The 72089-nt window shown below is 36.7% G+C and overlaps 2 protein-coding genes and 1 pseudogene across 2 annotated transcripts; 1 reads left to right on the top strand and 2 right to left on the bottom strand.

The window, feature by feature from the left end:
- Positions 1-36093: 36093 nt before the first annotated feature.
- On the bottom strand, positions 36094-36800 carry LOC104109648 (uncharacterized). Its single transcript, XM_009619029.1, has 3 exons — positions 36630-36800; positions 36486-36570; positions 36094-36212 (listed from the first exon to the last, which is right to left on the bottom strand). Exons 1-3 carry the CDS (start codon positions 36798-36800, stop codon positions 36094-36096), a joined length of 375 nt encoding a protein of 124 aa, XP_009617324.1.
- Positions 36801-44611: 7811 nt separating this feature from the next.
- On the top strand, positions 44612-47924 carry LOC138906751 (methylthioribose kinase-like; annotated as a pseudogene).
- Positions 47925-52713: 4789 nt separating this feature from the next.
- LOC104091939 (uncharacterized) lies at positions 52714-53821 on the bottom strand. The gene is made up of 2 exons (XM_009597382.3): positions 53380-53821; positions 52714-53266 (listed from the first exon to the last, which is right to left on the bottom strand). Exons 1-2 carry the CDS (start codon positions 53640-53642, stop codon positions 52882-52884), a joined length of 648 nt encoding a protein of 215 aa, XP_009595677.1. The 5' UTR covers positions 53643-53821; the 3' UTR covers positions 52714-52881.
- Positions 53822-72089: the final 18268 nt, after the last annotated feature.

Genomic DNA, 72089 nt, shown 5'->3' with positions numbered 1-72089 from the left:
AAATTAATTTATTCTACAATTATAAATTAATTATATCATTTTTAGTTAATTCAAGATAATTATTTTTTCCTAATTACACCAATTTATATCCTAAAAGTTCAATTCATATCCAAAAGGTCCAATTCATATCTTAAAAGTTCAAATCATATCCTAAAAGTTCAATTCACAAGAACAAATCCTAAAAACTAAAATTTCAATTCATATCCTACGAGTTTACACATAAACTAACTAAACTAAAGAAATTCAACCCATACCCTAAAAGTTCGATTCACAAGAATAAATTAATTTATTCTACAATTATAAATTAATTATATCTTTTTTAGTTAATTCAAGATAATTATTTTTTTCTAATTACACCAATTTATATCCTAAAAGTTTAATTCATATCCAAAAGGTCCAATTCATATCTTAAAAGTTCAAATCATATCCTAAAAGTTCAATTCACAAGAACAAATCCTAAAAACTAAAATTTCAATTCATATCCTACGAGTTTAAACATAAACTAACTAAACTAAAGAAATTCAACCCATACCCTAAAAGTTCGATTCACAAGAACAAATTAATTTATTCTACAATTATAAATTAATTATATCTTTTTTAGTTAATTCAAGATAATTATTTTTTCCTAATTACACAAATTTATATCCTAAAAGTTCAATTCATATCCAAAATGTCCAATTCATATCTTAAAAGTTCAAATCATATCCTAAAAGTTCAATTCACAAGAACAAATCTTAAAAACTAAAATTTCAATTCATATCCTACGAGTTTAAACATAAACTAACTAAACTAAAGAAATTCAACCCATACCCTAAAAGTTCGATTCACAAGAACAAATTAATTTATTCTACAATTATAAATTAATTATATCTTTTTTAGTTAATTCAAGATAATTATTTTTTCCTAATTACACCAATTTATATCCTAAAAGTTCAATTCATATCCAAAAGGTCCAATTCATATCTTAAAAGTTCAATTCATATCCTAAAAGTTCAATTCACAAGAACAAATCCTAAAAACTAAAATTTCAATTCATATCCTACGAGTTTACACATAAACTAACTAAACTAAAGAAATTCAACCCATACCCTAAAAGTTCGATTCACAAGAACAAATTAATTTATTCTACAATTATAAATTAATTATATCTTTTTTAGTTAATTCAAGATAATTATTTTTTCCTAATTACACCAATTTATATCCTAAAAGTTCAATTCATATCCAAAAGGTCCAATTCATATCTTAAAAGTTCAAATCATATCCTAAAAGTTCAATTCACAAGAACAAATCCTAAAAACTAAAATTTCAATTCATATCCTACGAGTTTAAACATAAACTAACTAAACTAAAGAAATTCAACCCATACCCTAAAAGTTCGATTCACAAGAACAAATTAATTTATTCTACAATTATAAATTAATTATATCATTTTTAGTTAATTCAAGATAATTATTTTTTTCTAATTACACCAATTTATATCCTAAAAGTTCAATTCATATCCAAAAGGTCCAATTCATATCTTAAAAGTTCAAATCATATCCTAAAAGTTCAATTCACAAGAACAAATCCTAAAAACTAAAATTTCAATTCATATCCTACGAGTTTAAACATAAACTAACTAAACTAAAGAAATTCAACCCATACCCTAAAAGTTCGATTCATAAGAACAAATTAATTTATTCTACAATTATAAATTAATTATATCTTTTTTAGTTAATTCAAGATAATTATTTTTTCCTAATTACACCAATTTATATCCTAAAAGTTCAATTCATATCCAAAAGGTCCAATTCATATCTTAAAAGTTCAAATCATATCCTAAAAGTTCAATTCACAAGAACAAATCCTAAAAACTAAAATTTCAATTCATATCCTACGAGTTTACACATAAACTAACTAAACTAAAGAAATTCAACCCATACCCTAAAAGTTCGATTCACAAGAACAAATTAATTTATTCTACAATTATAAATTAATTATATCTTTTTTAGTTAATTAAAGATAATTATTGTTTCCTAATTACACCAATTTATATCCTAAAAGTTCAATTCATATCCAAAATGTCCAATTCATATCTTAAAAGTTCAAATCATATCCTAAAAGTTCAATTCACAAGAACAAATCCTAAAATCTAAAATTTTAATTCATATCCTACGAGTTTAAACATAAACTAACTAAACTAAAGAAATTCAACCCATACCCTAAAAGTTCGATTCACAAGAACAAATTAATTTATTCTACAATTATAAATTAATTATATCATTTTCAGTTAATTCAAGATAATTATTATTTCCTAATTACACCAATTTATATCCTAAAAGTTCAATTCATATCCAAAAGGTCCAATTCATATCTTAAAAGTTCAAATCATATCCTAAAAGTTCAATTCACAAGAACAAATCCTAAAAACTAAAATTTCAATTCATATCCTACGAGTTTAAACATAAACTAACTAAACTAAAGAAATTCAACCCATACCCTAAAAGTTCGATTCACAAGAACAAATTAATTTATTCTATAATTATAAATTAATTATATCTTTTTAGTTAATTCAAGATAATAATTGGCTCCTAATTACACCAATTTATGTCCTAAAAGTTCAATTCATATCCAAAATGTCCAATTCATATCTTAAAAGTTCAAATCATATCCTAAAAGTTCAATTCACAAGAACAAATCCTAAAAACTAAAATTTCAATTCATATCCTACGAGTTTACACATAAACTAACTAAACTAAAGAAATTCAACCCATACCCTAAAAGTTCGATTCACAAGAACAAATTAATTTATTCTACAATTATAAATTAATTATATCATTTTCAGTTAATTCAAGATAATTATTATTTCCTAATTACACCAATTTATATCCTAAAAGTTCAATTCATATCCAAAAGGTCCAATTCATATCTTAAAAGTTCAAATCATATCCTAAAAGTTCAATTCACAAGAACAAATCCTAAAAACTAAAATTTCAATTCATATCCTACGAGTTTAAACATAAACTAACTAAACTAAAGAAATTCAACCCATACCCTAAAAGTTCGATTCACAAGAACAAATTAATTTATTCTACAATTATAAATTAATTATATCTTTTTTAGTTAATTCAAGATAATTATTTTTTCCTAATTACACCAATTTATATCCTAAAAGTTCAATTCATATCCAAAAGGTCCAATTCATATCTTAAAAGTTCAAATCATATCCTAAAAGTTCAATTCACAAGAACAAATCCTAAAAACTAAAATTTCAATTCATATCCTACGAGTTTACACATAAACTAACTAAACTAAAGAAATTCAACCCATACCCTAAAAGTTCGATTCACAAGAATAAATTAATTTATTCTACAATTATAAATTAATTATATCTTTTTTAGTTAATTCAAGATAATTATTTTTTTCTAATTACACCAATTTATATCCTAAAAGTTCAATTCATATCCAAAAGGTCCAATTCATATCTTAAAAGTTCAAATCATATCCTAAAAGTTCAATTCACAAGAACAAATCCTAAAAACTAAAATTTCAATTCATATCCTACGAGTTTAAACATAAACTAACTAAACTAAAGAAATTCAACCCATACCCTAAAAGTTCGATTCACAAGAACAAATTAATTTATTCTACAATTATAAATTAATTATATCTTTTTTAGTTAATTCAAGATAATTATTTTTTCCTAATTACACCAATTTATATCCTAAAAGTTCAATTCATATCCAAAAGGTCCAATTCATATCTTAAAAGTTCAAATCATATCCTAAAAGTTCAATTCACAAGAACAAATCCTAAAAACTAAAATTTCAATTCATATCCTACGAGTTTAAACATAAACTAACTAAACTAAAGAAATTCAACCCATACCCTAAACTAAACTAATTCATAAATAATTGACTAATTAACAAAACTAATTAGTTAATAAAACTAATTAACAAAACTAATTAAAACAAGACCTAAACCCTAATCCTCAATAAAATGCAATGTTCAAATAATTGAAACACTAATCAATTGAAACTAATTAACAAAACTTGGAAATAATAAATAAATGGGTTGTAATTCAAACCTAGAATTTGTAGGAGATGGAGAAGGAGATCGAGGGGCGGCAGTGGCAGTGGCAGCGGCGATGGCGACGGCGCGGCGACGACGAGGGTGAGGGCTGGACGGCGAGGGGGAGGCCTGGACGGTGAGGGGGAGGGGCTGGGAGAAGAAGAGAAGGGAAGGAAGAAGAGGGAAAATTTTCAGAGAAATGGGGGTTTCCCCCATTTTTCACTTCTCTGATTTTAGAATTAATGACCAAAGTTAGTCGGTAATTTTGGTCGGTACATTAAGTGCTGACCGTTTGACCAAAAACTGACCAACTTTGGTCGGTTTTTTTTTTAAAAAAATTTAAAATCTTTAACCGACCAATGTTGGTCGATAATTTTAAATATAAATTATTAAATATTATAAAATATTTTAAATAATAAAATAATTATTAAAATTTAAAAAATTGGATCCAGATTACCGACCAACGTTGGTCGGTAATCCAAAATTTTCTTGTCTGACCAGCTATTGATCAATTTACCGACCGACGTTGGTCGGTATTTTATTTTAAAAAAATGTAAATATTTTTTTTCCCCAGTTTGCGTCCAACCTGGACGGTTTTTTGTCGCATTTTTTGACCGACCAATTGTTGGTCGGTTTTTAGCAGATTTTTAGTAGTGATTAATTCCTTTATTTTTATACACTAGTTTCTCGACACGTGCAATATCATTAAAATAAAACTTTGAGTAAGTAGTTACACATAAAAGAATAATATATAAGGTTTTGTGAATATTCAATTTGTGGATCATCGGATGGTAACTTATTTATCGAAATAAAGATGATAGGATATCATCTGAACCTACGGAGATCAACAATCATTACATATAATGTTTTTAGTTATATAGAGTTTATTTGGTACATACATGTAATAAAATGCACCGCACCTAATACTTTCTTATAGATGATATACCTGATGTATATTCCTTTCATCCTCTTCGGCTCCTCTGCCATGACCAACCTCTTGTTGCAACATAAACTTATAGGAAATTATTTTCAAACAAACTTGAAAGAAGATCCTTCATTTTCAGAGGGAGAAAATTGAACTTTTGGGATAACTATATGCTTGGTAGCAGATTAATAACACGTTATAATTTTTGTATATAAGACATTATTGCCAATCTTCTACATATTATCCTCGTATTGCTGCATATGCCATTTGAAGGGTTTAAATTTACGTAGGATCTTGTGTGCAAGAGCAAAGAAGTAAATAATAGCAGAATTATAAGTCATATGGCAACATCGTTCATCCAACATTCATATTCTAGAGCTATTTATGTTACAAAAGATTTTGCTATAAATATTTTTGATATTTCATTAGAGTTGCCTTGTAATCTTGTTCTACAACAAGAAGCTCGAGAAGAAGAAGAAGAAGAAGAAGAAGAAGAAGAAGAAGAAGAAGAAGAAGAAGAAGAAGAAGAAGAAGAAGAAGAAGAAGAAGAAAGGAACAACAGTTAAAATTTCAAATGAATTTACACGTACAATCTTTTCCTTTTATAAGAAGTTGTTTCACTCTTGAACTTTTTAGTTTGGTCAAGTCATATTTCATATGAGAAGTTTGCATATATCTTGATATTATTAACCTCTCCATGTAGAAAAACAAACATAGCATTTGAAATATCTACAAGGTTTTAATTACATAATTTTTGGGTTGAATATAAATATTAATTCTTTTAATTTAAGATAAAATTATATACTCAAAATACATACCTAAAACTACATAAAATGTATTTAAACTATAATACTTTAAATATTTTGGAAAAACTGTTTAGCCAAACAACTCGATCATTGGTTTGGTTTTAGGGCATTGTATATTAAATTTACCTTGACAATTGGAACATATTTAAACTTGTGTAAATTGAAAATGATATTAGATATTCATATCTCCATTTTATCATACCATTGTGGAGTTTAAAATTGTTGGAGAGCATGATTTAGAAATTCAACACATTACTTTTGTTTAATTGAATTTGTGCTTAAGTAATTCATTTATGACTTTTAGTCTTGTCTGCACTCGGTCCTTTTTATGAAAAAAAATAAAAGAAATGCATTTTGTGGATTATCTAAAGACTATGTTTGAAAAATATAGATATAATTTTGACAAAGGGATTGAAATAAAAAGGGAATACAAACTACCGTGATACTTGGTATGCTGGATGATTTCACTTGCATGTTAATTTTTTTTTTCTATTTTTTTGTGAAAATCAAAATGAATATTCATAAAATTATATTCAACTATTCAACTATCTATATATTTCCAACCAAACAAGGATTAAATGAAAAAGGGTTTCTTTGAAAGAAAAAAGACTAAACTTTATTACCTGCGAAGCCAGTTTAGTAAGAAATGTAGAGACTCGCAGTGAAAAAATAAACAACTATAATGAAATCAAAATAGCATATGAGAAATGAATTTTTTGTTAAAGCAGCAGAAGAGGCTTGGTGCTTAAGTCATACTTTAGAAGAAAAGGATGCTTTGTCAACTCCACTAATGGGTGACTTTGAAGCGCTGCCTTGGACTGTTGTAAGTATTTAACAGATGGCAACTCTTGCTCTAAAAAAAAGTGTATGAAGCGTTGGCTTATCCAATAGGCATTAGGTTTTATTTATTAAATAAAAAAGGAAAGTTATAGTGAAGAAGGAGAAGCAACATGTTTTTAGTGGTTTCATTCTCTTAAAATGTTGTTTTGTAAATAAAAAACATAGTGATAGGAATATTTTGTGAATGAGTACGTGAAACAACGCTCATATATATGTATAGCAAAGTTGCATGTCATTAATTTGAAAGTTAGTAAGTAGTTACCAATGAAAGAACACAACTATTTGGAAAAGAAACAATATAATTTTGTAAGTAATTTATTTAGTTATTACTATTATTATTTTTAAAGGATATATTGGTAATTCAACTTTTTGATTAGGGGCTTCCTACTTTTATAATGTGAATAACCTTTATTTGTATGTAGCTCGAACTAACGTGTTTGTTTGAAAAAAATTAAGAAGTTTTTGTCGTTTTAAAGAAAAAAAAATTGCTTCCATATTTTTCAATTATTTTCCACTTTGAAAACACTTAAAGTTTTTGCCAAATACTTTAATTACCCAAAAAGAGTTCTGGAGCGATTTTGCTCGCTTAGCACGTAATGTCTTAAGAAATTGTGTTCGGATGTCTCAAAGAAGACTATCAATAAAAAGTCTAAAATCTTAATATAAAAAACCAAAAAATAAAATCATCCATCGAAACAAAATGCCAGGAGTAATCAGGAAAGACTTTATATATATATATATATATATATATATATATATATATATATAGCACCTCAAACTATTATCTATTATAGAAAAATATTAAGAGAGAAAAAAAAGAAAAAAATCGGCAAAAATAAAATGTTATGCCAACGAATCACTTACCCAAGTTGATCCCACAATTGAAAATCGAGAAGTAAAATTCAAAATAAACATGACATGTTATTACCAACAGATCTTATTGCAAATTATTCTAAATACAACAAAGAAGAATATGATCATAGGGGTGCAAACACCAGATATAAATTTAAAAAGCTACTAAAAATACTTTTTTTAAAATTTCTTTCACCGGTAAATACGTTTTTACAATGATAATCTAGTTTCTTTAATTTGTCCTTTAGTATCTTGCCAATTTCTCTTCATTTTCTCTGTTGCTTTATGATTTTACCCAATATATACATATATTCGAAAAATCTAGAAAATAAATTTCACCCCATTAAAACTATTTGCTTCACAAATGTCGGCAGACAACAAATGTTGAAATTTTCAGTTTCTCTTATTTCATGTTTTTTTATTATTTCAAGATTTTTGTAGTTGCTTGTTCCTTAATTACTTCCAGAATGATAATGAATTAAGGAGCGACATAACATAAATATAGACTTCGACACTTAAGTAATGCAAAACCTCATATTGATTTTCACAAATTAAATAATTTAGCAAAACACAAATGATATTTATGCCAATATAATCACCATTTAGTAGATAAATGACGTAATGTAACATGGCGGCAGAGACTGAAAATAGATAAAGATATTTATAAGAAATTAGACCAATTAGAGAGACTTACCGCTCCATAATCTTCTTGCTATCTAGAATAGTTTTCGATCTATCACTTTCACAGAAACACACATAAAAATAGATTTAGCAATTTAAAATTCTTATTGATGATTCAAATAAAGTTTCAATGAAAGAAACAATAAGATATTCTATCTACCTAAACAATGAACATAACCCGATAACATGCAAGAAAAACATAAAAAAGGACATAAAATTGTCAAGAAAAAAGTTTTTTCTATATACACGCTGGCTACAAATCGAGCCTTACGAACATCAGTATGGCATTCAAGTCTAATAGAAAATAATCATCTAGCTCATTTGAGTACCTATTTTTCATAGCACAACTACCTTGTTACCCAATATACTATCACCTTTCTTGTAGCCATGAATAAACAATTAAAATGCATATCTGTTTGGACACTAAAGAACAAAATTAGTTCGTTTTTAAGACACAATAAATTATCAAATGACAATTCTAAAATCAAACGCATAAACTAAAAAAAAGACAAATTAAATATACGTTAAAAGGAGAAGATTTGAGGAACGATGAAGTACCTACACGTGAAGACGAATTGGAATATGAATAGAGGGGAAAACCTTCCAAAAAAAGTGACTGGTTAACGCAATCGTGCAACTAACTCCGCAACTTAAAAAAAATACTCCGGATTTTGACCGGATTATATACAATAAAATTTCTCGGCACAAGTATGTAAGTTGTTCGACAATCGTACTTATAGGGAATTAAATCATTATAATAAATTGATTTTAAAGTTTAAGTTTTAAATCATTGTTATAATCCTAAATAGCAAATTAATGATAATCTTGTGAAATGTGAAATCCGTTTTAAAGAGAAAGATATAAGTAATATGCGTGAAAAGTTACACAAAATCTGAAAGAAAAAAATACAAGTTCAATATTGCTTTCGAATGAATGTGAAAGATGAGTATAACATTGATGAATAACCAAAACCAATGCATTTTAATTTCATTAAAAAGAAGATCTCTTCCTCTATGGATCCAACAGTCTTTAGCACATAATTTGATACTTATAAGTTCAAAATCATGGGAACAATTCCGATTTTCTTCTTTTCAAACATATAAATCATTTTGCTTTAGCAATTGGACAACATAAGATAAAAGACGATGATATAGTTAATTTTTATCCGTACAATATTCATCGAATCACTTTGCTGATTTTGTATCATCAAGAAAAATCTAAAGAATCAACCTTTTCCTCATAGGACTTGTTATGACCACATGAAGAGCGAAGAAACTTTCATACAAATTATATAACAATAAACTTGAATTGTATAAAAAATAATAGAACGTAAAATTTAGATGACTGTTAAATATTTAACTGTCAATCACATCAACGTAACTAAGAACTTAAATAGCAACACTCAATACTCAGCATTTTTAGCCCGAAAGAAAAATATGACCACAAAATAGAGTTTAACTTTTCTTAAATAGTAGATCATATCATAACATGAACAAATACATGCGATGAGATTTTTGAACCCAATCTATACTAATACATAACTTGAAGTTATATCATTAAACTGTAACGACCCGGTCGGTCGTTTTGAGTATTATAACCCCGTTCCCCCATTTATTGCTCAATTTATGCTTTATAGTTATTTTATGACTTACCGGGTTAGTTGGTTCGGGTCCAGAAGGAATTCGGAATGAAATGAGACACTTAGTCTCATAATTAAAAATTTAAGTTAGAAAAGTTGACCGGATATGGATGTGTAAAAAATCTCGGATTTGAATTTTGATGATTCCAATAGCTTTGTATCGTGATTTTGGACTTAGGAGCGTGTCCGAAAAATTATTTGGAGGTCCGTGGTGGAATTAGGCTTGAAATACCGAAAGTTTAATTTTTGGGAAGTTTGACTGGGGGGGATGACTTTTTGATATCGGGGTCGGAATCCGATTATGAAAATTAGAATACCTCCGTTATGTTATTTATGACTTGTATGCAAAATTTGAGGTCAATTGGACATGATTTGATAAGTTCCGGAGTCATTGGTAGAAATTAGAAATTTTAAAGTTCATTAGGCTTGAATTGGGGTGTAATTCATGGTTTTAGCGTTGTTTGAGGTGATTTGAGGGTTCGACTAAGTTCATATGATGTTTTAAGACTTGTTGGTATATTTGGTTGATGTCCCGAGGGGCTCGGGTGAATTTCGGATGGTTAAAAGATAAAAAATTGAACTACAACAGCTGCTGCAATTTCCTTCTGCCAAAAATCGAGCCCAGATTCAAGCCTAGAATCGAGCCAGATTCAAGCCACAATTGAGCCCAGGGTCGAGGGCTACGATCGAAGGCAGGGTCGAGGACCAGGATCGAAGCCACGATCGAGCCCATGGTCGAGGGCCACGATCGAAGGCAGGGTCGAGGACCAGGATCGAAGCCATGATTGAAGGCCAGGATCGAGGGTCAGAATCGAGGGCTAGGATCGAGGCTCAGGATTGAGGACCATGATCGAAGGCCAAGATCGAGGCAGGACCGAGGCTGTCTGGGCAGAATTATAAAGTATGGGACTTTATCCCATTCGCCATTTTTGGCAAATTGGAGCTTGATGAGAGGTGAGTTTTGATAGATTTTCAAGGAAAACTTGAGGTAAGTCTCTTGTGATCATTTCTACTTCATAATATTGAATTATCATCGAATAATCCGACTAGATTACATGTTTTTGAGGTGTAAATCGGAGATTTGAACTTAGAAATTTGGAAATAAGATTTGTAGATTTGAGGGTCGAGTTGAGGTCGGATTTTGGTAAAGTTGGTATGGGTAGACTCATGGTTGAATGAGCTTTCGGATTTTGTAACTTTTTCGGGTTCTGAGACGTGGGCCCCACGAGCAATTTTTTGAGCTAAATTTCGAATTTTTATAGAAAATTAGTATTTTCTTATGGAATTAGTTCCAATAAATTTTATTGACTGAAATGAATTATTTGTGACTAGATTCGAGGCTTTCGGAGACCAATTCTCGTGACAAGGGCATAGCGGAATAAAGAATTACACGATTTGAGGTAAGTAAGAGTTTTAAATCTGGTCCTGAGGGTATGAAACCCCGGATTTTTGTATCATGTGATTACTTTGGAGGTGACGCACATGCTAGGTGGTGAGTGTGTGGGCGTGCATCGAGGAGATTATGACTTGGTCCGACCCATGAAACTGTAAAGTTGAATAATTTATTGTTAGCTATATGCTCTTTATGTGTTGTGGAAATTTGACTGTAAGACATGTTAGAAATCATATTTAGGCTATATGTTGGTACTGCTGGGACCCATAGAGGTAGTGTACATGTTGAATTATCTGCTAAATTATTGTTTGGTACTCAGTCATAGTTTACTTGTTTATTTTATCTCAGTCTCTATTGTTCATTATGAATGCATTATATCATTGTTGTTTGGGATGATTTCATGATTATTTAGAGCCCGAGAGACTGGAGAGATTTATGACTGAGTGAGGCCGAGGGCCTGATTCTGAGATATTGATACTATAGCACGTTAGTTGTCCGTGTAGCACCTGAGTTGGCCGTGCGTATCCATATATTGATACTATAACACGTGAGTTGTCCGTGCAGCGCGTGAGTTGGCCTTGCAGATTCAGATATTGATACTATGGCACGTGAGTTGTCCGTGCAGCACGTGAGTTGGCCGTACAGATTATAGCATTTGGGCTGTAGGAGCCCCTCCGGAGTCTGTACACCCCTAGTGAGCGCGGGTACCCATTGAGTGTGAGTGCCGAGGGTTGAGAGCCAAATAGTTGAGCTGTTGTGATGAGTTGAGTATCTGTTGCCTGAGAGGCTGTACTTGCTTTTCATTTGTTGTTGCACTTAGTTGCTATCTGTCATTGTTGTGAAATTCTCTGAAAGATTTTATATCCGGATCACATGAACTTGAACTGTATAAAATTGATTTGACTTAAGCTTTTAGAATTGAAAGCATGTCTACTCTCTGCTGGAATTACTGAAAATGAATTGTAACTGTGTAGCTCATCATTATTGTCACGACCCGAAATTTCCCACCAACGGGACCGTGATGGCGCATAATATTTCACTTGCTAGGCAAGCCAACGTTAGAGAACCATTAAACCAATTTCTTATTCCCATTCAGTAATTAACAATAATTAACTAAGATGAAATATAATAAGTGCGGAATATTATAAAACTGTATTAATTACTACTACCCGAATCTGGAGTCACAATTCACGAGCATTCTAGAATTTACTACAAGTAATAGTCTGAAAGAAATACAACTGTCTGAATGAAAGAAACAGTAGAACAAAAAAGATAGACGGGGACTTCAAGGTCTGTGAACGCCGACAAATCTATCTTGAGTCTCCGGACAGCGGCCCAATAGCAAAATCTCGATCAACCCGAGCCGGTATCAAAATCTGCACAGAAAGTGCAGAGTGCAGTATCAGTACAACCGACCCCATGTACTAGTAAGTGTCAAGCCTAACCTCGCCAAAGTAGTGACGAGGCTAAGGCAAAGCACCTACAAATCAACCTGTACAATTTAACAGTGTATATACAAATAACAGAAATGAAGAACTACACAGGAAATGTTGGGAGGGGAACATACTAAGGGGAATACAAGATAAAGAACTATAACAGAATGATCACCGGAGCAGTTAATATACCATGAATCAACATGAATAGTGAATACAGTAAGGAAAAATGTACGGCATCACCCTTCGTGGTTTTACTCTCAATCTCACCATAAAATTAATAGAAACGACACGGCATTACCCTTCGTGCATTAACTCTCATATCATGGCACGGCATCACCCTTCGTGCCTTTACACTCACAATATGGCACGACATCACCCTTCGTGCATTAATACTCACAATATGGCACGGCATCACCCTTCGTGCATTAACTCTCATATCATGGCACGACATCCCCCTTCGTGCATTAACACTCTCCCTTATAATGCAATGCATAAATAACAGGGAGATAGAATAACAAGTGCAAACCTTACTTCAACATTTGGTTCCACAATATAAATCTCAACTTTTAAATAAATACTCGTTTACCAACAGAAAATCCGTAAACATGATAATGACGATCAATTTAACAACACTAGTATAAACATGTAGCAATTAGGCATAGGAAGAGACAATATAAGAAAGCGGAAGAAACATGAAAAAAACAGGTAAATTGGTGGCGCATAAGTACTCGTCACCTCACATATACGCCGCTCACATGAATTTCACTTAGCAAATAATCTAAGGTTCCTAAGTTTCTCAAGTCAGGGTTAGACACAACACTTACCTCGCTCCGAAGGCCACTTAATTCTCAATCACAGCTTTTTCTTTGGAATTCACCTCCAAACTACTCGTATCTATTAAAAAATGACTCAATAATATCAAATATTGCTAAAGAAGTCAATTATATTGCATAAATTAAATTTTCCAAATTTTCCTCCAAAAAGTCGAAAAAATTGACCCAGGGCCCGCTTGGTCTAAACCCGAGGTTCGGACCAAAGTTCATTTACCTATTTACCCCCGAGCCCGAGTATGTAATTAGTTCCGGAATTCGACCTCAAATCGAGGTCTAAATCCCCAAATTTGTAAAATTTCCAATTCCCCCAAAATCCCTAATTTCTACACTTAAAGAACAAGATTAAAGACTAGGAATTCAATAAATGATGATGGAAATTGAAGAAAACAAGTTGGAAAGTGCAAACCTATTATTGGGTGTCCAAATCCTTCTTAAAAAATCGCCCTAGATCGAGTTGTATGGAAGAAAATATGAAATTTTGAACAAATCCCGTTTTGAAGTCTGTTTTAGAACACTGGATAGGCCTTCATCGCGTTCGCGAGAGGCCTATCGCAATCGCGATGCAAAGCGGCCTTAAGCCTTCATGTTCGCGAGTCTTTCTACGCGTTCGCATAAGGCAGCTCCCCCCAAGCCTTCGCGTTCGCGACCCAATAGACGCGTTAGCGTAGAAGAACATGACCCCTTCCCTCCCCCAGGTCCCTTAACCTATCGCGTTCGCGGGAGACTGATCGCGTTCGCGAAGGGTACCACCCCCAATGCTTCGCGTTCGCAACCAGTCCTTCGCGTTCGCGAAGAAGAAATTACCTCCCACCCTAGTTTATACACTTCGCAATCGCGAAGTACAAAATACCTGTGCACCAGCAACAACAAAACAACAGAAATTCTAAGTTCGAAACATCTCGAGCCTAACCAAAACTCACCCGAGCCCTCGGGGCTCCAAACCAAACATGCACACAAGTCTAAGAATATCATACGGACCTGCTCGCGCGATCAAATCGCCAAAATAACACCTAGAACTCCGAATTTAGCACCAAATCAAATAGAATTCTCAAGAACACTTTAAAATTTCTATTTTCTCAACTAGACGTCTGAATAACGTCAAATCAACTCCGTTTCTTACCAAATTTCACAGACAAGTTTTAAATATCATAATGAACATGTACCGAGCTCCGAAACCAAAATATCGACCCGGTACTAACAATGCCAAACATCAATCAATTCTTAAAAATAAATAATTTTTAGACTATTAATGTTTTTCAAAAATTCATAACTCAAGCTAGGGACCTCCGAATTCGATTTCGGGCATACGCCCAGGTCCCATAATTTGATACGGACCCACCGAGACTATCAAAATAGGGATTCGGGCCCGTTTACCAAAAATATTGACCGAAATTAACTAAAATCAACTTTTAAGGCATAAATTCTTATTTTCATCAATTTTCAATATAAAAGCTTTTCGGAAACATGCTCGAACTGCGCACGCAAATAGAGGAGGGTAAAAATGAAAAATTTTAAGGCGTAAGAGTGCATATTCGAGTTCTAAAACATAAGATGACCTTTGGGTCATCACATTCTCCACCTCTAAAACAACCGTTCATCCTCGAACGGACATAGAAAGGTACCTGGGCTAGTGAAAAGGTAGGGATATCTACTCCGCATATCGGACTCGGTCTCCCAAGTAGCTGCCTCAATAGGCTGACCTCTCCACTGCACTCGAACTGAAGGGTAACTCTTTGATCTCAACTGGTGAACTTGCCGGGCTAAAATAGCCACTGGCTCCTCCTCGTAAGTCAAATCCTAGTCCAACTGGACAGAGCTTAAATATAACACATGGGACGGATCGTCGTGATACTTTAGAAGCATGGACACGTGGAATACTGGATGAACAACTGCTAAACTAGGTGGCAATGCAAGCCTGTAATCCACCTCTCCCACTCTCTCCAGAATCTCAAAAGGTCTGATATACCTAGGGCGCAACTTGCCCTTCTTTCCTAACCTCATTACACCTTTCACGGGTGATACCCTAAGTAACACTCTCTCTCCGACCATGAATGCAACATCACGAACTCTACGGTCGGCATAACTCTTCTGCCTGGACCGAGCTGTGCGAAGTCGATTCTGAATAATATTGACCTTATCCAAAGCATCATGTACTAAGTGTATGCCCAACAATCGAGCCTCTCCCGGCTCGAACCACTCAACTGGCGACTGGCACTGCCTACCATATAATGCCTCATAGGGAGCCATCTAAATGCTCGACTGGTAGCTGTTGTTGTAGGCGAACTCTGCAGTGGGAAAGAACTGATCCCACGATCCTCCAAAGTCTATAACACAAGCGCAGAGTATATCCTCCATGTTCTAAATAGTACGCTCGGACTGCCCGTCTGTCTGAGGATGATATGTTGTGCTTAACTCAACCCGCGTACCCAACTCACGCTGAACTGCCCTCTAAAAGTTCCAGGTAAACTGTGTACCTTAATCAGAAATGATAGACACGGGCACACCATGAAGACGGACGATCTCACGAATATAAATCTCTGCCAACTGCTCCGAGGAATAGGTAACTGCCACAGGAATAAAATGCGCTGACTTAGTCAGCCTGTGCACAATGACCCAAACTACATCGAATTTCCTCTGAGTCCATGGGAGTCCAACAAAAAAATCCATAGTGATACGCTCCCACTTCTACTCAGGAATATATAACCTCTGAAGTAAACCACCAGTTCTCTGATGCTCACACTTTACCTGCTGACAATTTAGGCACAGAGCTACATAAGCAACTATGTCTTTCTTCATTCGCCTCCACCAATAATGTTGCCTCAAGTCTTGATACATCTTGGCGGCGCCCGGATGAATAGAATACCGGGAACTGTGGGACTCCTCAAGAATCAACTCACGAATTCCATCCACATTAGGCACACAAATACGACCCTGCATTCTCAAAATTCCGTCATCTCCAACAGTAACCTACTTGGCACCACCGTGCTGCACTGTGTCTCTAAGGACAAGTAAATAAGGATCGTGATCCTGCCGATCTCTGATGCGCTCAAACAAAGAAGACCGAGCAATTGTACAAGCTAGAACACGGCTGGGCTCAGAAACATCCAGTATCACGAATTGGTTGGCCAAGGCCTGAACATCCAATGCAAGCGGTCTCTCACCAACTGGAATATATGCAAGGCTACCCATACTGACTGACTTTCTACTCAAAGCATCGGCCACCACATTGGCCTTCCCAGGATGATACAATATGGTAATATCATAGTCTTTCAATAGCTCCAGCCACCTCCTCTACCTCAAATTGAGTTCTTTCTGCTTCAACAAATACTGCAAGCTCTGATGATCAGTGAATACTTCACATGGCACGCCTTAAAGATAGTGCCTCCAAATCTTTAGTGCGTGAACAATGGCTGCCTTCTCTAGATCATGAACAGGGTAATTTTTCTCGTGAACCTTCAGCTGCCGTGAAGCATATGCAATAACCTTGCCACCCTGCATCAATACCGCGCCCAGACCAATACGAGATGCGTTACAATATACTTTATAAGATCCTGAACTTGTGGGTAACACCAATACCAGTGCCGTATTGGTGTGTAAGATCCTGAACGGGGCACCCTTCTGGGTCAATCTGGTCAACGAGATTGCTATGGATGAAAACACCTCCACAAATCGACAATAATAGCCTACCAAACCCAGGAAACTACGAATCTATGTAGTTTATGTGTGTCTAGGCCAGTTATGAACTGCCTCAATCTTCTTAGGATCCACCTGAATACCCTCTACTGATACAACGTGACCCAAGAAAGTAACTGAACTCAACCAAAACTCGTATTTTGAGAACTTAGCATATAACTGACTGTCTTTCAGAGTCTGAAGAACGATCCAAAGGTGCTGCTCATGCTCCTCTCGATTATGGGAGTAGATCAAGATATCATCAATAAACACAACAACAAAGGAATCCAAGTAGGGTTTGAACACCCGGTTCATCAAATCCATGAATGTTGCTGGGGCATTTGTCAGTTCAAATGACATCACTAGAAACTCATAATGCCCATACCGAGTCCGAAAAGCTGTCTTAGAAACATCGGATGCCCTAATCCTCAATTGATGGCAGCAAGATCTCAAATCAATCTTTGAAAACACCTTGGCACCCTGAAGCTGATCAAATAAATCATCAATCCTCGGCAATGGATACTTGTTCTTGATGGTGACTTTGTTCAACTACCGATAATCTATACACATCCTCATTGATCCATCTTTATCCTTCACAAACAACACGGGTGCACCCCAGGGCGAGACACTAGGTCTAATGAAGACCTTACAAGCAAATCTTGCAATTGCTCCTTCAATTCTTTCAACTCTGGCGGGGCCATGCGATATGGCAGAATGGAAATAGGCTGAGTGCCCGGAGCCAAATCAATGCAGAAATCAATATCCCTATCGGGTGGCATCCCTGGAAGGTCTGCAGGAAACACCTCTGGAAACTCACGAAAAACCGGCACTGAATCCATGGAAGGAACCTCCGTACTAGAATTGCAGACATAAGCCAAATAAGCTAGACACCCCTTCTCGACCATATGCCGAGCCTTCACATAAGCGATAACCCTGCTGGCAGAATGGCTACGATTCCCTCTCTACTCTAATCGAGGCAACCCCTGCAAGGTTAAGGTCACCGTCTTAGCGTGACAATCTAATATAGCATGATAAGGTGACAGCCAATCCATACCCAGTATGACATCAAAATCAACCATGTCAAGAAGTAGAATATCTACACGAGTCTGAAGACTCCCAATGGTGACCACACATGAATGATAAATACGATCTACAAAAATAGTATCTTCCACCGGTGTGGACACATACACAAGAGCACTCAAACAATCACAAGGCAAAACCAAATAGGAAGCAAAATAGGATGACACATAGGAGTAAGTAGATCCCGGATCAAATAGAACTGAAGCTTCTCTACTGCAAACTGAAACAGTACCTGTGATAACATCGTCAGATGACTCAGCCTCAAGTCTGGCTGGGAAAGCATAACACTGGGGCTGGGCCCCACCACCCTGAACTACGTCCCTGGGATGGCCTCTAACTGGCTGGTCTCCACCTCTAATGGCCTGACCTCCACCTCTAACAGTATGGCCTCTACCTCTGGCTGCCTGACCCCTGCCTCTGGTTGGATGAGCAGGTGGTGCAACAACTGGTGCCGGAACCATGGCACGAGAACTATGATGCTGTGAGCTGCCCGTTGCTCGAGGGAAAAATCCAGTAATGTGTCTCGGATCACCACAAGTATAACATAACCTCGGTTGTTATGACTGCTGACCCTGAAATTGACCATGTCGACCTGAATAACCACCCTGATAACTTTGGAGTGGAGGTGCACTAATAGGAGCTGGTGGTGCACTGTAGGCTAGCTGGTCGGAATAATGCATTTGAGGGCCACGACTACCTGAGGCACCGTGAGATGCTTGGAGCGCTGAATGAAACAACCTGTGAGGATGGCCTCTACAAAAAGTACTCCTGCCTCTAGATGAGGCACCGCTGAACTCACCGGAATGGCGAGGTCTCTTGTAAGACTCCTGACCTCCCTGAGTAAGAACCATTTCGACTCGTCTGGCAACATTAGCAACCGACTGAAAAGAAATCTCACTCCCAGTCTCCTTAGCCATCTGCAATATGATAGGCTGAGCAAGTCCATCTATAAACCTCCTCAACCTCTCTCTCTCTCTCTCTCTCGGTGGGAAGCATAAGAATAGCATGACGGGCCAAATCCATAAAATGGGTCTCATACTGAGTAACAATCATACTGCCCTGCTGGAGACGCTCAAACTGACGGCGACGCTCCTCTCTTAATATGATAGGCAGAAACTTCTCTATGAAGAGCTGAGAGAACTGGTCCCAAGTAAGAGCAGGCGACCCAGCTGGTCTGGTCAACAAGTAATCTCTCCACTACTTCTTGGTGGAACTAGTCATCTGAAATGTAGCAAAATCGACCCCATTGGTCTCCACTATACCCATGTTTCGTAGAACCTCGTGACAGCTGTCAAGATATTTCTGGGGGTCCTCTGAAGGAGCACCACTGAAGTGAACAGGAAAGAGCTTGGTAAACCTGTCTAATCTCTATAAAGCCTCAGAAGACATAGCTGGCCCATCTCCGACATGTGCCGCAATAACCGACTGAACTAATCCGACTGGCTGAGCTGCTGGAGCTAGATACTGGGGAGTTATCTGCTCTGGAGTGGGAGTGGTGGGAGTCTGGGCTCTTTCTCCCGCCTGAGAGACTGCTGGTGCCATGGGAAATGCGCCAGTCTGGGCCACACTCTCCATAAGGCCCACCAAACGGACCAAAGCGTCCTGAAGTACTGGGGTAGCAATGAACCCCTCCGGAACCTGAGCTGGTCCGGCAAGAACAGTCTGGGTTGGAACCTCCTCGCCAAGCTCTATTTGAGGCTACACTGCTGGGGCTACTGCTCGGGCTCTAGGCTGAGCCCTGTCCCTGCCTTGGCCTCTGCCCCGTGTAGGAGCTGCTACTGGAGGCTCTGGCTGCTGCTTAGCTGAGGAAGCGGTACGTGTTCTCGCCATCTGTGAGAGAATAAGGGTAGAAGAGTTTAATCACCATTAAGAAAGCAAAATCGCACGACAGAGAAGAATAGAAGTGAAACTTGTTCCTAAACTTCATAGCCTCTGGAAGATAAGCACAGACGTCTCCGTACCAATCCTCCAGACTCTACTAAGCTTGCTCGTGTATCGTGAGACCTAGGCAACCTAGTGCTCTGATACCAACTTGTCACGACCCAAAATTTCCCACCGACAGGACCGTGATGGCGCCTAATATTTCACTTGCTAGGCAAGCCAATGTTAGAGAACCATTAAACCAATTCCTTATTCCCATTCAGTAATTAACAATAATTAAATAAGATGAAATATAATAAGAGCGGAATGTCATAAAACTGTATTAATTACTACCACCCGGATCTGGAGTCACAATTCACGAGCATTCTAGAATTTACTACAGTAATAGTCTGAAAGAAATACAACTGCCTGAATGAAAAAAATAGTAGAACAAAAAAGATAGACGGGGACTTCAAGGTCTGTGAACGCCGACAGATCTACCTTGAGTCTCTGGACAGCGGACCAATAGCAAAATCTTGATCAACCCGAGCCATTATAAAAATCTGCATAAAAAGTGCAGAGTGCAGTTTGAGTACAACCGACCCCATGTACTGGTAAGTGTCGAGCCTAACCCCGACGAAGTAGTGACGAGGCTAGGACAAGGCACCTACAAATCAACCTGTACAATTTAACAGTGTATATACAAATAACAGAAATGAAGAACTAAATAGGAAATGTTGGTAGGGGAACATACTGAGGGAAATACAAGATAAAGAACTAAAACAGAATGATCACCGGAGCAGTTAATATACCATGAATCAACAGGAATAGTGAATACAGTAAGGAAAAATGCACAACATCACCCTTCGTGATTTTACTCTCAATCTCACCATAAAATTAATAGAAACGGTACGACATCACCCTTCGTGCATTAACTCTCATATCATGGCACGACATCATCTTTCGTGCTTTTACACTCACAATATGGCACGACATCACCCTTCGTGCTTTTACACTCACAATATGGCACGACATCACTCTTCGTGCTTTTACACTCACAATATGGCACGACATCACCCTTCGTGCATTAACACTTACAATATGGCACGACATCACCCTTCGTGCATTAACTCTCATATCATGGCACGACATTACCCTTCGTGCATTAACACTCTCCCTTACCATAATGCAATGCATAAATAACAGGGAGATAGAATAATAAGTACAAACCTTACTTCAACATTTGGTTCCACAATATAAATCTCAACTTTTAAATAAATACTCGATTAGCAACAGAAAATTCGTAAACATGATAATGACGATCAATTTAACAGCACTAGTATAAACATGTAGCAGTTAGGCATAAGAAGAGACAATATAAGAAAACGGAAGAAACATGGAAAAACAGGTAAATTGGCGGGGCATAAGTACTCGCCACCTCACATATACGCCGCTCACATGAATTTGACTTAGCAAATAATCTAAGGTTCCTAATTTCCTCAAGTCATGGTTAGACAAAACACTTACCTCACTCCGAAGGCCACTTAATTCTCAATCACAGTTTTTTCTTTGGAATTTACCTCCAAACCACTTGTATCTATTCAAAAATGACTCAATAATATCAAATATTGATAAAGAAATCAATTATATTGCATAAATTAAATTTCTCAAATTTTCCTCCAAAAAGTCAAAAAAATGACCCCGGGCCCGCTTGGTCAAAACCCGAGGTTCAGACCAAATTCCATTTATCCATTCACCCCCGAGCCTGAGTATGTAATTAGTTCCGGAATTCGACCTCAAATCGAGGTCTAAATCCCCAAATTTATAAAATTCTCAATTTTCCCCCAAATCCCTAATTTCTACCCTTAAAGAACAAGATTAAAGACTAGGAATTCAATAAATGATGATGCAAATTGAAGAAACACAAGTTAGAAAGTGCAAACCTATGATTGGGTGTCAAAATCCTTCTTCAAAAATCGCCCTAGGTCGAGTTCTATGGAAGAAAATATGAAATTTTGAACAAATCCTGTTTTGAAGTCTGTTTTAAAACACTAGACAGGCCTTCATCGTGTTCGCGAGAGGCATGTCGCGATTGCGATGCACAGCTACCTAAGGCCTTCGCGTTTGCGAGTCTTTATTCGCATTCGCGTAAGGCACCTCCCCCCAAGCCTTCTTGTTCGCGTAGAAGAACATGACCCCCTCCCCCACGTCCCTTATCCTATTGCGTTCACGGGAGACTGATCGCGTTCGCGATGGGTACCACCCCCAATGCTTCGTGCTCGCGACCAGTCCTTCGCGTTTGCGAAGAAGAAATCTTCTCCCATCCTAGACGCGAAGCACAAAATACCTGTGCACCAGCAACAGCAAAACAACAGAAATTCTAAGTTCGAAACATCCCGTAGCCTATCCAAAACTCACCCGAGCCCTCGGGGCTCCAAACCGAACATGCACACAAGTCTAAAAATATTATACAGACCTGCTCGTGCAATCAAATCGCTGAAATAACACCTAGAACTCCGAATTTAGCACCAAATCAAATAAAATTCTCAAGAACACTTTAAAAATTCTTTTTTCTCAACTGGACGTCCGAATCACGTCAAATCAACTCCGTTTCTCACCAAATTTCACAAACAAGTTTTAAATATCATAATGAACCTGTACCGGGCTCCGGACCCGGTACTAACAATGCCAAACATCAATCAATTCTTAAAAATAAATAATATTCAGATTTTTAATTATTTTTAAAAATTTATAACTCAAGCTAGGGACCTCTGAATTTGATTCCGTACATACGCCCAAGTCCCATAATTCGATACAGACCCACCGGGATCGTCAAAACATGGATCCGGACTCGTTTACCAAAACATTTGACCGAAGTCAACTAAAATCAACTTTTATGGCATAAATTCTTATTTTCATCAATTTTTAACATAAAAGCTTTCCGAAAACATGTCCGAATAATGCACGCAAATCGAGGATGATAAAAATAAGATTTGTAAGGCTTAAAAATACAGATTAGAGTTCTAAAAGATAAGATGACCTTTTGGGTCATCACAATTATCTTCAGTTCCTTAGTTATTATTACTATTTGCTGAGTTGGTTATACTCATACTACACCCTGCACTTCATGTGCAGATCCAGGTGTTCCCGATCAAAGCAGGTGTTGATTCTCTCGCACAGTTGATTTTCCAAAGATTCAGCGGTAGCTGCCGTGTTTCGCAAACCTTGTCTCTCTTTCCCTATCTCCTTGTTACTGTATTTGGCCTCAGATTATCATAGACCGTATTTTCCAGACTTTTATTCATATTAGATGCTCATGTACTCAGTGACACCAGGTTTTGGGGAGTGTTTGTATCAGTATTTGTGGGATTTTGTATTATATTTAAATATTATATTTTTCAAACTTAAAGGAAATCAGGGGTTATTGATGTTATCGGTTTGCCTAGTATTGAGATAGGCGCCATCACAACATGTTAAATTTTGGGTCATGACAAGTTGGTATCAAAGCCTAGGTTACATAGGTCTCACGAGTCATGACCAGGTTTAGTAGAGTCTTGCGAATCGGTATGGAGACGTCTGTACCTATTTTCGAGAGGCTGCAGAACCCTTAGGAAAATTTCACTTTCTTGTATTCTGTTGTGCGAATTTATTGATTCCAGAAACTAAATTTTTGTTATTGCATTCTCTCACAGATGATGAGGACCCGTACTACCGAATTGGACGGTCAGCCACCAGTGCCACCAATTTGGGCCGCGAGAGGTCGGGGTCGTGGTAGAGGCCGTGGCCGAGGTAGAGGTCGAGGTGTAGCTCGTACCACAGTTGGGTTAGCACCTGTAGTACCATCAGTTGCTCCAGCTCAGGAGCATATGCCAGATATAGCTGAGCTGACAGGATCGGCTCAGGCACCAGCTGTGCCCATCGAGATTCCAGGCCTTCAGGAGACTTTGGCCCAGATATTGGCAGCTTGCATTGGTCTGGTTCAGGTGGTTTCGACTCAGGCCGCACCTGCCACTTCTCAGGCCGGAGGAGGCACTCATACCCCTATTGCCCGTACTCCAAACTAGGTAGTACAGGGACTTCAGTTACCGGGGGCACTACCATCCCAGCTTGTTGCAGCTGCTCAGGCCCCGGTAGTTCCTGTTATTGCAGATGATGAGCAGAGGAGACTTGAGAGATTTGAGAGGATTCCACCTCCATCTTTTAGCTGTGCAGAGTCAGAGGTTGCACGGGGTTTTTTGGATAGGTGTCAGCGGATGCTTCGGACAGCAGGTATTCTGGAGACCAGTGGGGTCTCGTTCACTACTTTTCAGTTTTCTGGGGTTGCCTTCAGATGGTGGGAGGCTTATGAGAGGCGCAGACCAGTTGGCGCAGTACCACTTACATGGCAGGAATTCTCCGTTCTCTTTTTGGAGAAGTTCGTACCGCAGTCTCGCAAAGAGGAGCTGCACAGACAGTTTGAGTAGTTACATCAGGATGGCATGTCTATGACGCAGTATGAGATGAGATTTTCTGAGTTGGCTCGTCACGCAGTCTGGTTGGTTCCCACTGATAGGGAGAGGATTAGGAGGTTCATTGATGGCCTCACATATCAGCTGCAGTTACTTATGACTATGGAGAGGGTGTCTGGTGCTACTTTTGATGAGGTAGTTAACATTGCTCGGCAGATAGAGATGGTTCGTAGCCAGGAACGTGGAGAGAGAGAGAGGCTAAGAGGCCTCGTGGTCCAGGTGATTATAGCGGTGTTTATTTAGGGGGTCAGGTTTACCGTGGTAGGGGTCGTTCTTACAGATACGCTCAGATGGGTCGTCCAGCTCATCGTGGCGCATCAGCTAGCCACAATTGTTATAGTGCTCACTCGAATATTCTAAAGACGACATTCAGAACTCGTTATGGCCACTATGAATTTCTTGTGATGTCATTTGGGCTAACTAATGCCCCAACAACATTTATGCATTTGATAAATAGTGTATTCCAGCCATATCTTGATTTATTTGTCGTAGTATTTATTGATGATATTCTAGTGTACTCACGTAGCCAGCAGGAGCATGCACGACACTTGGGTATTGTATTACAGAGGCTGAGAGAGGAGAGACTTTATGCCAAATTCTCTAAGTGTGAGTTCTGACTTAATTCAGTGGAATTCTTGGGATATATAGTGTCCAGTGAAGGAATTAAAGTGGATCCGAAGAAAATAGAGGCAGTTCAGAGTTGGCCCAGGACATCTTCAGTTACTGAGATTCGGAGTTTTCTTGTCTTGGCCGGTTATTATCATCACTTCGTGGAGAGTTTCCCATCTATTGCATCACCTATGACGAACTTGACCCAGAAACGTGCTCCGTTCTGGTGGTCGGATGAGTGTAAAGAGAGCTTTCAGAAGCTCAAAACAGCTTTGACTACAACTCCAGTTTTGGTGTTACCTACAGGTTTAGAGTTTTATACTGTGTATTATGACGCATCGCGTATTGGTCTCGGTGCAGTGCTGATGCAAGACGGTAGGGTGATTGCCTATGCGTCCAGGTAGTTAAAGGTACATGAGAAAAATTATCCAGTCCACTATCTTGAGTTAGCCGCTATTGTTCATGCCCTAAATATTTGGCGGCATTACTTGTACGGTGTCCAGTGTGAGGTATATACCGACCATCAGAGTCTACAATATTTGTTTAAATATAAGGATCTTAATTTGCGGCAGCAGAGGTGGTTAGAGTTACTTAAGGATTATGACATTACCATTATCTATCATCCCGGAAAGGCCAATGTGGTGGTCGATGCCTTGAGTCGTAAGGCAGAGAGTTTGGGCAGCTTAGCATACTTACCGGTAGAAGAGAGGCCTTTCGCCTTGGATGTTCAGGCCTTGGCCAACCAGTTTGTTAGATTGGATGTTCCCGAACCAAATCGAGTTTTGGCTTGTGTGGTTTCTCGATCTTCTTTATATGATCACATCAGAGAACGCAGTATAATGATCCACATCTGCTTGTCCTTAAGGTCAATTCAGCACAGTGATGCCAAGGAAGTCACTATTGGATATGATGATGTATTACGGATGCAGGACAGGCTTTGTGTGCCTAATGTAGATGGTTTGTGTGAGTTGATTCTCCAGGAAGCTCACAGTTTGCGGTACTCCATTCATCCAGGTGCCACGAAACGTATCAGGATTTAAGGCATCACTATTGGTGGAGGCGAATGAAGAAAGATATAATTGGGTTTGTAGCTCGGTGTCAAAATTGTCAACAACTATAGTACGAGCATCAGAGACCGGGCGGATTACTACAGAGACTTGAAATTCCGGAGTGGAAATGGGAGCGTATTACCATGGACTTCGTAGTTGGGCTTCCACAGACATTGAGGAAGTTTGATGCGGTTTGGGTGATTGTAGATCGGTTGACCAAATCCGCGCATTTTATTCCAGTTGGTACCAATTATTCTTCGGAGTGTTTGGTTGAGATTTATATCCGCGAGATTGTTCGCCTACAGGGTGTGTCGTTGTCCATCATTTCAGATCGGGGCACGCAGTTTACATCACAGTTTTGGAGAGCAGTGCAACGAGAATTGGGCACACAAGTTCAGTTGAGTATAACATTTCACCCTCAGACAAGCGGGAAGTTCGAGTGCACTATTCAGATATTGGAGGATATGCTACGCACTTGTGTCATTAATTTTGGAGGTTCTTGGGATAAATTTCTGCCACTTACGGAGTTTGCTTACAATAACAGCTACCAGTCGAGTATACAGATGGCTCCGTATGAGGCATTATATGGGAGACGGTGTCGATCTCCGGTTGGTTGGTTTGAGCCGGGTGAGGCTAGACTATTGGGTACTGACTTGGTTCAGGATGCTTTAGAGAAGGTCAAAGTGATTCAGGAACGGCTTCGCACGGCATAGTCTAGACAGAAAAGTTATGCCGACAGGAAGGTTCGTGATGTTGTTCACATTGTTGGGGAGAAGGTTCTGCTCAAGATTTCACCCATGAAGGGTGTGTTGAGGTCCGGGAGGAAGGGCAAGTTGAGCCCTCGGTATATTGGGCCTTTTGAAATACTTAAGAAGATTGGAGAGGTGGCTTATGAACTTGCTTTGCCACCTAGTCTATCAGGTGTTCATCCAGTGTTCCACGTATCCATGCTCCGAAAATATGTCGGGGTTCCGTCTCATATTCTGGATTTCAGTGCAGTACGGTTGGGCGGTAATTTGACTTACGATGTGGAACCGGTGGCTATTTTAGTCCGGCAGGTTAGAAAACTGAGGTCAAAGAGCATAGCATCAGTGAAGGTGCAGTGGAGAGGCCATCCAGCCGGAGATCGCTACTTGGGAGATTGATCAGGAGATGCGGAGAAAATATCCACCCTTATTTGAGACTCCAAGTATTATTCTAAAGCCGTTCGAGGACGAACGTTTGTTTAAGAGGGGGAGAATGTAATGAAACGGTTGGTCGTTTTGAGTATTATAACCCTATTCCCCCATTTACTACTCAATTTATGATTTATAGTTATTTTATGACTTACCGGGTTAGTTGGTTCGGGTCCGGAAGGAATTCAGAATGAAATGAGACACTTAGTCTCATAATTAAAAATTCAAGTTAGAAAGGTTGAACCGATATGGATGTGTAAATGACCTTGGATTTGAATTTTAATGATCCGTATGCTGCTTTTAGACTTAGGAGCGTGTCCAAAAAATTATTTGGAGGTCCGTGATAGAATTAGGCTTGAAATGTCAAAAGTTTAATTTTTGGGAAGTTTGACCAGGGGGAGGGGGTTAACTTTTTGATATCGGGGTCGGAATCCAATTCTGAAAATTGGAATACCTCCATTATGTCATTTATGACGTGTATGCAAAATTTGAGGTCAATCGGACGTGATTTGATTGGTTCCGGAGTCATTGGTAGAAATTAGAATTTTCAAAGTTCATTAGGCTTGAATTGGGGTGTAATTCATGGTTTTAGCATTGTTTGAGCAGATTTGAGGGTTCGACTAAGTTCGTATGATATTTTAGGACTTGTTGGTATACTTGGTTGAGGTCCCGAGGGGATCGGGTGAGTTTTGGATGGTTAACGAATCAAAAATTGAACTACAACAACTGCTGCAATTTCCTTGTGCTAGAAATTCCTTCTGCCAGAAATTGAGCCCAGATTCGAGCCCAGAATCGAGCCAGAATCAAGCCACGATTGAGCCCATGGTCAAGGGCAACGATCAAAGGCAGGGTCGAGGACCAGGATCGAAGCCATGATCGAAGGCCAGGGTCGAGGGCCAGGATCGAGGTTCAGAATCGAGGCCCAGGATTGAGGACCACGATCGAAGGCCAAGATCGAGGTAGGACCGAGGCTGTCTGGGCAGAATTATAAAGCATGTGACTTTGTCCCATTCGCCATTTTTGGCAAATTGGCGCTTGAGGAGAGGTGATTTTTGATAGCTTTTCAAGGAAAACTTGAGGTAAGTCCCTTGTGATCATTTTTACTCCATAATATTGAATTATCATCGAATAATCCGACTAGATTACATGTTTTTGAGGTGTAAATAAGAGATTTGAACCTAGAAATTTGGAAATAAGATTTGTAGATTTGAGGTTTGAGTTGAGGTCGAATTTTGGTAAAATTGGTATGGGTAGACTAGTGGTTGAATGGGCTTTCGAATTTTGTAACTTTTGTCGGGTTCCGAGACGCGATTTTTGAGCTAAATTTTGGATTTTTATGGAAAATTAGTATTTTCTTATGGAATTAATTCCAATAAATTTTATTGATTGAAACGAATTATTTGTGACTAGATTTGAGGCTTTCAGAGACCAATTCTCATGGCAAGGGCATAGCGGAATAAAGTTGAATAATTTGGTCCGACCCATAAAACTGTAAAGTTGAATAATTTGTTGTTAGCTATATGCTCTCTATGTGTTGTGGAAATTTGACTGTAAGACATGTTAGAAATCATGTTTAGGCTATATGTTGGTACTGCTGGGACCCACAGAGGTCGTGTACGTGTTGAATTATTTGCTAAATTATTGTTTGGTACTCAGTCACAGTTTACTTGTTTATTTTATCTCAGTCTCTATTGTTCATTATGGATGCATCATATCATTGTTGTTTGGGCTGATTTCATGATTATTGAGAGCCCGAGAGACTGGAGAGATTTATGACTGAGTGAGGCCGAGGGCCTGTTTGTGAGATATTGATACTATAGCACGCGAGTTGTCTGTGCAACACATGAGTTGGTTGTGCGGATTCAGATATTGATACTATAGCACGTGAGTTGTCCGTGCAGCATGTGAGTTGGCCGTGCGGATTTAGATATTGATACTATGGCACGTGAGTTATCCGTGCAGCACGTGAGTTGGCCGTGCAGATTATAACGCTTGGGTTGTAGGAGCCCCTCCGAAGTCTGTACACCCTTAGTGAACACAGGTACCCATTGAGTGTGAGTGCTGAGGGCTGAGAGCCGAGTGGTTGAGCTATCGTGACGAGTTGAGTATCTGTTGCCTGAGAGGCTGTACTTGCTTTTCATTTGTTATTGCACTTAGTTACTATCTGTCATTGTTGTGAAATTTTCTGAAAGATTTTATATCCAGATCACATGAACTTGAACTATATAAAATTGATTTGACTTAAACGTTTAGAATTGAAAACATGTCTACTCTCTGCTGGAATTACTAAAAATGAATTGTAACTCTATAGCTCGTCATTATCTTCAGTTCCTTAGTTATTATTGTTACTTGCTGAGTTGGTTGTACTCATACTACACCCTGCACTTCATGTGCAGATTCAGGTGTTCCCGGACATAGCGGGTGTTGATTCTCTCGCACGGTTGATTGTCCAGAGATTCAAAGGTAGCTGCCGTATTTCCCAGACCTTGTCTCTCTTTTCCTATCTCCTTGTTACTGTATTTGGCCTCAGATTATCATAGACCGTATTTTCCAGACTTGTATTCATATTAGATGCTCATATACTCAGTGACACCAGATTTTGGGGAGTGTTCATATCAGTATTTGTGAGATTTTGTATTATATTTAAATATTATATTTTTCAAACTTAAAGGAAATCAGGGGTTATTGATGTTATCGGCTTGCCTAGTATTGAGATATGTGTCATTACGACAGGTCAGATTTTGGGTGTTGACATAAACCCGAGTTATAGCTTTGAGATTTTTGAAGCTATAGTATAACTTGAAGTTACACATCATCACATGCCAGCATCTACATCTAGCTTAAAAAATAATAATTAGCAACAATACTTTTCTAAAATATTCAATATTAATTATATCATACAAGTCGTTCATTCTTGAAATACATGAAACTACCACAAAAGAAAAAAATACATAGAATCAATGTTTTGAGAGAGAATTTCATAGGATGAAGGACATTACCTGGAATGGGTGTTCGGCAAAAGCTTATTTTTGGTTGGGTTTACCGTTTCTGTTAAGCTTTGCATTGGCTTTATATGGTGATTTTCTATAAAATCTATGTTTCTAGAAGAGTTTTATTTGATTTAAATTAATAATTATTAGGTTGTATAAATAAGAAAAGGTTTAATAAGCAAAATTTTAGATTCTTAACCGATTTCAAAGTGATAAATATAAGGAAAATAGTTAAATGACTTTTCCTAAATATTAGAAAAATAAATAAATGACTATTTTGTCCAGTATGAACTCTATTTTTAAAGGGTAATAAAAAAGGCGAACGACATTTCTCTAAGGGCGTTCGTACTTTTAATATAGTATAGATTATTATTATTATTATTATTATTATTATTAATATTATTATTATTAATTTATTATTGTGATGACCCAAAATGTCATCTTTAAATTTAATAAGTAATTCTGTGTTCTAAGACCTCAAAAAGCACTAATTATCATTCCTCGACTTGCGTGTACAGTCCGTAAAATTTTCCGAAAAGTTTTTATGTGAAAAATAGATTAAACTGTGAAATAGAGCCTTAAAATTTAATTGAGTTGACTTTGGTCAACATTGTGAGCAAACGGACCCGGATCAGTATTTTGACAGTTTTAGTAGCTCCGTATCATGATTTGGGACTTGGGCGTATGCCCAGAACTTAATTTAGAGGTTCCTAGCTCAAGTTATGACCATTTAACGAAACTAGTAATTCAAAGGCTAAAGATTTTCAAGTTTGACCACGTGATTGGCTTTTTGATATCGAAGCCAGAATCCGATTCTGGAAATTTGAATAGCTCCGTTATGTCATTTATGACTTGTGTGCCAAATTTAAAATCATTCCGAATTCATTTAATATGTTTTGGCACAAGATTTGCAAATGGAAAAGTTTAAAACTCAAAAGTTCGAATCGGGCTGTAAATTATAATTTCAGCATTGTTTGACGTGATATTAGACCCCGAGTAAGTCCATATTATGTTACGGGACTTGTTGGTATATTCACATGTGGTCCCGAGTACCCCGAGTGTGACTCGAATCGAAATCGGAACAAGAATTGGACTTAAGCAAAATCTAAAATTTTGCCTTCTGTTGTAATCGCACTTGGGGATTTTTGACCGCAGGTGCGAGCTCGCAAAAGCGAGCCTTCCATCGCAGAAGCGGCCTGGGCAGGCTGGGCAAAGGTCCGCAGGTACGGAAACTTGCACGCACCCGCGCGTCCGCAGAAGCGGACTTGACAATCGCAGAAGCGGAAGGCAGCGCAGGTGCGTATTTGTCCTCTGCAGATGCGAAGCCTCGCCTGGTAGCCTCATTTTGCATATGCGAGATTTTTCTCGCAGATGCGAGATCGCATGTGCGAGCCCAGGTGCCGTTTTGAGTCCGATATTATTTTCATATTTTGGTCATTTTGAGCTCGGTTAAGGCGTAAATTTGGGTGATTTTTACTGAAAAAAATTAGGGTAAGTGTTCCTTATCCTATATTATTTATATGTCATGATTCCATACTCATTTATATCATGAATCCGCGAATTTATAGAAGAAAAATCAGATTTTTATAAAAATTTTCAGAAAACGAAAATTTAAGATTTGAAGGTCCATTAGATATCAGAACTGGACAATTTTGTATGGTTGGACTCGTCTCGGAATTGGTATTCGGATTTCGCGAGTATTTTTTGGGATTTGAGACGTGGGTCCCACTGTCGAATATTTAAATAAATTTTGGATTTTTATCCAGAAAATTAGTAAATTCATATGGAATTAATTCCTACGATTCGTATTGAGTATATTGAATTATTTGTGAATAGATTTGAAACTTTTGGAGACAAATTTAAAAGGAAAAATTATGGTCGAGTAATTGATTGGAATTTGCAAAGCGAGGTAAGTGTCGTGGTTAACCTTGATTTGATGGAATAGAACCCTTAAACTATTTGTTATGTGAAATGCATGTGAACGACGTATAGGCGAGGTGATGAGTGTCTATACGTCGTCTAATTAATTATTTGTTTCATAATTAAATCATAATTATTGTATGCTTGTTGTCTTATTATTTTATATTAATTGTTGCATTTATTTGGAAAATTTCTTCTATAAGAATTGGTAAATGGATATATTGGAGGATCGGGTTGCACATCGCAACAGACTTATTAAAAAGTCCATATTGGAGGATCGGGTTGCACGCCGCAATAGATTTATTAAAAAGTCCATATTGGAAGATCGGGTTGCACGCCGCAACAGACTTATTAAAAGTCAATATTTGGGGGATCGGATTGCACGCCGCAATAGACTTATTTAAAAGTCAATATTTGGGATATCGGATTGCACGCCGCAATAGACTTATTTAAAAGTCAATATATATACTTGATTCAAAATAATTATATGAGAGGATTGAAAATGAATATATTGTGAGAGCGGGTTGCACGCTGCAACAGAATTGAATGTAAATATATTGTGAGAGCGGGTTGCACGCTAAAACAGAATTGATGGAAATGATAATTAGTTATGACTGCTGAATTGGCTTCAATTATTATAAATGATTTACATAATTTATTTCTATTATTGTTGTTGTTACTAATATTGCGTACTGGTAATGTAAGTGACCCGTCTTAGCCTCGTCACTACTTCGTCGAGGTTAGGCTCAACACTTACCAGTACATGGGGTCAGTTGTACTGATATACACTATGCACTTATTGTGAAGATTTTGGAGTTGGTCCCAGCGGCGTACCATAGACTTGCTCGGATTTCAGCTACTCAGAGGAGACTTGAGGTATAACTGCACGACGTCCGCAGTTCTGAAGTCCACATCTACTTTAATTTAGTTGCGTGTTTATTTTCAGGCAGCTTTATTTTATTCAGACCCTTATTTGTATTATTCTAAAAGCTCGTGCACCTGTGATACCAATTCTGGGATTGTATTTAGACACCATTATTTTTATGGATTATTCACTATATTTCAGACCTTACTTCCGCATTTATTTCTTTGTTATTAATAAATTTTTAAAAAATTATTTTAAAAATTGATAATATTGTTCTAATGTTGGCTTGCCTAGCAAGTGAAATGTTAGGCGCCATCACGATCCAAAGGTGGGAATTTCGGGTCGTGACAATTATTAACTTGATCCACTTCTATTTATGTGTCAATATTTGATCGGCATGAAGTCTAATAAAGAAAAAAAAACTTTTGTCACATATTAAAAGTATTATTGTAATTTGTGAATTTAAACACGCCATGATATGATTACAACTATAAGAGCATCTCATTAGAGATTAAATAAAAGTTAAATTTAAAAATTTAAACTATAGAAAGGTATTAATTTTTCGTCACAAATTAAAAAGAGAATAGTGTACATTAAGTGAAGCATATGGGTATTTGCTTTGATATTAAATTGAAGCATATTGATACGACTAATTCAAATTTGTCCGTAAAAGGCAATTTTTTATGGAATAAAATGCTTCTTATAAAAACATTCATTCACACGTCTAGAACTTTTAACTTCTAATTAAGGGATGGAGAAGCATTAAAATCCTATTATACACACTAGTCTTAGCGTATGCGTGTTGCGCATGTACCCTATATTAATGAATAATTATTTTTTTAAGAAAAAAGTATAAATTCTTTAGAATAACAAATGTTAATCCTATTCAGTTAAGTGTACACCATTCTTTTGTATCTCTCGGGTATAATAAATTATTTTGTCATGAAATTAGAAACTCATAGTTGTTGGAATAAAGAATGGTGATTCAGACTTTCATTTTGTGTGAGACAATTAGGAGAATGCTGTACCCGTAAATTTTTTTATGATTTTTGGGTAAGAAGAAACCTCTTTGCTTTGGATAAAGGAATTATCATTTTTAAAATTTCAGAAATTTAATGATTAATTATTTTGAAATCCAAACACCATAACTAATTGTTTAACTGTTTAAATTGTCATCTCTTTTCATTTTCTAGAAAATTCAGGCAATAATATTTAGGAAGATTGCTCATGTTTGCTAAAATTTCATTCTTCGTTTATCTAGAAAAGCAGTACTCTCCTATTATTTTCCAATCTTACGAAACTTTAGGAATTAAAAATAAAATTTCCAGTAAAAAGATATTTAAATATATAACAATGCTCTCTTTATATTGGAAACAATTGCCAAAAAGTGCAAGAATAATATTTGAAAAAAAATATAAAAATTATATCTAGAATAATGAAAATGAGTTATAGATTCTTTACCTCAAAACTAACATAGATTCTTTATCTCAAAACTAATCTTGTCCGGCACTTTATCCTCTCTTGTAGGATTAAAATAGGACGCATGAAGAATGATACCGAAGATATGTGAAACTGAATTAGATGCAACTAATCTTGATTATAGATTTTAAAAAAATACTCAAACAAAAAACAAACGAATGAAGATAAATTTATATAAATACACCGTAAAAGAATAGAGTTGAGGGAGAAAAAAGAAGGTCCAAAAGTAAATTTCAATAGTGGAAGTCCCTTGATGAAGAAAACGAAAAATGCTATATTACGTACTCTTAGTTTAATAAGGAAGAATTTAATATATAAAATTTAGTTGATTTCGAAATCTTAAATATTAGGAAAATAATTAACTGACTATGTCTAAATATTAGAAAAATAAATAAATTACTATTTTATCCCATGTGAAATCTATTTTTAAAGGGTAAAATAGGCGAACGACATTTCGCTAAGGGCCTTCGTGCTTTTAATATAATATAGATATAGATTAATAAAAAAGATATATAAGTAAAACTTATGGTGCGTGTATATCACTTAATAAAGGAATAAATCCTGCACCACATATCTTAGATCCCTTATTGATTTTGCCTCCAATTTCTAAAGTTATCTGGTTGTCCCTCGTGGGTTAATTAGTAGAATATGCTTGATATATAAAACAATTATGATAAAGTTATATAATAATAATAATAATAATAATATCTATTCATCTTCTCTAAAATTATATTTTTTGAACTTGACCTGAAATTATGAAGTGTCCTCGCGTAAGTACTTATACAATTTAGAGTTTTAATAATGGTATATAATGAGATTATTCATATTTAACAGTATTTAAGAATATATATTGACATTTTTGTATGTAATAATGAATAAGGACGAAAGATATATTTATATCAGCTAAACTTTAATTTGAAAGAATATGGAAAAAGCTTGTCTACTTCATAAATAATTCTAGTTTGGTATAAAGCAGTATGTATTACAGCAACGTACTGCATGGATTTTGTAAAGTGCTAATTGTGTATGTTATGTTTCTTTTGAAGAAATTGTTCTTCGTGTAGGTATTCTATATGGTCGCGTACAAATAGCAAATTTTAATATGAAATTTAGGAAGCCAAGGATTTTTGGTAACGTAAAATTTTCTTGATTTTAAAGTCCTAAATATTAGAGCTTAAAAATTTAATGAGTAAACTTTTAGTTGAATTGAAATTAAAATCCTAAATATTAGGAAAATATAATTAAATGACTATTTTGCCTAGTGTGAAATCTATATTTAAAGAGTAAAAAAGGCGAACACATTTCACTAAGAGTCTTGGTACTTTTAATATAATATAGATATAGATTACCATTAGCATTATTCCGTTTCTGATCTCATACATCTTCTGTCATATTACTTCATGTACATGTAATCTGAGAAGCCTTAATTAATTAAGCAGTTTTATACTTAGCCTTATAATCAGCAAAAAGATTGTCAGGTGTCTTCCGAAGCAATTCAACGAAGAAATTGTTACTGTAGCCAGTTTTCATCTTCTTATTCAGCTCAGCCACTAATCCATTTTTCAAGCCATTACAATAATCCAGAAAACGTGCTGTGATCGCGTAATCCTTTGAGAAGATTAGCTAATTACTTGACTGTTTGTTACAACAGAAGCATGTGGAGAAATATCACTATCCACAACAAGAGTGTAGTATATTACTACATTAGAAATATTACAACCCCTTGTATTTTTTTTCAAAAATAGTTCTTAGGATGTATGCCCATATTGTTTCATTGACAAACACAGGAAAAAATACCAAAAAATTTGTTTATGTTATCTTGCCTGCTTCCTTGGCCAGCTTGTCCGCCACCCTACTTCTTTGTAGTTGTGATTTACTTGAGGATTCCCCAATGCTGTTAGAAGTGACCTGCATTCACATATAATAGTTTCATAAATTAGGTTGCCTTTATTGATACAGTGTATTACCTCAGTTGAATCGATGTTAACTTCCAAAGGCATGAAGTTGTTTGAGACTGCCATTCTTAGTCCCTGCATAAGAGCTGTCAGTTCATAGTGGAGAGTGTTGGTGTAGTTTATTTCTCCTTGAATCCCATCACCCAATCCCCATTGTTGTTCCTTATTACTCCCCCTAATCATCCTATAAACACCTTTTGGAGAGTTGCACCATCTGTGTTGAGCTTATAGTAGCCTCTCCTCGTTAGATGCCACTTAATTTGTATAATAGTGCTACGTATGTTAGTGCATCCTCAAGCCACATGAATGAATTCAACAGCTTTAGCTATGGCGTTTTTAAAGGAGACTGGCTCTCTTTTCCCATTTAAACAATTGCTATATCTAGTGAGCCAAATCTCCCATAGGCAGAATGGGATCAACTCTCCCCATTTGGGGAGGTTGCTGAACTTTATTTTTTTGTGGATTATGTTGGTGGTGCTATTGAATAAGTTAGAAGATTATACGGAGGAATTACTGGGATCCTGTACTCCATGAATATTGGAGAATCCCTAAAATCATTTATATAGCCGTTAGTGATTTCCTTCCTAAATTAGCTTGCTGTTCATGCTATAAAGCAGCTCCTCTGTAATAACTTTATGGGTACAAAAAATAATAGTTTTACTTTTTATCATGGTATCAGAAAGAAAAAAACAAAAAAACCTAGAACCTTATCATATCTCTCTGTAGAATTGCAGAAAGAAAAAGTAAGGGGGATCAAACTCCTTCAACAGGAAATTCCCAAACTGCAGTGCAAGACTCTATACTTGCAGACATCACGTCTAGACTATCTCAATTGATCACCCAAACACCAGCAGCAACAACCCATGAATCACTTGCTGCACCGAACGGTATCAAGCTTAATGATACTAACTATGGACTTTGGTCCCAAGTTGTGGAGATGTATATCTCAGGCAAAGACAAATTGGGATACATAAATGGCGATTTACCACAACCACATGAGTCAGATCCGAAACGTAATAGTAAAGGGCTGGCTAATCAACTCTATGGAACCAATTCTCATAAGCAACTACATCCGATTTCCAACCGCAAAAGCAGTTTGGGATGCCATTGCTACAACCTATTTTGATGGAACTGATACATCACAAGTCTATGACCTCAAGAGAAAGGTAACAAGGCTGAGACAAGGAGGATGATCCATCGAAGCATATATACTATAATAACCTTCAAGGCTTGTGGAGAGAGATTGATTTTCGTCGTCCCAACCCAATGGGATGTGAATCTGATATTAAAATATATATATAACTCTATTTTACAGGAAGATCGAGTTTATACTTTTTTAGATGGGCTTGATGATCGACTTGATAAAATCCGAGGAGATGTACTTCAACTCCAATCATTTCCTACGGTAGAACAAACATATGCTCACGTTCGCCGAGAGGATTTAAGGCAATCTGTTATGCTAACAAAAGGAGACACTGTGAATGGGGTAGCTATGGTCTCAAGAGGACAAAAGTCACAACGACAAACCTCATTTCAGCTAGTACCTGATGGGAAACCAAATACATCAACAAAAAGATCACAGGTAGAAGAAGGGGGTTGCACACATTGTGGAAATACAAAACACAGCAGGAATGGTTGCTTCAAGCTACATGGATATCCAGATTGGTGGCATGATCTCAAAGCAAAAAAGAAACACGATGTTGGTCGATCCGCTCTTATGAACAAAGCAGATCACTCTGCCGCTGGATCCACCGAGCAACAATTGTCACTCATACCACAGAAAACAGTACCAGCTATCGCGAACAAAACAGAAGCGTTTCATATCCCAGGTAATCAAAGTTGCTCCGCAGCTACTGACCATATGACATTTGATTCGCAGGATTTTGTTGAAAGAAGCGAACAAAGGCGGTCATTCATTGTTAACGCCAATGGAGTAACATATCCAGTTATAGGGGCTGGAAAAGTGGCACTTTTACCATCCTTTTCTCTTTCAAATACTTTATTAGTTCCATCTCTTTCTAATAAGCTTTTATCTATTGGCCAAGTTACTGAAGAATTAAACTGTTGCGCACTAATGTTTCAAAAGTTTTTCCTTTTCCAGGATCTTCTCACCAAGAAGATTATTGGTCGTGGTACTAAAAGAAATGGATTATATTACAGGGATGATCTTAGTGTTGCGGAAACAAACACTGCACAAGCATTTGGTTATGGCACTATCGATTAGGACATCTATCTTTCTCATACTTGAAGTATCTTTTTCCAAGTTTGTTTTCACAATTACATGAATCTTCATTTTGTTGCGAAACTTGTATTATGGCCAAGAGTCACCGTGTTCCATATCCTGTTAGTTTTAAAAAATGCGAGAAACCTTTCATGATTATCCACTCTGATGTATGGGGACCATCACCTATCACAGTCTCCTCTGGTATTAGATGGTTTGTGATATTTGTAGATGATTGCACACGCATGACTTGGCTTTATTTGATTAAGAATAAAAGTGAAGTATTTGCTGTTTTTCGCTCTTTTCATAACTTGATCAAAATTTAATATTCCGCTGATATTCAGATTCTTCGTTTTGATAATGGCGGGGAATACAATAACAATGAAATGCGACAATATTTTCAGGAATGCGGCTTGCGTCATGAAACTTCATGCTCTCATACACCACAACAAAATGGTGTTGCATAACGTAAGAATAGACACATTTTTGAAACGACTCGTGTACTCTTGACAGCAGCTCATGCACCACAAAAATATTGGATAGATGCAGTTGTGGCCTATGTATACCTGCTCAACAGAATGCCATCTCGTATCTTGAATTTTGAGACCCCATTACAAGTTCTTTCTCATCACGTGTCATTACCTTCAGTCTTGATGCTTCCTCCTCGGATATTTGGATGCGTAGCATTTGTACATATTAACAAAGACATCGAACTAAACTTGATCCTTGTGCTGTTAGATGCATTTTTCTGGGGTATGGAGACAATAAGAAAGTGATAGGTTATACGTACCTTGTAATGTTTTGATGATCTAACAAATTTAATGACAAAAACCAGATAAGGAATCTAATACACACCCTCAAGTACGTGGGAATAACAAGTCTCAAGCTGGAGATGTAAATCAACTCTTCATACGACAAAAAAACAACAAGGGAAACAGATGGTCATCAGTTCCCCTGGTGACCGTACCCAGTCAATTCCCTACAACTGTAAAGTTGTTGTCTGCACACATAAGAGTGTGCATCAGTCAACTTTACGGAGAATGCCCTTTACCTAACTTGCTTGCATCATTCAAGTGATGTCACAAATGAGTTATTAACATCAAACAAGGTAATACAAAACACTTGCACATTTAAGAATCGATCAAGCATTCTCGAAAATCTGTGTCAATCTTGCAAGTGATTCCCAAGGGCATCAAGAACAAAAAACAACATAACGAAGGACGAGTTTCATGTAATGAGTCATTACATGTCCCTAGTTGTGCTGCACATTTGTTAAAGCACTTTACTTATAATTTCTACTTAGCTTAGTTAGAAGCATTGTGTAGGAAATCTTTGTAAAATCATAAGCCTTGTGTTTGTGTCATTGACTAGAGTTAGTCGAGTTGTAAGTCTTTTTAATAGAGTTATTATAAAGTGGCTTGTAATAGAGTTGTTACAAGTTAGCGAGGGATTAAGATGTTAATTCCTAAGTTACATAAGTTATAATCTAAAGTTTGCTCAGTATTGAAGTTGAAATCCTACAAGGGTAGATCGTGGTTTTTAATCCCGTGAGCTGGGAGTTTTCTATGTAAAATTTCATTGTGTCATTTACTTACTGGTGTGTGCGTGCGTTTTGTGGGAACTTATAGAGAACCTGGTTCTCTACGTAGTTTGGTGGACCTTAGTTACTGTTAGAAAGGCTATCGCTGTTATGATCCTACGACTGGAAACCATTATACCACCATGGATGCGAATCTGAAATGTTTTTTTTCTAAATCAAATTGCAATTCTTCTCTTCAGGGGGAGTTGTTGTATGAAGAGAAAAATATATGGGAAAGCTGGCCAGTATTTGAAGATGCAACCCGTCTACAAGACAATGAAAATAATACAAAGTGGAAGATGTAATCCAATGAAACTGAACTGTCATCACAAGAAACAACAAGGTATCCGCTAGATGACAGTACTCAAGTGACAGAACCTAGGGTGACAACAACCGAAGAAAAAAAAATTGCAGTGACTCGATGAGTGATCAAGAGCATTCAAGTGAGGATAAACAGAGTGAGGAGAACCAACCTGCCGAAGAAGAACAACTTCTCCTCCATCATGATTTAGCACCAAACAACTCTGAGGTACAATCTCTAAATTCTCGTCTTGATTACACTACTAATGAATCTACTGGTTTCCAATTACCTTTCAGGCACAATCGTGGCAAACCACCAAGTCGCTTTTCTCCAGATTGTGAAAAAAAGAAAAGAAAGTATCCCATTGCCAACTACGTGTGTACTACGAAATTGTCACAGCCCCTAAAAGCTTGTGTGCACAAGTTGTCTTCTGAACATACTCCAACCACAATACATGAGGCATTAAATGACTCGAAGTGGATTCAAGCGATAAATGAAGAAATGACGGCACTGGAGAACATGAATACATGGAAAATAGTATCACTACCTGAAGGAAAAAGAGTGGTGGGATGCAAATGGGTGTTTTCCATTAAATACAATGCAGATGGATCAATAAATCGGTATAAAGCAAGACTTGTAGTAAAGGGATACACTCAATCCTATGGTGTGGACTATAAGGAAACCTTCTCGCCGGTTGCAAAGCTAAATACAGTTAGGGTGCTATTGTCTCTTGCAGCAAATTTGAATTGGCCACTGCACCAGTTTGATGTGAAAAATCCTTTTCTACATGGATACCTCAAACAAGAAGTCTATATGGATATTCCACCAGGATATACTACTTCCCTACCCAGAACAGTATGCAAGCTACAAAAGGCACTATGTGGTTTGAAACAATCACCAAGGGCATGGTTTGGGCGCTTTAGCTTAGCCATGAAGAGCCGTGATTTTAAACAAAGCAATACCGATCATACCTTGTTCTTAAAGCATCGAGAAGGAATGGTGACAGCCTTAATAATCTACGTAGATGATATGATAATCACAGGGAATGATAAAGAGGAAATCTCAAACCTGCAAAAGTACCTTGCATCAGAGTTTGAAATGAAGAATCTTGGAGGGTTAAAATATTTTCTTGGAATAGAAGTAATCCGATCTGGCCAAGGAATTTTTTTGTCACAACGGAAATATGTTCTTGACTTATTAGCCGAAACAGGAATGCTTGAATGTAAGCCAGCCGACACCCCTATAGTCCAAAACCATGGACTAAAAGAACATCCTAATCAGACCCCGACAAATAAAGAGAGGTACCAACGACTTGTCGGAAAACTAATCTACTTATCGCATACAAGACCAGATATTGCCTATGCTGAGAATCTAGTCAGTCATTTCATGCAAAATCCGAGTGAAGATCATATGAACGCTGTGATCCGAATACTACAATATTTGAAGGCATCACCTGGGAAAGGAATCATATTTAGAAAACACAATCACTTAGATATTGCTGGTTATACAGATGCAGACTAGGCTGGGAGTATTGCAGACAGAAAGTCTACAACAGGATACTTTACTTTTGTAGGAGGAAATTTAGTCACTTGGAGAAGCAAGAAGCTGAAGGTAGTTGCTCTATCTGTTAGGGATATATTATATATGCATTTGATCCAATCTCATATTTGATGATTTGAATATATTTTTGTGAATGTTATTTGATATAAAAATATATGGCATTTGATATTCGTTTATCATATTTATTATTAATTGCTTGATTAATTTAATAAGGTCCTTGATTAAATTTTGAGACTTGTCATCGTGATGGTGATCATGATAATGAGAGTAAAGTCTCATATAATTTAATCTAAATTTTGTTCTTGATCGTAAGATTATTAATTTGGACATTAGTAATCCGGTTAGATCAATATTTATGTGATCGTCTTTATGGGATAAAGATTAGTTGATCTCATTAACTAAATAATATAAATAGATGATGCATATAGAGATATGATCATTGAACCGATTCATTGGATAATTCTTAATGGTTAGAATTACCATAAACTGTCAATAGGATATTCTCTTGAAAAATGTGATGTAAGAGTTTTCTTTGACCTGATATCATCATAGTAATTGACAAGTTATTTATTGTGCTTTGATACTAGACACCTATGGCCCTAGGGTGATAGTTGAAAGGATATTAGGTACGATTAAATACTTGTAGAATTAGTGATTGATCAAGATGAAATCTGTCAACTCTTGGTAATGAGCTTAAGCTCCATGTTGTCATAAATTATAACTGACCAAATTAAGACCTTGGCCACGGCGATTGAATGAAAGAATAAAAGAGTTTCTTAGGTCATTCAATGGTCGATTATTTTTTACATGAACACATAGTTGGCCGCCTATTAGGATTTGACAGTTGAACCATATCCTAGGGTGACCTAGAGCTATAAGGACAGAAGGAATTAATACATTATTCTTTTACAAGCTCTTGAGAGTAAATTGTATACTTCATGCTAACTGGTCGTTAAGCAGTGTTGCTAGACGCCACCCTTGATTAGTATATTGATGTGATCAATTTACTACCGGTTTAGTATTGAACCTATGGGGTCACACACTAAAGAGTATTCTGATCTTTGCTAAATGATTAATTACTTTATTATTTGATAATTAAATTAAAGAATTTAATTAGTCAAATAAATTTAGTTATTAGTTCAAATAAAATATTATTATATTCTTTGCTAGCACAGAGAATATAATTAATATTGTGGACAAGTTGAAGTTTTCTATTTTAAATAAGAAAATTAAATTACATCTCTTGGTTGATATATATATATATATATATATGCACTTGGTAATTATAATTAATATTTGTAGAATTCAATTTAGAATTGAATTCCACAAATGAGTTACATGTTTTTATTTTAAAAGTATGACTAAATTGTAGAATTCAATTTAGAAATTCATAAATGAGTTACATGTTTTTATTTTAAAATGTTGACTAATTTGTAGAATTCATTTTTAAATTGAATTACATAAATGAGTTACATGTTTTTATTTTAAAATATTGACTAAGTTATAGAATTCAATTTAGAATTGAATTCCATAAATGAGTTACATGTTTTTATTTTAAAATATTATCTAAGTTATAGAATTCAATTTATAATTGAATTCCATAAATGAATTACATATTTTTATTTTAAAAGTATGACTAAGTTGTAGAATTCAATTTAGAAATGAATTCCATAAATTAGTTACATATTTTTTTAAATATTTACCATAAAGCATGTGATTTGTATTTTCCAATGAAAATTATGTGTGTATATATATATATATATATATATATATATATATATATATATATATATATATATATATATATATATATATATATATATATATATATATATATATATATATGTGTGTGTGTGTGTGTGTGTGTGTGTGTGAAACCTAATTAAGAATTAGGGTGATATAGATCTTATACATATTGTAAAAACAAAGAGAATTATTCTTGAGAAGAAAATTGCTTTGAGAAAGTAATAGTGCAATACAAAGCCAAGATAGAAAATACTAGTACAAGAAAATTATTTCTTGTTCTTCTACCTTTGATTTGAGATTTTTGAGAAAAATTCCAACACAATATTTTCATTCAATTTGTTCACGGGATCTCATTGATCAAAGAGTTGATAGCAAGGATCAGTCTCGGTATGGATACGCATACAGTATTCGCACTATCGAAGAAATTTAAAACGAGACTCTCTTCACCAGGTACGTCTTAGATCCGATATTTGACATATAAATAAATTTTAAACACGAAAAGTTTTGCCTAGGATTGTTATTGTCTTACGTTGCATGTTATGAACATCTCTATGCAATCCTATGGTGCATAGGCCGAGTTTAGAAGTATGGCTAAAGGTCTCTGTGAATTACTTTGGCTAAAGGAACTATTGACAGAGATTGGTTACTCATCTAATTCAGCAATGAACTTATTTTGTGATAACAAATCATCTATAGCGATTGCTCAAAATCCAGTTCAACATGATGAGACAAAACATGTTGAAGTAGACAGGCATTTTATCAAGGAAAAGCTCGAAGCAATAATAATACGATTATCATTTGTAAGGTCAGAAGGGCAGTTAGCAGACATTCTCACAAAAGGAGTTCCAAGCAAAGTGTTCCATAACTCACTTGACAAATTGGGCATTAGAGATATCTATGCACCAATTTGAGGGAGAGTGTTGAATAAATTAGAAAATTATACGGAGGAATTACTGGGATCCTATACTCCATGAATATTGGAGAATCCCTAAAATCATGTATATAGCCGTTAGTGATTTCCTTCCTAAATTAGCTTGCTGCTCATGCTATAAAGCAGCTCCTCTGTAATAACTTTATGGGTACAAAAAATAATAGCTTTACTTTTTATCAGGTGCAGCCCCAATTGTTCTGTTTGCTCAACAGGGTGATGATTCTATGGTTATTGTGACTCATTTGGGATAGATTATCCCAAAAAGATTTGGCATTGTCACAATTGGCTATGACATGCTCAATGGATTCCTCCTCTTTGTTAGAGAAGAAACAAATGTGGTTCAGATTGATCCCCATGTAGTGCAGGTGTTTGCTAGTAGGAAGTCTGCCAACCACAAGAAGTATTTGATCAACCACAAAAAGTATTTGATCCACAACCTCATTGTAACTCGGGATCGCTCCTACAAGGTATAAAACACACACTCAGTACAAAACAATACCATTTAAAGCTCAAACACTAATAAAGTGCGGTGAGTTAGAGTGCAATTAGTGACCAAAATACGCAATTATAGCCTACCATCAATGTGTAGATAGGTATTCTAGCTAATTGCAGTTTCTATTTTGTCTCTTCTTCATTATCCGTGTGTCTGCTTCTTTCCGTTCTTTGTTTTTCTTGATCTCTTCCTTTCGTCGAGACCATTTTTTCTCAATCAATTGAGACCATACAATTATATATCTTCATCCTTCGTAAGGGGATTTCATCTTATGAGGGTGTACGTATATGAATTGGCTTCTGTTAGCACATTCCTTGGACCAATTCAGTATTACGGATTAAAACTATTTGCTTTTGATTTTTGATGGCCACTGGCCAGCTATATCATGGCCATGACTGCTATTTCTATTTTATTTTGACCTCTATTCATTTTTGCAGTTGCTGAATTTTGTGGAAATGTCGAGTTGTTTTCTCGGATCCCTACAAAGTGTCACAATATAATCGCTGTACATCTCCTTATCTTGATGCGGATGCATAGGCAGTTCGCAACGATAATGGTTTGAAGATTAAAGTTGCTGAGCTTAAATCCAAGTACAGTTGTGATTCTAGAAGATGTCGCTTTATAGTGCATCTAATTGATATGCTTGACTTTTATCTGTTTTCGTTTGATTTAGCTGGAAAATCACAGACAATCTTTATGTCGTACTTTGCAGGTTTTGTGAGAGAGCCCAAGCTCTTGTACATGGCGATCTCCACACTGGTTCTTTGATGGTCACTCACGATTCAACCCAAGTAATTGATCCAGAATTTGCTTTCTATGGGCCAATGGGTTTTGATTTTGGAGCATTTATTGGAAATCTAATTCTGGCGTACTTTTCCCAAGATGGACATGCAGAACAGGCCAATGACCGCAAGGTATATCTACTCCAACATTTGCCTTTCTATGCTATGTTTCGTTTGCTGTGATCTTCTTCTTTCATAGTAAAGGTCTTGGTTCCCCTTTTTGTTCTTTCTCCTTGTGCATGATATTCTAGTCCTTAACATCGGTGATCGCTATTCTGAAAATATATTAAAACTGCTCAAAATGAATTTTGTATTTAAGGTGGTAACAAATATTTTATGTTATAAAAAGGAATCTTTAGTACCAAGATTAGCATAATATGAACATCAAGCAAGCTCCTTTTAAAATTTATTTTTTCAGGTAATAGTTGGGACCAAAAAAATTATAGTATATTTTTTCCCCCCAGTTATTTTAGCTGATTTAAGATTAACTTTAGGATTCTTCGAAGACGAACTCTTAACAAAAAAAAACTGCATATGTATAATCCATATATATATATATATATATTATATGTATAATCATGTATCATTAGTATAATTTATGTATACCAACTAAAGGAAATAAATAATAAATCTATCCGTTTATTTATACGAAAATCCCAAAAATTAATATTTAATATTTAATATATGCTTATTGGGTCCTTTACTAGTAACTATATATATGTTGGGGGTTTAGAGGCAACTCCTTACCCGCTAAAATTCCAATTTTGTTGTAGGAAGTTGCGGCAATGGTACCTTTAGTCCGTCGGATGTCCAATATTCATACAAGGAGGAAAAATATGATTCATCTGGAGAAGTTGAGGCATGTGCTGCTTTTTTCCCCCATAGATATGATTTTATATTTAAATATTCATATAGAGATTTCAATGAGTTTATAAATATCTTCACAAGCTGACAACTGTTCGGAGTATGTAATATTTTCAAGTGTTAAAGCTCGGTTTCTTGACTTTTAAAATCTTTAATTTTCTTCGGATTATTTTCCATGAGATGAAAGATCCTTTTATCATCCTTCATATGCTGATGAATGCATCTTTTCTCTATAATGATTTTAGTATAAAAAGGGAATATCTGCATATAAGATTATTCTGATAGAGATCAGATTTTGTTGTGGTCGTTTTCTCAGTGGTTGTGAACAAAAGTTAACAGGTCACACCTACCAGAGAGATGGACAAACAGTGAGAAATAAGAACAAACCACCTTTATTTTCCTTTCACATCCTTCGTCCAATTGCTTCTTTCTTTAATTTTGGTGATAAGTTCCTCAGCTTATTAGTTTTCTATATAAGATTTTTGCCAGCGAGGACATGTAAATGTGCTTATGGATTGGTAGACTTGACATTTGTTTCTTTCTTCAATATTTGCAAAGTCAATAATACACTGACATAGTTTTTGGCACTTACTGTTTCACTCTGTTTTCAGTCATATAAAGTTTGGATTCTGAAGGCAATAACAAAGACTTGGAACCTCTTTCACAAAAAGTTTCTTGGACTCTGGGATGAGCACAAGGATGGTCCTGGTGAGGCATATCTTCCTGAAATATACAACAATACTGATCTTCGACAACTGGTGCAGCAGAAATACATGAAAGAACTCTTTGATGACACTCTTGGATTTGATGCTGCTAATATGATAAGGTGATTGGTGAATTCTTATTTTTATTCTTTGTTGTTAGGATCGGGAACTCGGGTAGTGCGAGATTTAGCCAAACAACGTTATAATGACAATAACAAAGACAATGCAAGTTGATAATAACGGTAATTAAAGTAGATAAAGAAGACATCAATTTAACGTGGTTCAGTCAGTATAACCTACGTCCACAAGCGGAGAAGAGCAATTTCACTATATCAATAAGAGTACAAAATTAGAGTAAACACTTTAATTAATCCCAAATACCCTAAGAGAATAACCTCACAAGATCACTCTAAAGAAAGGGTTCACACAAGTGCTTCCCAACACTAACTCTCATACAAAAATACTCTTAATAAAGGAGGAAAGAAAGAAACAAGAAATGAAGACTCCAGTCTTGTTTGTGTGTTTAAAATGAACTAATGGTCTTCCCTTTTATAGGCAAAAAATTTTTGGCCTCTTAGGCGTAAAAGAAGAGATACAACTTGTGCAAATGATGTCCACCACAAAATACAATATTTTTGGGTCCCAAAGAATATTGCCAACAAAGTCTACACTTTGCAAAGATACTTATGCTTATGTGAGATGGACTCCATTAGCCAAAATATAAGCCATATTACAAGTCTCCACCTTGGCCTAATTTTGGCTGATATAGTAAATTTGCTCCACCCTCTCCGCAAAAAGCCCCAATGGGCATATGTCAAAATTTAATGCCATCAAAATCAGATAAGTTGTCTGATACCGAAACTATAGTAGGGCCTATAATAGTGGATCCTAATAAAGTATACAACGAACTAGATATGTGTGCTTTCATGATCACAAGAGCACCTTGAAAATTTTTCAAAACTCTACCTTCACAAGTGAATTTGCACCCAAAGGATTCTAAAGTGCCCAAAGATATGAGTTTTTTCTTCAACTCAGGAAAATATCTAACATAGGTGAGAGTTCTCACCACACCATCGTGCATTCTGATCAGAATTGTACCTTTTCCAATAACGTTATAAGTAACATTGTTACCCAATTGGACAACTCCACCTGCAACTAAATCATATGTAGAAAATAAGTCATTGCTAGGACACATATGATATGAATAACCGGAATCTAAAATCCACCCATTGTCTAATCTGAAACTAGTTTTAGTTGCTAAAAATATAGTTCCCTCAATCTCATCAGTTGCTACACTAGCTTCGGCGGTGTTAGTATTTTTGTGCTCATTTTTTCTTTCTTTATGCTTTTCTTTATTTTTCAGTTTATAGCATTCACAGATAATGTGACATTTCTTATGACAATAACGACACTCTAAATTATTGTATCTGGATATGGAGTCGGATTTGCCCCTAACAAACAAGCCAACTTCCGCTTGAGTTCTACTAGCTTCCCCAGTAATATTACTATCTATCCGTTCTTTTGATTTTAAGATATATTTAATATCCTTATAAGAGATATTATCCTTTGCATAAAATATCGTATCTCTTATATGCTTAAAAGATGGGGGTAGAGAACAAAGTAATAACACAGCTTGATCCCCATCTTTAATTTCAACATCTATAATACTCAAATCCATAAGAATGAAATCAAAGGTGTCAAGATGAGAGAGAATAGATGTACCTTCACCCATACGAATTGTATAAAGCTTCTGCTTCAGGTAAAGTCTATTTTTCACCGTCCTCTTCATATATAAGGTTTTTAATTTTTTCCACATGCCTTTGGCTCTGGTTTCCACAAAAATTTTACGTAAAACCTCATTTGAGAGATTCAAAATAATACGTGCTTTTGCATTTTTGTCTATGATGGCAAACTCCTCATCCGTTATTTTATCCGGCTTCTTCTCCTTTCCTTGCAACGCCAAATCTAAGCCATCCTGAATTAGGATAACTTCAATCTTTAATTGCCACATTCCGAAGTTTGCACTTCGATCAAATTTCTCAACAAAAGTCTTTGTCAAAGTCATATTGGCTACTACTGAAACAAACCCGGTTAGATCCGACTCTGATACCAATTTGTTAGGATCGGGAACTTGGGTAGTGTGAGATTTAGCCAAACAATGTTATAATGACAATAACAAAGACAATGCAAGTTGATAATAACGGTAATTAAAGTAGATAAAGAAGACACCAATTTAACGTGGTTCGGTCAGTGTAACCTACGTCCACAAGCGGAGAGGAGCAATTTTACTATACCAATAAGAGTACAAAAGAGAGTACAAAATTAGAGTAAACACTCTAATTAATCCCAAATACCCTGAGAGAATAACCTCACAAGATCACTCTAAAGAAAGGGTTCACACAAGTGCTTTCCAACACTAACTCTCATACAAAAATACTCTTAATAAAGGAGGAAAGGAAGAAACAAGAAATGAAGAATCAAGTCTTGTTGGTGTGTCTAAAATGAACTAATGGCCTTCCCTTTTATAAGCAAATTTTTTTTGGCCTCTTAGGTGTAAAAGAAAAAATACAACTTGTGCAAATGATGTCCACCACAAAATGCAATATTTTTGGGTCTAAAGAATATTGCCAACAAAGTCTACACTTTACAAAGATACTTATACTTATGTGAGATGGACTCCATTAGCCAAAATACATGCCATAATACATTTGTTATATCCATTCTCTCTTTCTACTGTTTTTCTTTTGATTCAACAACCCCTTGCATAGGGAAACAAAGCAAGTACTTTGTTTCCCATGACATTTGGTAACTCAGAAGGCACAAAGATGCTCAATGAACAGCAATATTTGTGTGCGCGTGTGAATGTATCTATACTCACATATAGGTGGACAAGATGCAATGTTTTTTTAATCCCGGGAAAAAAATACTGATTCTGTAGAGGTGGAGTCAAGATTGAAGCTTGTGGGTTCGAGATTTTAGATTTTTTAAGTTATTGGGTTCTTAATTAATAACTTGAACATATTCAATGAATTTCTTAATACAAATACATAGTTTAAACCAAAACTACTTATTTCGGCCGAAGCCATAGCTTCTACTCTCCCTCCGCCTCTGGATTCATGCCAATCAACTAAGCCTTGTTCCAGAATTCAAGAGCAATGTTCTTACTAAACCCAAGAGAGTTCTGTAGTCTTGGTGCATGAGATTGAAACTCTTATTTTCTTAATAATACACAGGAGAATTAGCTCATCTAGAAGATTTTGAATCAATCAAGGATGCTGCCAAACGAGCTGATTGTGAACGACGAGCGCTTAACTGTGCAAAGAAGCTTCGGAAAGAAAGACAAAACTTCAAGAGCATTGATGAAGTTGTTTCCACAATTGAGAAAGTTCATTTGCAGTAATGTCAAGGTAAAATGGATGATGTAACATGTTGGCCTTTTGACTAAAAGTTAACGTGTTTGCTTTTGACTAAGCATTTTGGAGTCTATTAGGGATACGTAATGCATATTGATCAGAAATAATCCCCTTTTATTTACTGCAAGTGGCAATGCTTAGCTTACGGGACAATTGTACTATGTTGGATCTGTTCTTTCAGTTCCTTTAGGGGTTAAACTATCTAGATAAAAATATGGTGAGTTTTTCTTTGGTTCACTATTGGCGAAGGAAAATTATATTTCCGGTTTACTTCTGCACCAACTTCATATTTTTCACATTCTGTTCTCTTGAGTTGATCCTGGACACTCCAGCAACCGTGACCTGCTTTATGGTGACATTCTTCTACTTATTTGCTATGGATATCTGATTTCTTCACAGATGGTACATACTATTCCTAGAATGCTTTGCTCTCTTGCTGGAGAATAGTAGTATGTAATCAGAGTGGTGCCTTGGAACCATTGCAGCACAACGTGCAACATAGGGCTTACATAGGGCTTTGTGGCCTCTACTGGAATTCAAAGTCCTATAATCTTTTGAAGTTTGAATAAAATTAGCTGCAGAAGTAACTAAAGAAAAGAATTAAAGTTGCTTATAGTATTAGGATTTACATAACTATACTGCAGTCGTATATTGCTAAATTTCTAAATTTAACGAATTGTCATAAAAAAAACGTTAATAACTACAGGATTGTTAATTAGAGTGAGAGAGTTAATTTTTATTGGCCGCCTTTCGATTTCGATTAGATAAGCTATTAAAAATCTTTATCTCGTCGGGAGGAGGTGTAGTAATTAACCAGGGATTACAATTCCTACAGAAAGGGCGACCAAAATGCCCATACTTAGAAATTACTACAATTGTACGACTCATCTACGTCTTACAATTTTTGTTATACTCTTAACTCTAATTTTTTAGAATTCAACGTTCGACGTAAGAGAAAAAAAGAACTTATTCCAATTCGAAAAAGCTAATCCCTGACTTCTTAGTTTACTTACAAACATTTGGCATCCAAAACTTTTAGGCACGCTAATGTATCAGACATATATAACAATCTTTTATAGACATCTAAAGAGACGATAGAAGAGGAAATAGTTTGATAAATACATGAAAGTGGCTTCATAATTATATTACGAATAAACTATCCTCGCATACGGCATAGCTACTGTATTCTATCGCATGCAGCATGTTTTGAATAACCAATTTCTTTTAAAGATTCTAGTGACACACTAGTTGGGTTTACCTAAAAAGTAAGATTGATAATTATGTTTTTCACATATATTGAACTCTTATTTTATTTGGTGAGCATAGTATTGCTTATACTAATTAGTGATACGATGGTCTTAGGTTCGAGCCCTCGAAATTAAAAATTTAATAGAGAGCGTTTTCCCCTTTTATGATCTCTATAAAAATTAGGAGGCAAATCTGGATTAGTCAAATTAGTAAATTTCGAATACTAGATGGTTTTAAGAAAAAACATCGTCACCTCAGTATAATTGTACTTTTAGTTTTATCATTCAAGAAGACCATGGCACACAGCCTTTTATTGGTAAAAGTAGAACTTTAATTTTATCATTCAAGAAGACCATGGTACACATAGCCTTTTATTGGTAAAAGTAGATGATGTTTCTAATTTTGGGTCTAATTAGACAACCTCACTCGCTCGCTGTGCGGAATTTAGCTTTGTAATCCCTCCAAAGTTGATCAACTGTCTTCCCCAGCAGGTCAACAAAGAACTGATTACTATAGCCATTTCTCATCTTTTTGTTAAGTTGTGCCACGAACCCATTTCTCAGGCTGTTGCAGTAATCAAGAAATCGAGCAGTCACGCCGTAGCCCTGGTCCCAGCGGTCGCCCTGGCCTGGTTTCACCCAGTGGCTAGGTGCAAGACCAGCTTTGAGCCTCACATAATCAGCAATCCCTTCGATTAATCCACTAGGTGCCCCACCATTCCCATTCCACTGCCAAACGTGGGTGCTCTCGTGCAATAATACTCCGGCGATCTCTCTCTTGACGTTACCAGAGTAGCTTTGAATGTACCTACAAAACACAAATTTAAAGGCATCACTTAATATATGCATATATGCATTTTGAGTTCGAGACTATATATACGTGCACCCACTGCTTATTTACTGAATGAATTTATTGCATACCTGGCACTGACATGAATCTCATTATTGCTAGTGTAAGCTACTCCGCCCATGTCATCGACGAACATACTTACCTTTTGCACATTTTTGCGGTCAGCTGGAGAGTTCTGCTGGAAGATTTTCCATATGAAAGAAGCAGCAGCTGCGAGTGTTTGCTTGCTATATTGGGCACCGATATCTCGGTTGAAACGGACACCGCCGGGGGTGTTTGCGGCCCTGTTAGTACCGGCGTAATCTACTTCAAGGAAGGAAATTATGTTAGCCATGTTTTGCTCCAAAGATAGAAGTGATATATACGCTCTCTAAGAAGACAATCACTTATATATCTAGTTTTATCAAATACTTTTAAATAGTGATGCTGGACTAAGTCAGTTGAGTATTGCCAAAAAAAAAAAGGAAATAAAGAAAGAGACCACGTCAGTTGAGTGTGATAAGAGGTTTTCCTTCATTATCCCATTTAATTTCTTCCCTGCAGTTTTAGCAACTTTTTCTTTGAAACTTTGTTTTATGAAAGATCACATTTGCAAATTATTTTTGTTTTTCGATAAGATGTTAATACAAGATAGATATAAGTTCTTATTATAAAAACTGGGAATATGTGAATAGGTGAATTACAGTTTTTATTTTTTTAAAATTTATTATTCGTCTGTAAAGTTTTTCACACACCTATCAAAGAACTCATGTGAATTCTAAATTTTATTTTTTAATTTATTCGTCCGGCAAGTTTTTCACACGTCCATCAAAGAAATCATTTAATAATGCTAATAATAAAAGTTATTTGATTTAGACCGTTATCATTCCTCAATATGAGTAATAAATTTTAATGGACCTTTTGAATATAAAATAGATCATTTATTTGGAAAGAGTGTAAATTCGAAAAAGCAATTAATGTTTTCTTGATTTCTAAAGTGACACTTATTTTAGTCAAATTTGTTTGGCTAAAATGACATTATAAGGGCCGAAGAGAGTAAGCTACTAATCCCTTCGATACACAATAAATGATTTTTTTGGTTGTTTTCAAATCTACCTTTTAACATTAATTAGGAATAAAATTGATATATTAACCTTTACTATCTCTTCATATAAACATTCCTAACACATACTCCAACACTATTTACTCCAAGGGCAATACAAGGAAAAAAATAATTAATTCATTCTTGAAATCTGGAAAAATCACTTATTTTGGACCACAAGAAAAAAAACCAAAAAATCACTTATTGTGGATCACAGGAAGTATGAAAAGAAAGAAGAGCTTTGCTTCAGGCTCTTGTAAACATATAGGCATAAAATTTGACCTTGAACGTCCAGAGAATATGTCAATGTCTTTAATTTTAAAAATGATGTTGCTAGAAGCCGCCGAGTAAGATTAATGAAAAATTCCAACTAGTTTTATTATAGTCGGTCAAGTCAGGCTTTCATGCCGTGAGAATGTAACTGCTACTATGCCGTGAGAGGAAGGGAAAAGGTGGTGCTACAGAATTCAATGGTATTGCTATTAGTGTCGGTGGGTTGGGTGGCTAATATATACCACTACTGTTCTGAAATATTAATTTGGCATAACGTGTGGTGGCTGATTAGTTATCTCCAGTAGACAGATAATTAAGGACATGTTTTTGTATTATTCTTTTTTTTGCATGAAAAAAAAGAAGTTAAAAAGACAGTAATCCTCAATGTTGCTATTGATAGGAGTACTTAAATATACATAATTTTGACACTACTTGATTACTCAAAAATCAATTAGATATAATAATCTATTACACACCCTTCTTGAAAAATGCAGTTACTCAAATGGTTATATTATTATAGCTTCTCATTTCAGGATCAGGTCTTATAACTCATTTCACCTGAATTTAACACGGGTTTGGGGTTGCGGTATCAACTCATCAGCGCGTCAATAATACAGATTGAGATTTGCTATAAAACACTATTTAAACAAGTTTAAGAAAGTAAAGAATTAAGTGCTACTAACGTCTTATAAATTAAAATTGAGATATGGGTCTTGTTGGTAGAATGTAACGACCCGACCGATCGTTTTGGGCATTTACGTTCCTTTTTACTATTTGAAGTCTCACTACTAAAAAAGGGACCATTTCCGACTAAAATATTCCGACCGAAAAAAGCAATCGAAAATTTCTGACGGAATCGGTTGGAAATGGCATAAAAATATATTTTTCAATTTTTATTAATGTTTACGGTGGATATTCCGTCTACATCTGTCGCAAATTTTGACGGAAAATACCACAAAGGCATTTGCGACCGATTCGGTCGGAAAAATTAAAAATAAAATAAAAACATAAAAAACGATTGCGATCGAATCTCATTTGCGATCGATTCGGTCGAAAAAATTTAAAAAAATTAAAAAGTTGCGACCGATTCGTTCGGAAAAATAAAAAAATAAAAAAGTTGTGACCGATTTGGTCGCAAAAATTTATTAAAACGAGGTCTGACTTCGTTGACCTCATTTGCGACCAAATCAGTCGAATTTTTTTTTTTTTTAAATTTCTGACCTATTCAGTCGGAAATAGTTTTTAAACCCCCTCGACCCCTTTCTTTTTTCTTTATCTCTTTTCTTCCTTTTCTCTTTTCTTTCTCTCCTCGCTGAAACCCCCTCCCCCAAGCATCAAGATGCTCCAGCGACAACCCTCTTTCTCCGGCGACACCTCTCTCTCTCTCCCCTCTCGCGATTAGTTTTCCCATCTCCCTCGATTTTTTCTTCTTTGTTTCCATTTTTTGCTAAGCTTCATAGAGAAAAACACATTGTTTGCTGAAATTAGTGTTTGTAATTTTCGTTTTTTCACAGTATCTTTGTTATCAAAACTCGAAAAGCCACAAAAAATTAATAGTGGAACAAGTTTGGGATGAATTACTAAGAAAGAAAGAGTAAATTAGTATGCACTTTTTGATTTTTTTTTGTGCAACTAATTGTTATTCTTATTATTATGCTTTTATTACACTTTTCATATTAATTTGGTAGTTGAATCTAGGTTTTAGATTGTTGTCGAAGAATTTGATTGAATCTAGGTTTGAGATTGTTGGCTGTTTTATTTGGCAGATGGTATAGTTAAAAATATAATAGAATTCTGCTAATTCTTTTTTTCAGATCTGGAGCGGATTTGCGACTGAATCAGTCGCAAAAATTTTCTCGATTTGCGACCGAATCGATCTCAAATTATGAATTTTTGATTTTTTTAAATTTATTTATTCTCAAATTTTATGACCGATTCTGTTGGAAATTTAAATTATATATTTATTTTATTATTTAAATTTGCGACCGAATCGGTCGAAAATTTACCAACCAATTCAGCCGCAAATCTCTTATATTTAAGCGCGTCCTTATTTTTCAATTTGCGACCATGTGTTTTCCGAGCAACCTTTTTCTGTCGGTTATCCGTCGGAAAAAACTCAATTTCCGACGGTCGGAAATTTGCCATTTTCTAGTAGTGTCTTGAATAGTTTCATACGATATATTATGACTTGTGTGAATTGTCGGTTTTGATTTTTCAGGTATTTCAAAGTTGGTTTGGAAGAATGAAATTCAAGGTTTAAAGTTTAAGTTGAAAGGTTGACCGGATGTTGGCTTATGTGTAAACGACTCCAGAATCTAGTTTTGATGATTTCAATAGCTCCGTATGGTGATTTTGGACTTAGGAGCGTATTCGGAAAAATTATTTGAAAGCCCGTAACTAAATTAGGTTTGAAATGGCTAAAATAGAAATTTAAGTTTAGAGGGTTGACTGAGGAGTTAACTTTCTAATATCGGGGTCGGAATCCGATTCTGAAAATTGGAATAGGTATGTTATATCATTTATGACTTGTGTGCAAAATTTGAAGTCATTCCGGACCGATTTGATGTGTTTCGGCACAAGATATATAATTTGGAAGTTTTAAAAATTTATAAGTTCGATTCGAGGTACAATTTGTAATTTCGATGTTGTTATGTGTAATTTGACACCTCGAGTAGGTCCGTGCGATGTTACAGAACTTGTTGGTATATTCGGGCGGGGTCCCTAGTGGCTCGGATGAGTTTCGGACGGGGTTTGGATCGATTTGGAATTTTTGGAACCTACTGGAATTTTGGGTTGCTGATGCAACCGCTTCTGCGGAAGTTTGGTCGCAGAAGCGACTCCACAGAAGCGAGCAACCATACGCAGAAGCGGACTGGGCATTGTTGGTCACGAGCCGCAGATGCGGAGGGAATTGCGCAGATACGGGACCGCAGATGCGGTGATGCTGATCGCAGACGCGAGAGGAGCGCATATGCGGACCCTTGGCTCACACCTACGATTGCACAGAAGCGAAAGAAGTTACGCAGGTGCGAGGGCTAGCTGTTGAGTGTGAAACCGCAGATGCGAGAATTTAGTCGCACAAGCGACGCCGCAAAAATGACCCTTGGTTCGCAAAAGCGATGTCACGACCCGAAATTTCCATCTTCGGACCGTAATGACGTCTAACATTTTACTTGTTAGGCAAGCCAACGTTAGAATAATATTATCAATTTTTAAAATAATTTTTTAAATTTATTAATAACAAAGAACAAATGCGGAAGTAAAGTCTAAAATGTAGTGAATAATCCATAAAAATAACAGTGTCTAAATAACATCCCAGAATTGGTGTCACCAGTGCACGTGCTTCTAGAATAATACAAATAAGGGTCTGAATAAAATAAAGTTATCTGAAAATAAACACACAACTAAAGTAAAGTAGACGGGGACTTCAGAACTGCGGACGCCGTGCAGTTATACCTCAAGTTTCCTCTGAGTAGTTGAAATCCGATAAAGTCTATGGTACGCCGCTGGGACCAAGTCTGAAATCTGCACGAAAAGTGCAGAGTGTAGTATCAGTACAACCGACCCCATGTACTGGTAAGTGCTGAGCCTAACCTCGACGAAGTAGTGACGAGACTAAAGCGGGTCACTTTCATTAACATGTACGCAATAGTAGTAACAACATCAATTAATAGAAATAAATCAGGTAACTCATTTATAATAATTGAAGCCAACTCAGCAGTCATAATCTATTATTATTTTAACCAATTTCCGTTATAGCGTGCAAACTGTTTCCACAATATATTCATTTTCAATCCTCTCATATAATTATTTTAATCAAGTATATATTGACTTTTAAATAAGTCTATTGCGGCGTGCAATCCGACCTCCCAATATTGAGTTTTAAATAAGTCTATTGCGGCGTGCAATCTGATCCCCCAATATTGACTTTTAAATAAGTCTATTGCGGCGTGCAATCCGATCCCCCAAATATTGACTTTTAAATAAGTCTGTTGCGGCGTGCAACCCGATCCTCCAATATGTTCATTTCAATCACTTCTATTGCGGTGTGCAATCCGCTCCTCCAATATATTCATTTACCAATTTTTATAGAAGAAAATTTTCCAATAAATACAACAATTAATATAAAATTATAAGACAACAAGCATACAATAATTATGATTTAATTATGAAACAAATAATGACAAATAGCAAGTTATTATAAAAATCACGAAAAAAATAGGCAGTTTAATATTTAATATGCTAAATGTCAAATAACAATTAAGACACACAATTCAAATAACATGTAACAATTAATGCAGGAGTTCAAGAATTAATATTGAGAGAAACAATTATTATAATAATTAATTCATGATTTAAAATGATTTATGATTTTTCAAGTAATTATGCAAACAATTAATTTGACGACGTATAGACACTCGTCACCTCGCCTATACATCGTTCACATGCATTTTACATAACAAATAGTTTAAGGGTTCTATTCCCTCAAGTCAAGGTTAACCACGACACTTATCTCGCTTTGCAAATTCCAATAATTTATTCGACCACAGCCTTTTTTTTGAATTTGTCTCCAAAAGCATCAAATCTATTCATAAACAATTTGATATACTCAATACGAATCATAGGAATTAATTCCATATGAATTTACTAATTTTTCGGATAAAAATCTAAAATTCATTTAAATATTCGACAGTGGGACCCACGTCTCAAATCCCGAAAAACTTACGAAATCCGAACACCCGTTCCGCTACGAGTTTAACCATACAAAAATTATCCAATTTTGATGCTAAATGGACCTTCAAATCTTAAATTTTCGTTTTTGGAAGATTTTATAAAAATATGATCTTTCTCCCAAACTTTTACGGATTCATGATATAAATGAGTATGGAATCATGAAATATAATCAATATAGGATAAGGAATACTTAAGCCAATATTTTCCCGTGAAAATCTCCCAAGAATCGCCTTACCCGAGCTCAAAAATGGAAAAGAGTTGAAAATGGGACGAATTCCATTTTCCAGAACTTAAGTTCTGTTTCTGGGATTGTTACCCTTCGCGAACGCGGTCAGTGCCTCACATTCGCAAAGCACAATTTTGTGCTGCCCGAATTTTACCCTACACGAATGCGAAGTCAACCTCGCGAACGCAATGCATTGCCTGACTTGGCCTTCGCGAACGCGGGGCTTCGAACACGAAACTTTGCACCTCGACCCTTTGCGAACGTGTGCCCTTAGTCGCGAACGCGAAGCACAAAATGTGCCATTCCAAATTTCCTCTTCGCGAACGCGAGACTCCCCTCGCGAACGCGAAGAAGGAAACCAGAAGCAGATTTCTGCAGTTTTCTCAAGTCCAATAATGATCCGTTAACCAATCGAAATCAACCCGAGCCCTTGGGGCTCCAAACCAAATATGCACCCAAGTCCTTAAACATCATACGAACTTGCTCGCGCGATCAAATCGCCAAAATAATACCTAGAACTACGAATTGAACCCCAAATCGAATGAAATTTTCAAGAAAATTTTAAAACTTATATTTTCACAATCAGACGTCTGAATCACGTCAAATCAACTACAATTCTCACTAAATTCGGCAGACAAGTCATAAATATTATAGTGGACATATACCGAGCTCCAAAACCAAAATACGGACCCGGTGTCAATAAATCCAATATCAGTAACTTCTTAAAAATCATTAAGCTTTCAAACTTTTAATTTTTCATCAAAATTCCATATCTCGGGCTAGGGACCTCGGAATTCGATTCCGGGCATACGCCCAAGTCCCAAATCATGATACGGACCTACTGGAATTGTCAAAACACTGATCTGAGTCCGTTTGCTCTAAATGTTGACCAAAGTCAACTCAGTTGAGTTTTAAAGCTCTATTTCACATTTTAATCTATTTTTCACATAAAAACTTTCCGTAAAGTTGTACGGACTGCGCACGCAAGTCGAGGAGTGATAAATAGTGCTTTTCGAGGTCTTAGAATATATAATTAATTATTAAATTTAAAGATGACATTTTGGGTCATCACATTCTCCACCTCTAAAACAAATGTTCATCCTCGAACGAAGTTAGAAAAAGTACCTGAGCTGGTGAATAAGCGTAGATATTTACTCCGCATGTCCGACTCGGACTCCCATGTAGATGCCTCTACCGGCTGACCTCTCCATTGCACCCAAACTAAAGGATAACTCTTAGACTTCAACTGTCGGACCTGCCGGGCTAGAATAGCCACCGACTCCTCCTCATAAGTCAAATCTTTGTCCAATTGGACTGAGCTGAAATTTAACACATGAGACAGATCACTATGATATTTCTGGAGCATAGACACATGGAACACCAGATGAACCGCTGATAAACTAGGTGGTAACGCAAGCATGTAGGCTACTTCACCCACCCTTTCAGGAATTTCAAAGGGTCCAATATACCTAGGGCTCAACTTGCCCTTCTTTCCGAACCTCATTACACCTTTCATAGGTGAAACTCGGAGTAATATTCTTTCTCCAACCATGAATACAATATCATGAACTTTACGGTCGGCATAATTCTTTTGCCTAGACTGAGCTGTGCGAAGTCGATCCTGAATAACCTTGACCTTATCCAAGGCATCCTGTACCAAATTGGTACCCAACAACCGAGCCTCTCCCGGTTCAAACCAGCCAATTGGCGAACGACATCGCCTTCCATATAATGCCTCATATAGATCTATCTGAATGCTCGACTGGTAGCTATTATTATAAGCAAACTCTGAAAGGGGCAAGAACTGATCCTAGGAACCTCCAAAGTCTATAACACAAGCGCGAAGCGTATCTTCCAATATCTGAATAGTGCGCTCTAACTGTCTGTCTGTCTGTGGATTAAATGTTATACTCAACTCAACCCGCGTGCCTAACTCACGCTGTACAGCCCTCCAGAAGTGTGAGTAAACTGCGTACCTCGATCTGAAATAATAGACACGGGCACACCGTGAAGGCGGACAATCTCACGAGTGTAAATTTCAGCTAACCGCTATGAAGAATAGGTAACTGCCACTGGAATGAAATGTGCTGACTTGGTCAGCCTGTCCACAATGACCCAAACTGCGTCAAATTTTCTCTGAGTCCGTGGGAGTCCAACAACAAAATCCATAGTGATACGCTCCCACTTCCATTCAGGAATTTCTAACTTCTGAAGCAAACCACCAGGCCTCTGATGCTCGTACTTAAATTGCTGACAATTCAGACACCGAGCTACATATGCAACAATATTCTTTTTCATTCTCCTCCACCAATAATGTTGCCGCAAATCTTGATACATTTTGGCAGTACCTGAATGAATATAATAGCTGGAATTGTGTGCCTTTTCAAGAATTAATTCATGAAGCCTGTCAACATTAGGCACACAAATACGACCCTGCATTCGCAGAACTCCATCTTTCCCCACAACAACCTGTTTGGCATCACCGTGCCGCACTGTGTCCTTAAGGACAAGTAAATGAGGATCATCATACTGCCTCTCTCTGATGCGCTCATATAAAGAAGACCGAGCAACTGTGCAAGCTAGAACCCGATTGGGTTCTGAAATATCTAACCTCACGAACTGATTAGCCAAAGTATGAACATCTGTAGCTAATGGCCTCTCACAAATCGGAATATATTTAAGACTACCCATACTCGCAGCCTTTCTACTCAAAGCATCGGCCACCGCATTGGCCTTTCTAGGGTAACACAAAATGGTGATATCATAGTCTTTCAACAACTCCAACCATCTTCTCTGCCTCAAATTAAGATCTTTTTGTTTGAACAGATACTGAAGGCTACGATGATCAGTAAATACCTCACACGAGACACCGTAGAGGTAATGCCTCCAAATCTTCAGCGCATGAACAATGGCTGCCAGTTCTAAGTCATGAACATGATAATTCTTCTCGTAAACCTTCAACTGTCGCGACACATATGCAATCACCTTACCATCTTGCATTAATACTTTTCCAAGCCCAATATGAGATGCGTCATAATATACTGTATACGATCCTGAACCTGTGGGTAACACCAACACTGGCGCCGTAGTCAAAGCAGTCTTGAGCTTCTAAAAGCTTAACTCACACTCGTCTGACCATCTGAATGGGACACCTTTCTGGGTTAGTCTGGTCAATGAGCTTGCTATAGATGAAAACCCTTCCACGAACCGACGATAATAACCTGCCAAACCCAGGAAACTCCGGATCTCTGTAACTGAAGTAGGCCTAGGACAATTCTGAACAGCCTCAATCTTCTTAGGATCCACCTTTATGCCTTCTGCCAATACCACATGCCCCAAAAAGGCAATTGAGTCTAACCAAAACTCACATTTTGAAAATTTAGCATATAACTGATTATTCTTCAAATTATAAAGCACACTCCGAAGATGCTGCTCATGCTCCTCTTGACTGCTGGAGTAAATCAAGATATCATCAATGAATACAACCACAAAAGAATCCAAATAGGGCTTGAACACCCGATTCATCAAATCCATAAATGTTGCTGGGGCATTTGTCAACCCAAATGTCATAACTAGGAATTTGTAATGCCCATACCGAGTCCAAAAAGCTGTCTTAGGGACATCAGATGCCCTAATCTTCTACTGATGGTAACCAGACCTCAAATCAATCTTCGAAAATACCTTGGCACCCTGAAGCTGATCAAATAAGTCATCAATTCTTGGCAGCGGATATTTGTTTTTGATAGTGGCCTTGTTCAACTGCCGATAATCTATACACATCCACATAGAGCCATCCTTCTTCTTTACAAATAGTACTGGTGTACCCCAGGGCGAGATACTAGGTCTAATGAATCCCTGATCAAGCAAGTCTTGTAACTGCTCCTTCAATTCTTTCAACTCCGGCGGGGCCATACAGTATGATGGAATAGAAATAGGGTGAGTGCCCGGAGCCAAATCAATACAGAAGTCAATATCCTTGTCGGGTGGCATCCCCGGCAAATCTGCAGGAAATACTTCTGGAAATTCACGAACAACTGGTACTGAGTCCATAGAAGGAACATCTGCACTGGGATCACGAATATAAGCCAAATAGGCTAGACACCCTTTCTCTACCATACGCCGAGCTTTCATATAAGAAATAACCCTGCTGGCAGAATGACCAGGAGTTCCTTTTCACTCTAACCGAGGTAACCCCGACATGGCTAGGGTCACTGTCTTGGCATGACAATCCAATATAGCATGATAAGGGGACAACCAATCCATACCCAAGATGACATCAAAATCTACCATATCAAGAAGTAAAAGATCCACACTAGTCTCAAGATTACCAATAGTAATCACACACGAATGATAGACATGATCTACTATAACAGAGTTTCCTACCGGTGTAGATACACACACAGAAGCACTCAGAGAATCACTAGGCACAACCAAATATAAAGCAAAATAGGAGGACACATAGGAATAAGTAGATCCTGGATCAAATAGAACTGAAGCATCTATATGGCAAACTGGAATAATACCTGTGATCACAACATCAGATGACTCGGGCTCAGGCCTAGATGGAAAAGCATAAAATCGGGACTGGGCCCCACCACTCTAAACTGCGTCTCTAGGACGGCCTCTAACTGGCTGGCCTCTACCTCTAATGGTCTGACCTCCACCTCTAATGGCCTAACCTCTACCTCTAATGGCCTGACCTCCACTTATAGCTGCCTGACCCCTACCTCTAGTTGGCTGAGCAGGCGGTGAAGCAACCGGTGCCGGTATAATGGCACAAGAATCCTGCCGAGATCTGTTACTCGCCAACCTAGGGGAATACCTCCTGATGTGACCAATGTTCCCACACTCATAACACCCATCCTGATTTCGTGGCTGCTGAAGATGAAGCTGACTCAAATGGGCTGGATAACTGCTGTAGTAACTTTGGAGTGGTGGTGCACTGATAGGAGCTGAATGTGCACTAAATGCTGGCTGCCTATAGTAAGGCATAATAGGACCGTGACTCTCTGAAGCACTGTGAGATGCATGAAGTGCTGAATGAAATGGTCTGGAAGGATGACCCCTACCAAAATTACTCCTGCCTCCAAACGAGGCACCACTGAAACCACCAAACTGACGAGGCCTCTTATCAGATCTCTGCCCCCTCTCCTATGCAAGAACTATCTCGATCCTCCTCGCGACATTAGCAACCGCCTGAAAAGAAATCTCACTTCCAGTCTCCTTGGCCATCTGAAGCCTGATAGGGTGAGTGAGTCCCTCAATAAACCTCCTCACTCTCTCTCCCTCAGTATGTAGTAAAATGAGAGCATGACGGGCCAAATCCATAAAACGGGACTCATACTGAGAAACAGTTATACTGTCCTGCTGTAGACGCTCAAATTGCTTGCGGAATTCCTCTCTCAGTATGATAGGAAGTAACTTCTCCAGGAATAGATGAGAGAACTTCTCCCAGGTAAGTACAGGCGATCCAACTGGTCTAGTCAATGTATAATCCCTCTACCACCCCTTAGCAGAACCCGTCATCTGAAACACAGCAAAATCAACCCCATTGGTCTCAACTATACCCATGTTCCGCAACACCTCATGGCACCTTTCAAGATAATCCCGTGGGTCCTCAGAAGGTGTACCACTGAAGTGAACGGGGAAGAGCTTAGTAAACCTATCCAGTCTCAATAAGGCCTCAAAAGACATGACGGGCCTATCACCGGTCTGTGCCGCAACAATTGGCTGAACTATCCCAATTGGCGGGGCTGCTGGAGCCTGATTCTGGGGAGCCATCTGCTCCAGAGCGGGAGTAGTGGGAGTTTGTGCTCCTCCCCCAGCCTATGAAATGGCTGGTTCCATTGGAAATGTACCATTCTGGGCCACGCCCTCTATAAGACTTACCAAACGGACTAGAGCGTCCTGTAGCACCGGAGTAGCTATGAATCCTTCCGGGACCTGAACTGGTCCAACTGGTACATTCTGAACTGGAACCCCCTCCTGAAGGTCCACCTGAGGTTCTACAACAGGTGCAGCTGCTCGAGCTTTGGACTGAGCTCTACCTCGGCCTCTAGCATGACCTCGGCCTCGACCTTTACCCCTGGCCATAGTTGCCACCGGGGGCTCTGGTCCCTGTCCATCGGTAGAGGTATTGTGTGTTCTCACCATCTGCGAGAGAATAAGAGTAGAATGGTTCAATAATCGATGATAGAATAAAACCGTACGACAGAATAAGAAAGAAGTGATATTGTTTCTAAACTTCATAGCCTCTAAGAGATAAGTACAGACGTCTCTGTACCGATCCTTCAGACTCTACTAAGCTTGCTCGTGACTCGTGAGACCTATGTAACCTAGTGCTCTGATACCAACTGTCACGACCCGAAATTCCCACCTTCGGACCGTGATGGCGCCTAACATTTCACTTTCTAGGCAAGCCAACGTTAGAATAATATTATCCATTTTTAAAATAATTTTTTTAATTTATTAATAACAAAGAACAAATGCGAAAGTAAAGTCTGAAATGTAGTGAATAATCCATAAAAATAACGGTGTCTAAATACCATCCCAAAATTGGTGTCACCAACACACGAGCTTCTAGAATAATACAAATAACGGTCTGAATAAAATAAAATTGTCTGGAAATAAACACACAGCTAAAGTAAAGTAGACGGGGACTTCAGAACTGCGGACGCCGTGCAATTATACCTCAAGTCTCCTATGAGTAGTTGAAATCCAAGCAAGTCTATGGTACACCATTGGGACCAACTCCGAAATCTGCACAAGAAGTGCAGCGTATAGTATCAGTATAACCGACCCCATGTACTGGTAAGTGCTGAGCCCTACCTCGACGAAGTAGTGACGAGGCTAAGGCGGTTCACTTACATTAACCTATACGTAATATTAGTAACAACAATAATTAATATAAATAAATCAGGTAACTCATTTATAATAATTGAAGCCAAATCAGCAGTCATAATCCATTATTATTTCAACCAATTTCCGTTATAGCGTGCAAACCGCTTCTACAATATATTCATTTTCAATCCTCTCATATAATTATTTTAATCAAGTATATATTGACTTTTAAATAAGTCTATTGTGGCGTGCAATCCGATCCCCAATATTAACTTTTAAATAAGTCTATTGCGGCGTACAATCCGATCCCCCAATATTATCTTTTTAATAAGTCTGTTGCGGCTTGCAACCCGATCCCCCAATATGTTCATTTCAATCAATTCTATTGCGGCGTGCAACCCGCTCCTCCAATATATTCATTTACCAATTCTTATAAAAGAAATTTCCCCAATAAATGCAATAATTAATATAAAATTATAAGACAACAAGCATATAATAATTATGATTTAATTATGAAACAAATAATGACAAATAACAAGTTATTATGGAAATCAGGGAGAAAATAGGCAGTTTAATATTTAATATGCTAAAAGTCAAATAACAATTAAGACACATAATTCAAATAACATGTAACAATTAATGCAGGAGTTCAAGAATTAATATTTGACAAAGAATATGAGAGAAACAATTATTATAATAATTAATTCATGATTTAAAATGATTTATGATTTTTTAAGTAATTATGCAAATAATTAATTTGATGACGTATAGACACTCGTCACCTCGCCTATACGTCGTTCACATGCATTTCATATAACAAATAGTTTAAGGGTTCTATTCCCTCAAGTCAAGGTTAGCCACGACACTTATCTCGCTTTGCAAATTCCAATAATTTATTCAACCACAACCTTTCCTTTTGAATTTGTCTCCAAAAGCGTCAAATCTATTCACAAACAATTCGATATACTCAATACGAATCATAGGAATTAATTCCATATGAATTTACTAATTTTCCAGATAAAAATCTGAAATTCATTTAAATATTCGACAGTGGGACCCACGTCTCAAATCTCAGAAAAACTTACGAAATCCAAACACCCGTTCCGCTACGAGTTCAACCATACAAAAATTATCCAATTCCGATGTTAAATGGACCTTCAAATCTTAAAGTTTCGTTTTTGGAAGATTTTATAAATATCTGATTTTTCTCCCAAAATTTCACGGATTCATGATATAAATATGTATGAAATCATGAAATATAATCAATATAGGATAAGGAACACTTACTCCAATGTTTTCTCATAAAAATCGCCCAAGAATCGCCTTACCCGAGCTCAGAAATAGAAAAGAGTTGAAAATGGGACGAACCCCATTTTTCAGAACTTAAGTTCTATTTCTGGGATTTTTACCCTTCACGAATGCGGTCAGTGCCTCGCGTTCGCGAAGAACAATTTTGTGCTGCCCGAATTGTACCCTACGCGAACGCGAAGTCAACCTCGCGAATGGGGTGCATTGCCTGACTTGGCCTTCGCGAACGCGAGATGCCTTTGGCGAACACGAAGGCAAATTTTCCTGGCCAGCCTCTTTCCCTTCGTGAACGCGGGGCTTCGATCGCGAACACAAAGCTTTGCTCCTCGACCCTTCGTGAATGCGTGCCATTAGTCGCGAACGCGAAGCACAAAATGTGCCAGTCCAAATTTTCTCTTCGCGCACGCGAGACTCCCCTCGCGAATGCGAAGAAGGAAACCAGAAGCAGATTTCTGCAGTTTTCTCAAGTCCAATAATAATTCGTTAACCACCCGAAATCAACCCGAACCCTCGGGGATCCAAACCAAACATGCACCCAAGTCCTAAAATATCATACAAACTTGCTCGCTCGATCAAATCGCTAAAATAACATCTAGAACTACGAATTGAACCCCAAATCGAATCAAATTTTTAAGAAAACTTTAAAACTTATATATTCACGACCGGACGTCCGAATCACGTCAAATCAACTCCGATTCTCACCAAATTTGGCAGACAAGTCATAAATATTATAGTGGATCTATACCGAGCTCCGGAAGCAAAATACGAACCCGGTGTCAATAAATCCAACATCAGTAATTTCTTAAAAATTATTAAGTTTTCAAACTTTTAAATTTTCATCAAAATTCCATATCTCGGGTTAGGGACTTCGAAATTCGATTCCGGGCATACGCCCAAGTCCCAAATCACGATACGGATCTACCGGAATTGTCAAAATACTGATATGAGTTCGTTTATTCTAAATGTTGACCAAAGTCAACTCAGTTGAGTTTTAAAGCTCTATTTCACATTTTAATTCATTTGTCACAAAAAAACTTTCCGAAAAATTATACGGACTACGCACGCAAGTCGAGGAGTGATAAATAGTACTTTTTGAGGTCTTAGAATACATAATTACTTATTAAATTTAAAGATATTATTTTGGATCATCACAAAAAATCGCCGGGCAGAACCTATAATTCGAGGTCTTTGGTTTCTTTCTTCATTTTCGAATTTTAGAGCTCGGATTGGGCGATTTTGGAGAGAAATATTTCCACACGACTTGGGGTAAATATTCTTGACTCGATTGTGAATATATTCCATGAATTAATCTTTATTTTCGGCATTAGATTATTGATTTTTCAAGAGGAATCGGAGGAATTTTCTACAATTTCATAAAATAAATTTTCGAGATTTGAACATCGATTTGGAGTCGGATTTGAGTAAAATTAGTAGGGTTGAACTTCTAATTGAATGAGTTGTCGGATTTTGTGAGATTGTCAGATTTCGAGACATGGGCCCCACTGTCGATTTTTCGAGCGGAGTTGGGAATTTTCATAAATTGTTAATTTGTTAGTTATTTGCGCGTTGTTTGAATAGATACTGATCGTTTAGATTGAATTGAGGAGATAGGAAGCGTTTGGAGGTTGATATGCGTGGAATGGAATATTCAGAGTGTTGTTGATCTTGCTCGGAATTGGATTCGGCTTGTTCGATGTAAGTAACATTTCTAAACTTAGAGTAGAGGGTATAAATCCCTGAATTATGTGTTATGTGAATTGTATGAAGGTGATACACATGCTAGGTGATGGGCGTGTGGGCGTGCATAATAGAAATTGTGACTTAAATAAATTCTGTGGAGTTGTAAAAATTAAAGAATCATGTTATTATCCGCGTATTCTCCACGTGTTAGAGAAATTGAGCTAAGACTCGTATTAAAGATCATTTTAGGCTACAAACCGGTATTTTGGGACCCATAGGGTCGTGTTACTGTTGAATTAAATATTTTAAAAAAATACATTTTATACTCAGTCATGTTCATCTATTTGTGAGGATATTTATGAGATCGAGCTATACGCCGCATCAGGCCATACTGCTTTATATATATTATTATTATACGGAACACGGCCGCCTGCCTGCAAGTAAGCCTTATAGGCTTTATTATTATATGGATCGGGGTTGCCCGCATGCAGCAGGCCACATCGACTTTATATCACGCTTGGGCTGAACGAGCCCCTCCGGTGTCTGCCCCCCTCCCCCCATAGTGAGCGTAGTTGATATATATATATGTGGGATAGATCATCCCTGGATATGTATATATTGAGGGATGGATCTTCCCTAGGCATGGATATTGCCCGAAGCATTTATATTGTGGGATGGATCTTCCCTGGGCATGGATCTTGCCCGAAGCATTTATATTGAGGGATGGATCTTCCCTAGACATGGATCTTGTCTGAATCATTGATATTTAGGGATGGATCTTCGCCTGGACTGAATTGGCCTTGTACAGTACTGAGTGACTGGAGGTTAGTTATTATGTATATATATATTGGGATGGATCTTCCCTGGGCTGGATTGGCTATATACAGTACTGAGTGATTGAGTACTCTGAGAGTGAGAGTACATGAGTTCATCTCTATGTTGCATTACATTAGATATGCATATTTAATATATAGGCATAGAGAAGTATTTTTCCTCATGCCATATGATAATGCAATTTCTTATCGGTTGTTAAAGTTTTTGAAGAAAATCATAAATTTCAGACTTACTCATATTTTCGGTAAATTTCGGCAAAAGATTTGAGTTTTATTGTTATATTGAAAAGAAAATAGTTAATTTCCAGAATTTTATACGAGCTGAGCATTTTATTATTAAGTTATTACTTGTGCTGCTTTAAATTATATTGTTATGAACTATTATTGGTTATTGGAGTTGGACTCTGACCTTGGCACAAGCTCGTTACTACTTTCATTGATTTATGGCCGCAGTTACCTTGATTATTTGTTGTGATTTTCTTAAAGTTGAAAGGAAATTCGATTTTGTTTCCACGAGATATTATTTGCCATTATTTTGCTTAATTAAATGGTGACACACTACTTGATTCATTTCCAATGTCATTTTATTTTACTATATTGTTAAATATTTTATCATGCCATTATTATATTCCAGTAGGGCCTCACCTGACCTCGTCACTACTCTACCGAGGTTAGGCTTGACACTTACTAGGTACCGTTGTGGTGTACTCATACTACGTTTCTGCACATCTTTTTATGCAGATCCAGGTACATCTTACCAGCCTAGACGTCAGTGAGTTACCTGCGCACGGAAACTTCGAGGTATATCTGTCAGCGTCCGCAGACTCCAGAGTCCCCTTCTATCATTTTTATGTTGCTTCCTTACTTTTCTTTAGACCTTGATATATAGAGACATTGAGAATAAATTCTTAGAAGTTTGTGACTTATTTCTACCGAATTTTGGGAGTTGAAATTGTTTGAATTGTAGTTTATTTATTTTATATATTTATTATTATTCCGCATTGATAGGCTTACCTAGTCTTAGAAACTAGGTGTCATCACGACATCCTACGGGGGAAATTTGGGGTCGTGACAACTTCTTTTTATTAGACTCTGGTGTATAAAGATACTATTTCCTTCTGTAACTTGTGACTTACGATGTTTCGGATTTTGGAAAGAGTGTATATTTATAGAGTATTGGTTATTGTACATGCCGAGCGGCATTGTTACTAGTTATTCAATTATCCACTGCTGTTAGTTGTCAAGTTTTACTTTCGTTTGTTTTTTTTTCTGCAATTTGTTATGCTTACCTAGTCGTAGAGACTAGGTATCGTCACGACGTTATACGGAGGGAGTTTGGATCATGACAAAATCTTTAGAATGTAATCCGTATAATTAAATATATCCCGAATATACTTCCTTCAAATAAATATCTTACGAATATAATTCTTTCAAGTAAAAGTCACCATGTGACACCTCATATCCTGGTGTGAGAAATATATTCAACATATCACATCGAATGACATGGTAATACCTTCGTGCACTTGTCTCATTCTCACCCAATATACATATGTAGAACAAATCCATTGGCATGGCAACACCCTTCGTGTATTTATCTCTTTTTCACCGTGCATACATATAACAGTACCAACTAGGTGGGAGAAATGTCAATAATAATAAAAGAAATAAAATGAAAGGCACACAGGAAGCAACAACGACTACGAGAAACATAGAAAGCATAGGTGCACAATATCATCTACTAGTAAAGAAGATCAACGCTGAGAGTTAAGCAGAGAATGCAAAGTAGCAGCGGTTTTGATGGTAGTG

Source organism: Nicotiana tomentosiformis, chromosome 1, assembly GCF_000390325.3.
Source record: "Nicotiana tomentosiformis chromosome 1, ASM39032v3, whole genome shotgun sequence".
NCBI lineage: Eukaryota > Viridiplantae > Streptophyta > Magnoliopsida > Solanales > Solanaceae > Nicotiana > Nicotiana tomentosiformis.
This window is presented reverse-complemented; position numbering and strand designations above follow the sequence as displayed.

What these genes read in the sequence shown, in the direction of transcription:
- LOC104109648 (XM_009619029.1), bottom strand. Translation starts at nt 36,800, where the DNA reads ATGATTAGGGGGAGTAATAAGGAACAACAATGGGGATTGGGTGATGGG. An exon ending in TTAACATCGATTCAACTGAG is followed by an intron (nt 36,571 to 36,629) that starts GTAATACACTGT and finishes ATGTGAATGCAG; the next exon opens with GTCACTTCTAACAGCATTGG. An exon ending in CAAGCTGGCCAAGGAAGCAG is followed by an intron (nt 36,213 to 36,485) that starts GCAAGATAACAT and finishes AAAATGGATTAG; the next exon opens with TGGCTGAGCTGAATAAGAAG.
- LOC104091939 (XM_009597382.3), bottom strand. Translation starts at nt 53,642, where the DNA reads ATGGCTAACATAATTTCCTTCCTTGAAGTAGATTACGCCGGTACTAAC. An exon ending in GAGATTCATGTCAGTGCCAG is followed by an intron (nt 53,267 to 53,379) that starts GTATGCAATAAA and finishes TGTGTTTTGTAG; the next exon opens with GTACATTCAAAGCTACTCTG.